The 72089-nt window shown below is 37.0% G+C and overlaps 1 long non-coding RNA gene across 4 annotated transcripts; it reads left to right on the forward strand.

The window, feature by feature from the left end:
* Positions 1-18702: 18702 nt before the first annotated feature.
* Positions 18703-54352, forward strand: LOC125662037 (uncharacterized). 4 transcript variants are annotated; one of them, XR_008798067.1, is made up of 8 exons: positions 18704-18993; positions 19556-22249; positions 23637-23812; positions 37491-38100; positions 40994-41138; positions 42272-43472; positions 46326-51514; positions 51786-54352. It is a non-coding gene; the product is annotated as an uncharacterized LOC125662037 (long non-coding RNA). The 4 variants fall into 4 exon arrangements; XR_008798068.1 differs by lacking the exons at positions 19556-22249; positions 51786-54352 and having other exon boundaries at positions 18703-18993; positions 23637-29463; positions 46326-46538; XR_007365231.2 differs by lacking the exon at positions 51786-54352 and having other exon boundaries at positions 18734-22249; positions 46326-46538.
* The last annotated feature ends 17737 nt before the right edge of the window (positions 54353-72089 follow it).

The raw sequence follows: 72089 nt of genomic DNA on the forward strand, positions 1-72089 counted from the left end.
AAAGAAACCGAATAAAATTACGTAAGATAACCAGTTTTAGTGTAAAGAAATATATATAATATATATCTTCGCCTTCCATAAGGAAAAATTATTGTCTTGCAAGGCAATAATTATTTAATCATCATAATCACATATTCATGTGCTTGCTTGGAGGTTAAAAAGTGTTTGAAATAATTAAATACAGGCGTTATTACTGAAATAAATAATATAGAACAATTTTCATTGACTTCAATTTTTGGTGGCAGATCATGCTCCATTAATCAGGAACCGCAGGGTTTTACAAATGTAATTTTCAATAACCCCCTCCCTAATTTACACAGAGAGCAGTGCAACCATTTAGATTTAAGCTTTCCATTTGTGATTGATCTTTTAACTTTATTTCTCTTGTTGAAGTCACCTTTAGTCTATCTACAAGGAATGGAATATGTTCCCATATATATATATATATATTTATAGAGTAGACAGAGACACACAGCCTACACTAGGTATACATTGGCACCAGCGGTCCCCAGTAAGTTTCTAATCGAACCAATAAAAAATTATGTGCATTTATACAATACAATATGTTCAGATCGCATGTATAGAGTATGAACTATACAGTGTGGAATTTCAAATTTACATTGACATCCCCATTTTATAATTTTGCCAACACGATGTCCTAAGTTGGCCGTATTGTATGTGTAACGTGTTCCGTTGTTGACGTTCAATGAGCCAAATAAATAAGTTTAATTAATCTAAAAAAGTTTCTAACTGGATACCCGGGGCTTTCGAAGTTTTCTTTTGTACCAAATAAAAAAAACACCAGATTTCATTTTTCAATATTCATTGAGGTAAAAATAGGTTGTACAGGAATTCCAATGACAGCGACTTTGAGGAGAATGGCCGTTTCTGATTAACAGAACAAACCAATACTCGGTTTTCCGTTCTGTCCACTTATTCCCGACTTTGTATTAAATTTCCAAAGCAGAAGATGAGTTTCCTCACGAAAATCTAATTAAGACAGCCGGACCATCATACAGTTCATACAGAATCGGGCTTGGAAGTCAAAAATCATCAATAACAGATGATGGTCGAGCGCGCGGCGGGACAGCCATTCCGGTTAGGGGTCTCTTAAGTCGGCCATTAATCTTTATTACATAAAAAAAACGTTTCTCCGTTAAATGAAGACGACAGCCTCCGCGAGATTCACCAGAGGAAAGTGTAAGAAGACCTATAACATACAGCCCAACTGCAGATCATATTTCCTCTCCCCCAAAATGCTACAAGAATCTGTAGGGATGCACACCTCGTAATGACGGACATATATGAGATCTTTGAATATATATTACCATATTTAGCGAAAGATTACAGTGAACTGAGAAAATTGATTAAATCTCTTGCAGGATTCGAACAAATTATTTTTACATTGATTGCCTTAAATAGTCTATAAAGTGATTGCTTCCAATGATCTATAAATTGATTGTTTTTCTCTTTTACTATCTTCCATTAAATATAAAAATGACTGTGTTATTCGCTTTAACATGTGTAATGAGGTGTATTCTAAATTTGCGCTCAGGTATTAGGGAACAAAATAATGGTACCTACTCACAAGGAAACTGTCAAGTACTGATTTAGTACTTCTTTGGTATCAACATTATGAAACACTATGTTGGTAATGGACTCGCGTTAATATTTTCCCCCGCACAAAACACTATGGGCTTCACCGAGAGAGCTTGTTGTGTTGTGTGTGTGTTGTGTTTTGTGTGTTGTGTGTGTTGTGTTATGTGTGTATATGTGTTGTGTGTGTATGTGTGTTGTGTGTTATGTGTTATGTGCGTTGTGTGGTGTGTATGTTGTATTGTGTGCGTTGTGAGTATATATATATATATATATATATATATATATATATATATATATATATATATATATATATATATATATATATATATATATATATGTGTGTGTGTGTGTGTGTGTGTGTGTGTGTGTGTGTGTGTGTGTGTGTGTGTGTGTGTGTGTGTGTGTGTGTGGTGTTGTATGTGTTTATTGTGTTGTGTGTGTGCTGTGTCATGTTATGTGTGTATATGTGTTGTGTGTTGTTTTATTGTGTTGTGCTGTGTTGTGTGTGTGCTGTGTTTATTGTGTTGTGCTGTGTGTGTGCTGTGTTTATTGTGTTGTGTGTGTTTATTGTGTTGTGTGTGTGCTGTGTTTATTGTGTTGTGTGTTATGTGTGTATATGTGTTGTGTTTATTGTGTTGTGCTGTGTTGTGTTTATTGTGTTGTGTGTTATGTGTGTTGTGTGTGTTGTGTGTGTTGTGTTATGTGTGTTGTGTTATGTGTGTTGTGTGTGTTGTGTTATGTGTGTTGTGTGTGTTGTGTTATGTGTGTTGTGTGTGTTGTGTTATGTGTGTGTTGTGTTATGTGTGTTGTGTTATGTGTGTTGTGTGTGTTGTGTTGTGTGTGTTGTGTTGTGTTATGTGTGTTGTGTGTGTTGTGTTATGTGTGTTGTGTTATGTGTGTTGTGTGTGTTGTGTTATGTGTGTTGTGTGTGCTGTGTGTGTTGTGTTATGTGTGTGTTGTGTTGTGTGTGTTGTGTTGTGTGTGTTGTGTTATGTGTGTTGTGTTATGTGTGTTGTGTGTGTTGTGTGTGTTGTGTTATGTGTGTTGTGTTATGTGTGTTGTGTGTGTTGTGTGTGTTGTGTTATGTGTGTTGTGTGTGTTGTGTTATGTGTGTTGTGTTATGTGTGTTGTGTGTGTTGTGTTATGTGTGTTATGTGTGTTGTGTGTGTTGTGTTATGTGTGTTGTGTTATGTGTGTTGTGTGTGTTGTGTTATGTGTGTTGTGTTATGTGTGTTGTGTGTGTTGTGTTATGTGTGTTATGTGTGTTGTGTGTGTTGTGTTATGTGTGTTGTGTTATGTGTGTTGTGTGTGTTGTGTTATGTGTGTTGTGTGTGTTGTGTTATGTGTGTTGTGTGTGTTGTGTTATGTGTGTTGTGTGTGTTGTGTTATGTGTGTTGTGTGTGTTGTGTGTGTTGTGTTATGTGTGTTGTGTGTGTTGTGTTATGTGTGTTGTGTTATGTGTGTTGTGTGTGTTGTGTTATGTGTGTTGTGTGTGTTGTGTTGTGTGTGTTGTGTGTGTTGTGTTGTGTGTGTTGTGTGTGTTGTGTTATGTGTGTTGTGTGTGTTGTGTTATGTGTGTTGTGTGTGTTGTGTTATGTGTGTTGTGTGTGTTGTGTTATGTGTGTTGTGTGTGTTGTGTTATGTGTGTTGTGTGTGTTGTGTTATGTGTGTTGTGTGTGTTGTGTTATGTGTGTTGTGTGTGTTGTGTGTTGTGTGTGTTGTGTGTTGTGTGTTGTGTGTGTTGTGTTATGTGTGTTGTGTGTGTTGTGTTATGTGTGTTGTGTGTGTTGTGTTATGTGTGTTGTGTGTGTTGTGTTATGTGTGTGTTGTGTTATGTGTGTTGTGTGTGTTGTGTGTGTTGTGTGTGTTGTGTTGTGTGTGTTGTGTGTGTTGTGTGTGTTGTGTGTGGTGTGTTGTGTGTGGTATGTGTGTTGTGTGTATGTTGTGTTGTGTGTGTTGTGTGTGTTGTGTTATGTGTGTATATGTGTTGTGTGTTATGTGTTATGTGCGTTGTGTGTGTGTGTTATGTGTGTTGTGTGTGTTGTGTGTGTTGTGTTATGTGTGTTATGTGTGTTGTGTGTGTTGTGTTATGTGTGTTGTGTGTGTTGTGTTATGTGTGTGTGTGTGTGTGTGTGTGTGTGTGTGTTGTATGTGTTTATTGTGTTGTGTGTGTGCTGTGTTATGTTATGTGTGTATATGTGTTGTGTGTTGTTTTATTGTGTTGTGCTGTGTTGTGTGTGTGTGCTGTGTTTATTGTGTTGTGCTGTGTGTGTGTTGTGTTTATTGTGTTGTGTGTTGTGTGTGTTGTGTGTGTTGTGTTATGTGTGTTGTGTGTGTTGTGTTGTGTGTGTTGTGTTATGTGTGTTGTGTTGTGTGTGTTGTGTTATGTGTGTTGTGTTGTGTGTGTTGTGTGTGTTGTGTTATGTGTGTTGTGTGTGTTGTGTTATGTATGTTGTGTGTGTTGTGTTATGTGTGTTGTGTATGTTGTGTATTTTGTGTATGTTGTGTTGTGTGTGTTGTGTTATGTGTGTTATGTGTGTTGTGTTATGTGTGTTGTGTTGTGTATGTTGTGTATGTTGTGTGTGTTGTGTTGTGTGTGTTGTGTTATGTGTGTTGTGTGTGTTATGTATGTTATGTGTGTTGTGTTGTGTGTGTTGTGTTGTGTGTGTTGTGTGTGGTGTGTTGTGTGTGTTGTGTGTGTTGTGTGTATGTTGTGTTGTGTGTGTTGTGTGTGTTGTGTTATGTGTGTATATGTGTTGTGTGTTATGTGTTATGTGCGTTGTGTGTGTGTTTTGTGTGTTGTGTGTGTTGTGTTATGTGTGTTGTGTTATGTGTGTTATGTGTGTTGTGTGTGTTGTGTTATATGTGTGTGTGTGTGTGTGCGTGTGTGGTGTTGTATGTGTTTATTGTGTTGTGTGTGTGCTGTGTTATGTTATGTGTGTATATGTGTTGTGTGTTGTTTTATTATGTTGTGCTGTGTTGTGTGTGTGTGCTGTGTTTATTGTGTTGTGCTGTGTGTGTGCTGTGTTTATTGTGTTGTGTTATGTGTGTTGTGTTATGTGTGTGTTGTGTTTATTGTGTTGTGTTGTGTGTGTTGTGTTGTGTGTGTTGTGTTATGTGTGTTGTGTTATGTGTTGTGTGTGTTGTGTTATGTGTGTTGTGTTATGTGTGTTGTGTTATGTGTGTTGTGTTATGTGTGTTGTGTGTGGTGTGTTGTGTGTGTTGTGTGTGTTGTGTGTATGTTGTGTTGTGTGTGTTGTGTGTGTTGTGTTATGTGTGTATATGTGTTGTGTGTTATGTGTTATGTGCGTTGTGTGTGTGTTTTGTGTGTTGTGTTATATGTGTGTGTGTGTGTGTGCGTGTGTGGTGTTGTATGTGTTTATTGTGTTGTGTGTGTGCTGTGTTATGTTATGTGTGTATATGTGTTGTGTGTTGTTTTATTATGTTGTGCTGTGTTGTGTGTGTGTGCTGTGTTTATTGTGTTGTGCTGTGTGTGTGCTGTGTTTATTGTGTTGTGTTATGTGTGTTGTGTTATGTGTGTTGTGTGTGTTGTGTTTATTGTGTTGTGTTGTGTGTGTTGTGTTGTGTGTGTTGTGTTATGTGTGTTGTGTTATGTGTTGTGTGTGTTGTGTTATGTGTGTTGTGTGTGTTGTGTTGTGTATGTTGTGTGTGTTGTGTTGTGTGTGTTGTGTGTGTGTTGTGTTGTGTTATGTGTGTGTTGTGTTATGTGTGTGTTGTGTTTTGTGCGTTGTGTGTGTGTTGTGGTTATGTTGTGTTGTGTGTGTGTATATGTGTTGTGTTGTGTGTGTTTATTGTGTTGTGTTATGTGTGAGTGGTGTGTTATGTGCGTTGTGTGTGTGTTGTGTTATGTGCGTTGTGTGTGTGTTGTGTGTGTGTTGTGGTTATGTTGTGTTGTGTGTGTGTTGTGTATATGTGTTGTGTTGTGTGTGTTTATTGTGTTGTGTTATGTGTGAGTGGTGTGTTATGTGCGTTGTGTTGTGTGTGTGTTGTGTTATGTGTGAGTGTTGTGTTATATGTGTATATGTGTTGTGTGGTATGTGTGTATATGTGTTGTGTGGTATGTGTTTATTGTGTTGTGTTATGTGTGAGTGTTCTGTGTTATGTGTGTATATGTGTTGTGTGTATATGTGTTGTGTTATGTGTGAGTGTTGTGTTATATGTGTGTATGTGTGTATATGTGTTGTGTTGTGTGTGTTTATTGTGTTGTGTTATGTGTGAGTGGTGTGTTATATGTGTATATGTGTTGTGTGGTATGTGTTTATTGTGTTGAGTTATGTGTGAGTGGTGTGTTATGTGCGTTGTGTTGTGTGTGTGCTGTGTTATGTGTTAGTGTTGTGTGGTGTGTATGTTGTATTGTGTGCATTGTGAGTATATATATATATATATATATATATGTGTGTGTGTGTGTGTGTGTGTGTGTGTGTGTGTGTGTGTGTGTGATATGTATGTGTGTGGTGTTGTATGTGTTTATTGTGTTGTGTGTGTGCTGTGTTATGTTATGTGTGTATATGTGTTGTGTGTTGTTTTATTGTGTTGTGCTGTGTTGTGTGTGTGTGCTGTGTTTATTGTGTTGTGCTGTGTGTGTGCTGTGTTTATTGTGTTGTGTGTTATGTGTGTATATGTGTTGTGTTTATTGTGTTGTGCTGTGTTGTGTTTATTGTGTTATGTGTGAGTGTTGTGTGTGTTGTGTTATGTGTGTTGTGTTATATGCGTTGTGTATGTGTTGTGTGTGTGCGTTGTGCTGTGTGTGTTCATTTCATTCTCAATCTCTCTGTGTGAGAAACACATTGTTACTCTGTTGGATTCATGTTTTATGTCCATTCTAACAATGTAAAACCAATGATTTGATTTTCAGAATTTCCAGGGGTGGGTGGGTGGATTTGAAATACGTCTCAGTTTGGCTCACAGTACCTAACGCAAGATATACATGTTTACAAGAAACATGGGAATGCTGCAATACTATGAAAACCGACGCTGCACTGCGTCGCCAACCCGTTCTAACTTATCTATAAATCTGATATTGGTAGGGATCTGACGTGAGGTTTAGTGGTAAAAAGCAGAATATGACAAGGTAAGGAATTGAAATTTCAATCGCAGTATCAGCAATCTCGGCTTGGGAAATTGCTACCAGACTACGTACAGTGCCTGACGCTGTGAGCACGAACCGGTCTATAAAAATGGTATTTATTTTGGAGTTTTTTAATAAAGGTTTTATTATTGTACGGTTGAACAATAAAGTCTTCTTTTTTTTAATTTGTCGACTTCTGTTCTCAAAGTGTGCAGTGCCTGACGTGTGTGTTATGATCCTGATGACGAAAAACGAGACCGCGGTATATGTTGATATTGAGAGTTGATTTGTACTGTGCGAGATATAAAAATAATGGATGCATGCAAAGTTTCCCACGCTTATACTACAAACAAACTTGACGTTTATTCCTTGGATAAATATCTACAGGATGTAGAATGATAGAACCACAGCTTAAAAGACAATTGCAATGTTCCATACAAATAAATTGTATTGTCTAGTTTTGAACATATTTCATTGTACATGTATAATATATACAAATGGATTGGATACAAGTTATTGCAATTTAATATGCATACCAATATATACAATGCATTTATAGATTAGAAGATTGTCATAGAAACTTTCTAAAATTCACTTATGTATTTTTTAAATTATATATACATATACTAATTCAAAAACCTAAAAGAATCTCTAATGTACTTTTTTACAGAGAAAAAAAAATCTGTTGAAATCATCAGAGAGTGCGTCGTTTCCCCATAACAAGCAGTGGGTATCTAAAATATGAATTTGCGGAATTTATAGTGGTTCATTTAAACGATTGTTTCTGGCATGACTATACAATGTAGTAACATTGGTACATGTGCACTGAAAATCTGGACAAACCATAACGACTATTTCTTCATGTATATATATCAAAGGATATTAAATTGTGAAATAAAAGGTACCGTAAATCTGGATATTTTTGCGTCGATTTAGTTTTGCGAATTTGAGTAAAAAACCTCTATATTTATTTTTGTGTTTCTTATTTTTGCGAATTTATGTAAAAACATATTAAAAATCGTGTGAAACATTATTTTTGCGAATCCAACTGACTCGCAAAATCGCTGAAAATTAATCGACAGCAAAAATAACCAGATTTACGGTAGTCACTGTTCAGTTTACATAAACTTTACTAGATAGATTAGAGGATATTAAATTTGTAGAATAGAGGATATTAGATTTATAGATTATAGGATATTAGATTTATAGATTATAGGATATTAGATTTATAGATCAGGGGATATTATACATGTATTGCATGATAGGGAGGGAGATATGAAGATTTATTCACCCAAGAAAAATCATATTCCCGAGGGGAATATGATTTTTCTTGGGTGAATAAATCTTCATATTTCCCGAACATTTATGCAATAAATTGTTTATTATACAGAAACAAAGCAAGACTACAAAAGTGCATTTGAAATTGGAGTCCGCTCATCTATACATTGTATGTAGTTGAGATCGGTAACACCGCGCCGTCAACGTATTACGGTAGACGGTACAAACAACGAAATACAATGATATGATAACCAGTTTTTGTATTTCCATTCTCCTTGAATGCTGATTTACTTGCTTGTTTTTCGCATCAAACCAAAACCATGCGATTCAACTGTGAATCACAGACCCGCATATTTTCTGTCTTTTACGAACTATGGAAGTAGAATGACTCGGACTTATTGTGACTCACAATACACTTCGTCTACCTTGACGTTAAATTTATGGAAATTGCATGAGGCTGTCCAAAGGTGTAAATACATGTATGATAGGGAGATATGATGTTTGAGAGGGAGATATGAAGTTTTGTTATCCCTGGCACGTGACCGTCTAGATCAATCAGATTACGCGTTGCATAGAATTCTCATACTGAGGTATAATAATATACAATTATTGCTGTTTTTGAGGTCAATATGATGATTTAAACACCTGAGGAGTACAATATTCACCGAGCCCGAAGGGTGAGGTGAATATTGTACTTCGAAGGTGGCTAAACCATCGTATTGACCTAAAAAAAAAAGCAATAATTGTTTTATTATATGATTAAAAAACCCTTCAAGATTGTTAATGTGACGACCGGAAAACAAACCTGCTGAAATCTTAGCCGAACCCAGTGAGAAACGCGGAATTTCATTGGACGGCAAAAATAAGTATAATCGATCGCGTCAAATTGGAAGTTCCCGACCTATTTTTGGTCCTATGTGGAAAAAATAATTCCTTATGTTCACCTGGAAGGTCACGTGCAGGTAAACATAACGTAGTATGATTTCTATATTGTTGGATCTCAGTCAATTAGAGAGCTAGGAATTATTCAATCATATAATAATAGATTTATAGTTAGAGGATACTAGGTTTATAGATTTCAGGGTATTAGATTGATAGATTATAGGATAACAGGTTTATAGATTTCATGAAATCAGATTTATAGATTTCAGGTTTAGGATGTATAGACTTCAGGGTATTAGATTGATAGATTATAGGATAACAGGTTTATAGATTTCATGAAATCAGATTTATAGATTTCAGGTTTAGGATGTATAGATTTCAGGATATTAGATTGATAGATTAGAAGATATTAGATTTATAGATTTCAGGATATTAGATTTATAAATTATAGGATATTAGATTTATAGATTATTGGATGTTAGATTTATAAATTATAGGATATGAATTTATAGATAAAAGGATGTCTTTTTTTTTTTATAGATTATAGATAATTAAATTTCCCGATCATAGGCTGTCTATTTTATAGTTTAGAGGATATCAAATATAGAGAATAGGGTATATTCCAAGATCCAAGATTAAAGGATATTTGATTCATTATGATTATAAAGGTAAATATGGCTCCGTGGAATGATTATAAATCCTGGATCCGCCTCTGTGTGCCTGGTTATAATGGGAGTCGTTCCCCCGTGAAAAGTTTACTATAAATCCCTGGATCCGCTCTTGTGTCCGGTTATAACGGTGAGGAATGTGCTGGAGTCATGTCCTTGTGGAATTTTAATTATATATCCTGGATCCGCCTCTGGATGCCCGATTAAACCTGTAATGTCAAGGAATGTGTTGGAGTCCTGTCCCCATGGAAAGTTAACTATAAATCCCTGGATCCGCCTCTCTGTGTCGGTATTAATGGGGGTAGTGGCCCAGTGGAACGTTACATGCATATGTGTAGCTATAAACCCCTGGATCCGCCCCCTGTATGCATCGTTTATAATGGTGAGGAATGTGATAAAGTTTTGCCCCCGTGGAATGTGAACTATTTAGTCAGGAGATGTACTGGACTCAGATAAATAGATAAAGGCACGCTCTTTCTACTCTGTAAATAGCCAGTTACCTTCTCACGACTTCCAGGTATTTTAAAAATATGACAATTACTAAGCGAGGCACATCGTATACAGATATGTGCGTTGAAAATTTTCCGTCTTGTGCGACATTTGAGAATGACTGAGGCGACCGAAACAAAAATTTTTATTTTTAAAGTACCTTACTTTTATAAAAACGCGGAAAAGCTAACGGTTTTGGAAAGCTATGCATGCTGTTTCAGTACTTCGCTATAAAAATTATGACAGATTTAAGGACGATTTTTTAAAAATGTGTTGATTTAGACACCTGCTTGTCATTTCTTGAACAGCACATGAATGTACACGAAAATAAAACACGACCTGTGATTGGCTGTTCTGTTCGATATCAAAACTCCTAACACAGAGAAACTGTAATGAGAAATTTCTATATACAGAATTAATACGATTAAGGAGATTGATCACTGTTCGTTATCTTCCATTATTCATGCATGCACATTTGATTTTGATTTCTGTCTTACAAATACTAATTATATTTAATGCGCAAAACAAGAAAAAGAAACAAAAGAATAATAATTAAAAGATTTAAATTAGAAATGTCTACCGGTACCTCGTAAACTCACAAGACTCACGGTCCCAATGACTTTAAGCAATTATCAATAAGAACCTAAGAGGATTGTCAAGATGGTGTCACAAGGAGGCGGAAATGTGTGTTGAAGTCTTTACGAGTTTTGTTATATTTCCTTGAAAGGTCGCTTTTTTTTTTTTTAATTTCCTACAAATGTTATATATCAAAAGCTCCGTATTTTTTTTTTTAGAAGCAGTAGGTTGAGACTTCCGGTTTGACCGGCGTCTGTTACATGTATGTCAGTATTATCAGTGTGGTGTAAACGTATTGTTGACCCACGCTCTGGTCCATAAATAATTTTAGTCGACCGTTTCGTCTAACGTTAATATTTATTGACTTTGTTACATCACAGCGAGAATACGATATAGCGATTTATTTTGCGTTCCGATTTTATGTTTGCAAGGAACCATTGAAATACGAAATGTGGGTTAAACGAAAGGGTTGATCAATATTTTAATGGCAAAAATATAACTTAAAGCTTTTGTGAAAAATCTTGGATCCACCACGCAGTGTAATTGTGTTGTGGTAGACAATGAAGAAGGTGACATTTGATGTTACATAGCGTTAATGCCGCTGTATAGGAACGTAAGAATTGTCACTCAGAAAGAACACTCATTTAAAGGGCCATTAGCTGTCAACGTTTTAATTATTCCACCGTGACTAAAATGCCGGAATGCGTGAAACAAATTGAAGAGAAATAAATCCGAATGACACCCCCCCCCCCCAAAAAAAACCCCCCAGCAATCTGCATTCAAATTTTAATGAATAAGTAAACCTTTCTCTGCAGTGAATTATATACTTTCATACAATAGTGTTGCAGCCATTATTTTTATAAAATCAAAAGAAATTCTAATGTCAAAATAACAAGAGATTGTAAGGTGATGTCACTGCGGAATTTTAAGTACTGTACAGCTTTCAAGTTATTAGTCACATCGGCAAATATCAATTGTCAGTTAATAGCCCTGTAAACAAAAATCTAATTATAAAACATAGTACGTAATAAGGCCTGGGCATCATCCACTCTCTATATCAACCCTCTTCTTTTCGATAACAATATATGATTAATTGATTGTATTTTGTTTAACGTCTCTCTCGAGAATTTTTCAGACGTTACCAAGACCAGCGAAGGGTCTCAAATTTAGGCCTTTGTTCGGCGCTTACGGCCATTGAGCAGTGAGTATTCTCTAGCGTGCCACACCTACTGTGACACGGGACATCCGTTAAGGTCATTTCCGAGGACCCGTGACATTCACACCTGTTGCCGAGCGCTTGGCGATGGAACTGTCACTACCTGTTTTAACGACTTAAGTACATATGTATGTCGTGGCCGGGAATCGAACCCCAACCTTCCCCATCAATATCAACATAAAAAAAGAAAAATAATATGCTAATAAGTTTAGTATTGCTAGAAATTTCTGCACACCTGCTGTGACACTGGACCTCGGTTTCTGCGGTCTCATTTGAAGGACCACCCCATTTATTTGCCTTTAACGACAAGCAAGGGGTACTGAGGACCTATTCTTAGTATTCTAACCCGGATCCCTACGGGACAGAAAGATCGTCCGATTATCATTTTTATCAACGAAAACAGCTTGTTTGTTTTATACTCAATCGATAATTTGTGCAGTCATATCAAGTCGTCAGCAGCTGTAGGTGAAGTACCACAAATTTAGACCTATCCTTAGCGCTCAGGGCCGTAAAAGTGAGGGTTATTTAACGTGCCAACGTCTACCGCGACACGGGACCTAGCTCGGTTTTCAAGGCCATATCCAAAATATCCGTTATTCTCGCTTCTAAATATCGAGCGTTTGGCCAAGGAGCAATCATTACCCAAGTTTACGTTTACATGGCCGCCATGGAAGAAGCGGGACTCGAACTTAAGACACTCGGAGCTACCGGTCTTAATCGAGAGGGAATGAATGATATCAAAATTGGTACCGTATAAGTTTTACATCAAGCGGAGATAATGATGATACATCTATATTGTGAGTGACGTTAAATAGAGATTTGTTTTTCTTCCGTGTTTCCAGAGAATTGCTTGTACCAGAAATTCAATCTCCTAGGATCTTGTGCGATTGCTTCGTTGAATATTGACTATTTGTTTAACGTCCCTCTCAAAAATATTTCTCTCATATGGAGACGTCACCACTACCGGTAAAGGGCTGTAAAATTTAGGCCTATGTTCGGCGCTTATGGTCATTGAGCAGGGAGGGATCTTTATCACACCTGCTGTGACACGGGACCTCAGTTTTTGTGGTCTCATCCGAAGGACCGTCTCATTTAGTCGCCTCTTACGACAAGCAAGGGAGTACTGAGGACTTATTCTAATCCGAATCCCCTTGGGATTCTAGTGTGAATTTACACAAACTCCATTAGCTTCAGACGCGACAAACTGTACAGTATTGATATTTTTTCTGTTCACAATTGTCTCGTATACACATTTTAAAGAAACCCTGGTTCCAATGTCATACTGTGAAAATGAAGATATACCTGATTTGATTCTGTTTGCACAGTTAACAAACGATTACGACATTCCAACGCGACCGTCCCGCAGTAAATGGGGTTTCCGGTCTTGTCAAAACAAGTTATTTAAATTCCTGAGGAGAAGGTTTTTTAAATATGTCAATGATGTCCCGATTAAGCTTGGTTTTTATATCTGTTCTTCACGCAGTCTTTGATCTAAGTCCAATCACTGCGTTCTTGATTCACCAGTTCGTCTCTCCAATTCTGATATAACTCGGGGAGCCTGCTGACGTGAACGGCTGAACGCTATAGCGATCATCCGCATTATTCCGGATAATCACATCGAGGCGAGAGCGTAATTACAGAAACAATCGAACGTACATATACTCGACACGAGACTAACAGATATTGAGATGAGGTTATGACTTATGGGGTTGCATCCAACCTTTTTATTTGTTGAAAAAAGAAACCATTCCTGTAATTTTCTTTGGGCAAAAAATTACCATCTTGGATCACAACCCCATGTTTCATTCGAAATGTTTTGGATCCACCACTATCTGACACTGATGTATCGATAGAAACTCGATCCAAGACAGTGAGATGTTTCACTATGTCTAGAGTGATTCGGTACCTCATGTGTAGAACCTCACTCAAACGACAGTGACATTTACGTATACAGTCTAGATCTTTCAGACGTTTGTTTATACTCCCCAGAAACGAAATACACGAACGTTTGGATGATCGTGACCATTACGACTAATGCTGAGTGTTTGACGAAAGAGACCTCACTTTTTATTCGAACTAATCGGACGAAGATCGGATTAGTGAAATTACGACCCCTACCGCTCTAGTTCACGATTCTTCATTTCGACCTGTCTCAGTAAGCACAGGAGTCTGACGTTTTATCAATTTTTTAAAAAATAAAATAAAAATCCAGAAAAAGGTTATCCAATCCGGATAAAAATATACACCGTCTTCTATTAAAATAGTATTTTAATAGAAGACGGTGTATATTTTTATTCTATTAAACTAATGTATTTTAATAGAAGACTGTGTATATTTTTTTCCGGATTGGTTAATTCTTTTCCGGAGTTTTATTCTAATTCAATTGATAAAATTTCAGACTCCTGTGCAGTAAGTCTGCTTCGTGATCGGGAAGTCGTTATTTCGAATCCCGCTCGTGTCATGGCCGCGTCATTACACGCAGGTACAAGTGATTGCTCCTTTGCCAAACGCTCGGCATTTATAAGTGAGAATCGCGGGTACGCATGTATCTCTGCCCGTGATCAATCAATGCTGGTGAGGATTTAGCATGTCCACGTGGTGAACTCCATGTCAAGATCACGGCTTTGTGACTGATAAAGGCGATCTTTGAAGCGATTGAATTCTTGTTTGTTTGTTTATTTTTCTATCCTTCTTTGAAAATTGCAACATCACCAGCTATAGACCTGTGGGTAGACCTCTGCAGACATTCTCTCACCAGAGGGCGCGTTACGCAAGAGGAGCGCACGGAACTCTGGGTAGAGAATGACAGTGAAGATTCTGCATCGTGTCAACGCCTACCGTAGGTCTCATCCGAAATAACCGGAAATCACACCTCAAAATACCGAGCATCGGGCAAACGAGCCGTCATTATCGTCTTAAGTGTGACGCGTTCAGGGTATGAGCAGGGCTCGAACCTACGACCTGCTGATCATGAAATGAAGGCTGTAACCACTGAACCACTACGACTGATCTTAGGCACGCTCAAGAGCGTAGTGTTTCACCAGGCACGTAGAACCAGGGGGAGGGGTTTGTCCCTTTCAAGGACCTTAATATTCCGTTATGCATTTCATACAAAGTAAGTTATTTCCACTTACAAAATCCGAAATATAAGCTGTTGAAGTGATGAATTAAATCCATGTATGAAAGGTCGAACACCCCACCCCCTCCTCCTTTAGGATTTTTTTTATAAATATGTTTTATGGTTATAAAATACATATTTGATCTATGTTTGTATATCCTTAAGTGTTTTGAGTTGTCTTTTTTCGTGTTTTTATCTCGTCAAGAATTTTACATAAATTGTGAAGAGAACCCACCCCCCCTCTCTCGATGCCTGTGTCTGTACACAGACACCTCCCGTGACAGATAACTTTTGGAACTTTGAAAATTCCACAACTGTTTTCACTCAACGCAAATTTTGCTTTGATTGTCATTATCATGGCAACGTTATTGTTATAGCGTGACATCACTGTGGTGTCAACCAATCAGAAAGCATGATGGAATACAAGTATTTTTACAAACTGTTAATTGCCGTGTTTTAGGTAATTGATATGCCCTGCATAATGTTAGATATTGACTATTTTTCGCTCATGAAAACCCCATGAATATTCACACACATTCTTTTCGTGATTGTGATACATAATTTATTAACGATTAATCCATGCAGGAAATTTCAAATAGTATTGTACTAAATTTCACGTGTTATCCACTTTACAGAATTCTATAGTAAATTAAACCCTATCGACAACAGCCCCCCCCCCCCCCCCCCCCCCCCCCGGTATTCTATTTCTTCCGCAAACTTCAACATGCTAATTCATTGGATGAATCATGGAAACTACACGAAAAGACATAAAATTATCTCCAGATTTAATCTATCCCCCAACAATGGCGGTAATTCTGAAGCACTTTAAATTCCCTTTAAATTCTCATTTGATTGATTTCTTATCAATAAATTGCTTTCCATTTAAACTTTATCAGTTGTGTTTTCATAATGGACAATTTGATTTTAACGATACGGAATACACGGAATTCTCTTATTTTTACAGTGAGACTGCTTTATTCAACGGTGGGAATTCTTTTCAGATTTACATCCCCCCTCCCATAAAGTTTCCAATTGAACGTAAATTTCTCGCCATTGCTTCAATTCATAACCTGTTTGGGATTTAAAATGATACAAATCAAACAATATTGGGGGTTAATCTCGCCACCCTATGATCTATACCATTATCCAGTTTAACCCACGAGATTGTTTTACGAGACCAAATTAAGTGCATTATCTAGGAGATAAGTGGATATAATAATATATTTTTCTAATCGGACGTAACAACACCCGGGTACCAGCATAGACCCCCCCCCCTTTAATTGTCCAAAATGAACCAAATGTTTTATACTGTTTCTGTTGTATTTCTCTTTCTTTCTTTCTTTCTATCTATCTTTCTTTCCTTTGGATTAATTAGGAGGAAGAAGGAAGACGGAAGAAAAACAATCAATACAACACGCACGTGCTAACGGCATGAATGACTTTCTGGACAAATCCACACCTGCCCATTTCTAATTAACCAATCTCTGACGTCATTACGCCTAATGAAAGGCTCGGCAAATTAGATATTCTATATCCTATGCAGTACTGTAATCACAGTGATAGTACAGCGATGTGATTATAAGAGGTGCTGTCTGTGTATAGTACATGTATTACCCAACCCCTGATAATTTTCGAATAAAATGCCGGCTAATGATTGGTTTACATCAGTCACGTGAGGGAAGGGTAATACTAACACCCTGTGACTTAATTTTTGAAAGTACATGAGGATATGAACTGCGTCGCTTCACTTCGACACTTTGTCTATGACTACCATACTACGTGTATATCAAGCCATGTCACAACATATCTTATCACATGAAAGGTGGAGATAACGAACAGTGATCAATCTCACAATTTAACTCATGTAAGGAATATGAAATAGAGAGCGTTGGGCAAACAGGGACCCCTGGACATGCCAGAGATGGGATCAGGGGCCTAGGAGGCGTAAGAATCCCCTGTCGACCGGTCACTTCCGCCGCGAGCCCTATGGCTTGATCAGGTAAACAGAGTAATCCGTAGTGAAAATCAGTGTGCTAAGAAACGGCCTAACAAAAGTTATGAAACACGTCAGACCGCATTTGACCCAATGATAGGTTGTATTGGCAAACTAGATCATTATAACGACCATAGAATTTGCGAAATGCTGACTTTGAACACTATATCACAAACACGGTATAACATACCATACCATATATACCATGTCCTATTACAGCATTTCACACCATCATATAATATCATAACGCACCAAACAATGCCGTGTTTAACCAAACCATTCCGACATACGGTATTACCGCTCCGTACCAAATAGTCATTTTAAGGTATTCAATGTTCAAACGGTTTGTTTTCTTTCTTCAATTGCAACGTTTATTGTTTCCTTTTTATCAATCATACCTTTGTACTTGACCTTTGTATTGTTTCCTTTTTATCAATCATACCTTTGTACTTGACCTTTGTATTGTTTCCTTTTTATCAATCATACCTTTGTACTTGACCTTTGTATTGTTTCCTTTTTATCAATCATACCTTTGTACTTGACCTTTGTATTGTTTCCTTTTTATCAATCATACCTTTGTACTTGACCTTTGTATTGTTTCCTTTTTATCAATCATACCTTTGTACTTGACCTTTGTATTGTTTCCTTTTTATCAATCATACCTTTGTACTTGACCTTTGTATATGGGAGAGGGCCTAAATAGGCTTTGCCTGTTGCCCAAGCCTGTTGAGTTTCTCAATAAAATATGTTTAAATTAAAATTAACGTTTATTTTCATATTGATATATACACTTTTATGTATGAATAAATTATTAGAAACATGACTATATGACAAACATATGTAGATCATTGATGTCATATCTAATATCGCAATATTAAATAATCATCGTGGCCTATGTATATATATCTTGTGTCATATTCAGAGAGAGAGAGAGAGAGAGAGAGAGAGAGAGAGAGAGAGAGAATTTAAGATCAGGAATAATGTAGGACCATTTATTCCAGTTGGTCAATAATTTTATTAGTTTTTATATGCAATTTATTTTAAGGCTAGTAACATGCATACTCTGTATTTCATATACCAGACCTTGCATAAATGAGTTATTATATAAACATCATATTTCATATCTGATAAATGGATTGTGTGATTTTAGTAATCATGGTATCATTTTGAAGGATTGATAAAATAGAATGATCTACCGTAGGCATTTACAATTTTTTATTTTTACTGCTTGATTTAGTTCACTTTGAATTTTATATTGAAGGAGCGTGTTTTATTGAAATATCTTTAAAAGAAATTGTGTTTGCATACACGTATCTTGGTAAAACGTTAGATAAACTATCTCTTTATAAAGATATAAAGGAAAATTATTCATTTACCGCAGATATCTTTAGAAAATTGATTTTTTTTTTGGTTGTAAATTTTTATAAAGGGCAGATAACTCTTTCGAAAAGTTTCAAGTGCATAAAGATCAGTTTTTAATCATTTACTGATCATGTGAATTTGATCTACTTCACTTTCATCATTATCTTAAAACTATAAACATCCTTTGATTCAAATCATTCAATATTGTTTAATAAACTTTCGTTGGGCAAGGAATACTTTCTTGTTAGACTTGAAGCACTGAATATAATTCCTAAGTTCAAATCTGAAGTCAGTGAATTATCTAAATCACGCCATTGTTCCGCATCGCTTTTGTATGCAAATAAGATCAATTTCCCCCCTAATTTTCCGCATTGTGTGGCCTAGCGGGGTCAGAGACATCATTGATTGCATTGTCTACACACACACACACACACACACAACACACACACACACACAAGTGATCGCATTCAACTGCCCGGTTTTACTCGCTACACAAGTGATTACGTAGAAGAGTCCTCCACGAGCACTTTACCACTTAATACTGAATGAATTCAGTCGATCCTGTCCATATATGGAGTTAATCAGGGCATGACGCATCAATTTCTTTCGCTGAATGCAGCAGACACGACGCGGGTTGACCTAGATAATCAGGATCCCCATCTGTCCAGGATAGAAGCGCACTAGGACCCTCCCCTCTCTAAACCACATACTCTTTGTCGACAGGTAAGGCTATGAATTTATTGACAAAACTCCCAATTAATACATTTGTCAACAGGACTTTTAAAACAAAGAATTATTTCCTTTTCTATCATAAATTGCAAGCTTGTTTCTTTTTCCCCCCTTAACACTGACGAGAAATTGTGTCGGCCGGACGGATTCGAGATTTAGCCTATGTTTTAAGGTTCATTATTTTATCCTATGTTTAAAGGTTCATTGAGATAACTGCATTAGGATAGATTATCTCTGAATCAACTTAAAATGATACGATGTACTCTATAAATATAGTATTTTATCTATATTGAAACCTATATACGTGTACGTTGTAACGTGGTATCTTTTAAGCCCGGCGGGCGGATCCGAGACGGATTTTTCGAATTAGAAAATAGTAATATAGTTAATTTAAATATCAAGAAAAAATAAGTTTAATATGTATGTGAAATATTAATATCTTGTTTTTACAAAAACAATAAAAGGCATTTTATCAGTACACAACAGACATAATTTAAAAGTTCGAGATTTTTGCATTATCTTCTTTTTTTAATCATTATTATTAATTCCTTTTTAGAATGATAGAAACCTTGCGAACGTGGTTCAAATAGAAAAGTCTGAAAATAGTGAAGGGGGTGTGATCACTGTTATTGTACGTCTTCTTAATTAATTTTTTTTTTTATTCTCCTCCCTCTATATTTACTTAATATGCATGTTTGTGTGTATGTGTTTAATGAGTTGTTCATTGTATGTAAATTCATATAACTCTGTGCTTTGTCCGGTTTCTCTAAGATAAAGGGTGGCACGAAAATCTAGGAAGATCTTTTGACTATTTCATACCAAAGAATGTTCATAATAACCCATTTCCGATCATTCAGGGCTATCAAGATAAAATCGCTCGGACAACAATCGATTCTTGTTTGCTTTTCCACCCTTGGTAATATTTGGTCCAGTATTTATAGAAATTCAACTTTTGATTTATCATTACAATCTCAGAAGTCTCTCTTATTTCTAAACTTCTATTTTTCTAGAACTAGTAAAACGAAATTAAATGACTAACGCAAGATTAAAGTTGTATTATTCCATTTAGAATTGAACAAAAATCAGAATCAAATCAGTTAAATGATATCAGAGATCGCACTTACAATTTTGTCGTAAGATCAGGTTTGTATCGGTTAATGCGTGTTGGTCTGTCAGACCGCTAGAATGTCTAACCTTTTGGTTGATTAACTGATTTTATTAATAACATAGAAAAATTTATTTTCCAAAATTGTTTTCTTTGCGCTCGATATATTTTTTATTCCAGATTCCAAAATGGCGTTTTTATCACGAGCAGTCCACTACTGGTAGACCTAAAAACAAAACACATGAATTTAGGGGGGAAAAGTAGCTGTCGACTTAGATGTTCAAGCACGGCACTTTTACTTTAAGAACATTAATCAAAGTCCACTGAGTTAGTATGTAAATAGGTCATCGACTCCTCACGTGAGGATGAGCGTATTGATGTTTTGTATCGTCATTGGATAAATGGAATCCTTGAAAAATAGGGCCCAATAAAAAAAAAAAAAAAACACCCAGAAACTCCAATTAGGAAAAACATTAAAGGGACGTAACTGGTATGAAGCGGTGACTCAAAGCAATTGAATATGTATAGGAAAGGGTTTGATAGGAAAAAAATCCTTGTTAATAAACGATCTCAATTCATTGCTGTATTACAGAGATAAAGCTTATAGGAGATTAGTTCTGGGTTTTTTTTTAAACTGGTTGCTTGGTTGCAATAATTCTGACATAGGTGTATTTATCGCATTCCTAATAATGTTTTTTTTTTATTTTGTCCGTAATATATCGAATTTTCAATTAATTTGTTGTGAATACATCACTATTGTTTTAAGGAAATTTAGCCAATAATTCACAAAAGAAAAAAATCCGAACATATTGTAGGCGTATGAATACATTGTTCATTACCAGTCACAAGAAATATCAAAATGGAAGTTAATTTAAAAAGTCAAATTTCCCTGATAGGTGGACAGAAACCAATGGTACTAGCAGACCAGCAATGGTGGTTAAGCCCGGGCCGCTTGTGTTAATGAACATATGACGTACGGTGCAGTACTGATGGAGACTGCCGCTGTTTAAAGTGTTCAGAATTCAGAAGTATGTTCGATGTTTGTGCTTGGATGTTAAATACCGTGTGTAGTTTGCATTCCATGAGTCTACTACACAAAATAGTACACAATGTAACGGCCTAGTGTGGGTCGTAATTGGACGTACACTTATCGAGTATATTGTTTTAGTTCCTGTGAGGCAAATGTGGAGGTCACGTGACTTCCGGTCGCTCTCTGATTGGTCATTGACACTGTTAATCACATGGACGTTTTGAATAACCAGGAAGATTTTTGGTTCCTCTGATAACTAGATGGTTTGATTTCCTCCCCTATGCTGTAATTCAGTATAATATATCTTCGATTTTCTGCCTACACATGACGGGCCGCTGAATATGGTTAGTATTTGATGGGGGGAAAATAATTCTTTGCATACTGGTCCTTAGAGAGCACTGCGAATGTCAGACAACGATGTGATAATTGTCCGAATTACTGGCATCCTTAGCGCGTTGTATTTGCATAATTATGAATATAGATTCTTAAATCTAAAGAGCTTAGGCGTCATAATTGTGCAAAGTCATATTTTAGAAATAATTGGTGTCGAAAATATACGATTGAATTGCCTCAGTTTGGTTGAAATGATTCAGTTTCTTTATTTCCGTGAGCCATGTGGCTCATTGGATTCACAAACACATATGTATACACAGACAGTACAGTAAATATAAAGATACAATATATAATGAAATATGGTATACTTTGGTATTTGGTTAATGCCAACAAAACAGTCACATGTATATATATCAAGAATTTGCATGTAAATCATCAGAAAGCGTGTTAATTTCTGGAGACGTTGATTTTAAGTAAAATATATCTTAGCAAAAAGAAAAATGAAAAATACAATTACAACTCCTCTTAAACAGCAAGGGAGCTAAGACAAGCGGAAGTTGTTCGGTCACGTGGTATGCTGTAATATATGATACTTCCTGTTAGACAAATAATTACAAAGGAGTGCGCAAAATGGTGTTTCCGGTAGAGCAATCTCTGGGTACTTGACTTGACTTGTGGGATGTTGTCCCTGTGAAAGCAGCTAAAGAAATGAAGGCAAACATGAGCTAAGTACTAATGTGACTCCGGGGACGCACGGTGCTACATTTAAACCTCGATTTTCTGTGAGTACCGTTAACTGTATTCCATCGACACCCGTTCTGTAGGCATTCGTTCTCGAAATAATTCAGACAGGAAAAAAAAACCAACATTGTACGTGCATATACCAGGGGTGTGACAAATTCCGACATATTTTAAACATAATTGTATGGGGGAATATTCTAACTTAGAAATAAGCAAGTATGTATTTTACACACGATTACTTGTTGATGTTTTGTGATCATAGCTAGGTTGTTCTTCTCATGTTTGATTTTACCAGAAGAATTGTGCTGCCAGGAAGTCATTAATCTATTGTGAGGATTTGTACATTGAAACGGAGTCTGATTTATATCGTAAAAAATACATCCGCGTGTGTACAGATTATCACTTACCTAAGGGGAGTGGCATTACACAGCAGACTCCGGAAGTACATTTTCGTAAGACAGCGTTTTGTTATCTCCTTTTCTAGAGAGTTCTGATCACAAATTCAACATACTAAAGCGAATGTAACTGAAGGCGTTTAAATATAGAAATTTTACTGAATGAGATGTGTTGCTGTGCTTGATGGGAAATTAATCATTGTGTGGTACATGTATGATCAGGCTAAATGTAGTTTTGAAAAGTCCCATTAATGGCGCAGGTTACAGCCACATATACTTCCGAATATGGCATTGTGGGAAATGGATAGGCAAAGACAGTGTGCAATTCAAGTTTACCTGTTTGATTGGGTGGAAGTGAATGTTAAACATAAATTATCATGAAAGGTGAAGATAACGAACAGTGATCAATCTCGTAACTACTATAAGCAATACATAATTGAGGGTTGGGCAAACACGGACCCCTGGACACACCAGAGGTGGAATGTTATGGGTTAACTGTCAGTAAATGCACAATTAGAACGCGATAGTACGAATATGATGAGAGTGGACTAGATTTAGGGCGCTGAGATGGCAATCTAACAAATATTTTATGAAAGGAAATCAAACTTTACAGATATCAACAACATACGTTTATTATTTGTAAGTAAAAATTTCCTTTACACCAGCAATCTTCTTCCTGATAACGCTATCTGTTCATGTCAAACAACAGAAACTTAATGTCGCTGATTTAACTTTACAAAGAACAAATTATGTATTCATTCGCATGATGTTAATAACTCTATACGAATCAACGGGGGGCACTTTTAATGGATCTGGAATATAATCCACTTAAGAAGACATCGATCAAGATCAGCTTTGCTCTGTTACAAGAACTTGACTTCATCCCGTGTAAGGACATCCGGTCACCGATATGTCCAGTGTTGTGAACCATCTCTCTCTGTGAATATCAAATCCAAAACGCTCCCTTGACTCAGACAAAGTGCACTTTCATGAACTGTATTGATTTTCCCCTTTTCTCTCTTCTCTTGCACAGGATGCAGACAAAATTATGATAAAATCCTCGCCTCACGTCGTGAATGGCAGGCCCAAATCCAAGAGCCGATTCTTCTGTGTAATCCGCCATTAGAGGCCCGTCCCGGACACATGGCCCACTAATCATGATTTCCTGTGGAATTTAGTGTCACTGTTTAAAGTCACTGATGTTCAATCGTGAGTATCCGAATATATATAATACTCTTTTTTGTAATTGTATCTTATGATTAAGATGGAGGTTTTTAGAAAGTGACGTCATAATTGCCTCCCTCTATGATATAAATGACTTTTTTGTAAATTATTGTTAATCAAGACATGAAGGTCTTTCATAAACTCCCAGATGATATTTCAATGAGGAAAAAAAGGGAAATTTGGTTTCGGATTTTAGATCCTCTTCATCCTTACTAATCGGGAAGACATACCAGGGGCATACCATGATTGAGAAACTCAAACCCTGTCCAAATGTCGGGGGGGGGGGGGGGGGGGGGGGGGGTCGCAGCTATAACAGATAATTACGACAAAATAATTGAAGGCTCAGGTATAAAACGAGTTATGAGGGAAATTGTCTTTATTCCCTCATATGTTTCTGTTTTTGTCTTCTTCACACCCGCTCATTCTACTCACATTTAGACTTCTAAAACGTATTGGAAGAATTCATGTTAATTAATAGCAGGGACGAATGAAAAGAGTGTTCTTATTGATCGGGTTCAAGCCGTCTTCCAGTAAACTGACAGTTACACGTGTTTGGATTTGCGTGTTTTATGTACAGATCTCCTCATTACAATATGGAAATCAGTCCTTAGTGCAGGCAATTCTCATTGTTTGATCCTATCCGAGTTCTATTACAATACTTCGATCGAAGGGGGATATTGCGCCGGCCGCAGTGCTCAAGAATGATGAAGATCAACAGAAATAAAAACCGCTTGTAAAAATGACTCTATTGGAGGAATTTTATTACAAACCACTTTCCCCCTTCTAGAGAGTTATGTTAATTTGGTTATATCGCCCTTGTGTCAAAGTGAGATCCAGACTCCGCTTTTGCCTCGGGATCGATATTCCAAGCGTCTGTTTCTGTCGGGTTTTATATCTCGCGGTAATTTACATTGCGTGCCAGCAGAAGGGCTCTTGGCCTGTAATAGTCGTCCCTGCGGTGTAGTTTGAGCCTTTCTTTGGCGCCAGTAAGATGGCGGTGGGAGAGGGCTTTTAGATCATGACAGAGTCTGGATACTGTAATTGTTTTATGCGTAGGAATTAGTGGAGTTAGCATCAACCGATCGATTGGTGATCGGGTTTCGTCTGCGATATCCTTCCGCGGGATTATAGGACGGACTGCACCTGATAATGACGGGTGATTAACGTTTAACGACCGGCGTACGGCATTCAAACATCTTACATCACGCAGCACTTATCCGCCATTTATTCACCAACCTATGGTAACAAAAGAACAACTTCCGGAACTTGTTTTAGTCAAAATGTTTTCTTCTTGGCAATGTAATTGTTGTCTGTGACCAGCTTTATGGATTGGCAAATCTAGGTTTCATCCATCAGCGATATTCGAACAGACTACTAGTCTATCTCAGTATAATACAGACACATCACCAGTCTATCTCAGTGTAATAGAGACACACAACCAGTCTATCTCAGTATAATACAGACACATCACCAGTCTATCTCAGTATAATACAGACACACCACCAGTCTATCTCAGTATAATACAGACACATCACCAGTCTATCTCAGTATAATACAGACACACAACCAGTCTATCTCAGTATAATACAGACACACCACCAGTCTATCTCAGTATAATACAGACACACCACCAGTCTATCTCAGTATAATACAGACACATCACCAGTCTATCTCAGTATAATACAGACACATCACCAGTCTATCTCAGTGTAATAGAGACACACAACCAGTCTATCTCAGTATAATACAGACACATCACCAGTCTATCTCAGTGTAATAGAGACACACAACCAGTCTATCTCAGTATAATACAGACACATCACCAGTCTATCTCAGTGTAATACAGACACACCACCAGTCTATCTCAGTATAATACAGACACATCACCAGTCTATCTCAGTGTAATACAGACACATCACCAGTCTATCTCAGTATAATACAGACACATCACCAGTCTATCTCAGTATAATACAGACACACCACCAGTCTATCTCAGTATAATACAGACACATCACCAGTCTATCTCAGTATAATACAGACACACCACCAGTCTATCTCAGTGTAATACAGACACACCACCAGTCTATCTCAGTATAATACAGACACATCACCAGTCTATCTCAGTGTAATACAGACACACCACCAGTCTATCTCAGTATAATACAGACACATCACCAGTCTATCTCAGTGTAATACAGACACATCACCAGTCTATCTCAGTATAATACAGACACACCACCAGTCTATCTCAGTATAATACAGACACACCACCAGTCTATCTCAGTATAATACAGACACATCACCAGTCTATCTCAGTATAATACAGACACACCACCAGTCTATCTCAGTGTAATACAGACACACCACCAGTCTATCTCAGTGTAATAGAGAGAGCACTAGTCCACTACAACATTTAGGACGTGTTATACACTACAAGATGCATTTACTTTAGACACATAGTCATCGTGATCTCAATGACGTACATACTTAAAATTCATTTCACTTCTGAATTGAGTCACTAGGTGATGATGATAATACATGTATATCAGAATGTCAAACTTCTTGTCTCATAATTATATACTGTTATAGGAATTTTAAGAAGTTGAAATAGATTGCATCTAACGTTTTCATTCATTTTGATTCAGAGAGAGAGAGAGAGAGAGAGATGGTTATTATCTTCAGGATGATTGTCAATGAGTATCTGTACTATGGTATCTAGAAATTCGATTGTACAATCACTCATAAGAGACAAAGAGACAACCGGAAATTAACACTATAGTTTCCAGTCGTAGGTGAACAAGATCGCTGTACCGGAATATCAGCGCGCCTTGTATCCGGGATTTCCGCGCTATTTTCATTTTTGCGATGCAAGTTTTTTTTTTTTTTTTAAATTATTCCTACGCGAGAGATTGGTATCGTACCAATAAATACAGGTCACTGAATCTATTGTGAGAACTAAAATTTCATGGGTTTGTAGTCTGGTGAAAAGAAGATATTTGGAAATAAAACCGGATGTACATTCTCTGTTGAAGAGCACACCCGACGTCTAACCAATAACTAATACCTGTGAATACGAAACTAACACTCCGGTACGAAAATAAAGCTGGTTTTATGATGCGGAAAAATAGTATACAAAGCCATATTTAATGCACATGTGTAGAATGTTGGAATGCAAGGTATCTAACTTTTATTTTCAGTGTAAATTGAGTTGATTTTCAAGGGCTACATGTATGATCGACACGTCTTTTTCATTTTTCTGATCGAAGAAATCCCTATCGTTTACATTACGTCAGCTACGTGATTTTGAATGAGTTTTCGAATGATCTCTGAAAGACGACACTATCATTTTAAATTTGATTTCAACAATCACAAGGAGTACGTACATGTATATAAGTGTATTGCCATTCTAGTGTACATGTATAACAATGAAGTCATACTCTCTGTGTGTGACGTGTGTAGACAAAAAAAAAAAAAAAGCCACGAGACCATGGAATGTATTACAACAGCTGATTGTCCGTGTGCCGCTCTCTGTCGTCCTGTATAAGGCATTTTGAGTCGATGGTTTGATCAGCGTTAGTATGTATAGATAACTCCGTGCCTTCCATTAAACAACAAACGCTAGCATTATACTCATAGCATGAGATATTATCAGATGGAAAGTCAATAGATAAACACGATAACTCCAAAAACATTCCAATATATTGACTGATCTCCAGATATATTGACTGATCTCCAGATATGGTATGTTACAGTGTTGCGTAACAAATGTGATACGCAGTCTTGTGCTGGAATTAATTTCTCAGCTTCCCAGACATTTAGTTCTAATCAAATTCAGGCCGCATTATTTCCCCGATTTGCCTTCCAGTCGATATAAACGGGGGGAAAATAAACTATTTCATTTCGCAGTTATTCTAGCCTTATGATAGAAGTTGGATGTGTAATTTAATGGGGGGACATTTCATATTTTTTCAGGAGGTTCGTATTCCATGTGCAATGAGTTCAAATCACTAGACATTACAATCAATCGTTCTCATGAACTCCCAGACATTACAATCAATCTTTCTCATGAACTCCCAGACATTACAATGAATCCCCTTGATGGTGAACCACCAAAAATTACACTGAATCCCCGTGAACCACCAGACATTACAATAAATCCCAATGAACCACCAGACATTACAATGAACCACCAGACATTACAATGACCATCATACATTACACTGAACCACAAGACAGACACTGAACCACCAGACATTACACTGAACCACCAGACATTACAATGACCATCATACATTACACTGAACCACAAGACATTACAATGAACCACCAGACATTGCAATGAACCACCGGACATTACACTGAACCACCAGACATTACACTGAACCACCAGACATTGCAATGAACCACAGGACATCACACTGAACCACCAGACATTACAATGAACCATCATACATTACACTGAACCACAAGACATTACAATGAACCACCAGACATTGCAATGAACCACCGGACATTACACTGAACCACCAGACATTACACTGAACCACCAGACATTGCAATGAACCATCGGACATTACACTGAACCACCAGACATTACACTGAACCACCAGACATTGCAATGAACCACCGGACATTACACTGAACCACCAGACATTACAATGAACCACCAGACATTACAATGAACCACCGGACATTACAATGAACCACCAGACATTGCAATGAACCACTGGACATTACACTGAACCACTGGACATTACAATGAACCATCAGACATTACACTGAACCACCAGACATTACAATGAATCGTCCTCATTTGTATTGCATCAACAGCATGGGTTATTTCATTCGAGTATTTTTTATGTTACGCCGATTTTGCGATATTTCTGTCATATTTCGGCGATAAACTGACTAAGCTGCATAGTCTAAATTCTGAAATTTTGGAGTCCATGCTGCGGCTCGTGAAGAATTACCCTGTGTTTTGTCACCATAGAGACACTCTTCGTTACAAGGGGGTCTGTCCTGAAACGGAACTGCCGATTAAAATATTTCAAAACGAGGCCATACATGTATCTGTATTTCATAGCTTTTCAAGCCCGACCTTTGCTAATCCCCTATTTACATAAGTAATCCACGTAGGTATGGACATGATAGGTATGCGTCAACAACTCCAGTTACATCTTGCACTAAAATATAGTATAAATGGAAGGAAGATACGTGTTTATAACGGAATTTTAAAACCAAACTCCGTCGGCAAACAGGGTCGCCGCATCACTCCCGGAGGGCATTGTTGATTCCGCGATAACAAAGAGGTCCCGCGGGAGGTCGGTATTATCAGTCTACCTGTATGTGCAGGTAGCCATAGGTGTTACATCATAAAATGCGAATCAAAGCCTCTATAATGTGATAAGCCCATTTACTGCCATTATCTTGTGATCTCGGGGTCCCGCCTCACTAACTCTCACAAATACTTGGAGTCAGCGAATTTAACTGCTAAAAAAGCGAATTAATAGCGTGATATATGATTCTACATGGCTAATTTCTGTGCCCTTGCATGAAGAAGTTCGTTGATGTCACTGTGAAGATCGAATTGCTGACAAAATGTTTTTTTAATGTTCCTAAACAGACATTTTCTATAGGTATGTTGAATTTTTTTTCCTGCTTATTTTTCACCCCTGCAGATGTCACTTCCCGATAATGTACATGCAATGAAAGTTGCAGTTTTCCAAACGATATTCTTTCAATGATGTAAAAAGTTATCTATTTTTATCTTTTGAATTGTACATACTGCACAGTAATACGAGGGGCGTGAAGGCGACCTGATCAGGTTTCTGAAGTGTTTCGTTAAACACTAACGAAAAGCTACAGACAGGAAAATAATTGTTGACCTGGGCATATAATCTGACTTTAGAATATTTTACGGAAGAATTTACACAATGTCGCATACCGCACTTGACACGACCATTGTACTTGGATTAAATCTGACATGTGTAAGGGGGTAACTTTAGTTGGGTTATATAAATATATGGTGGGGATTTTCTCTTCTCCCCGCCTTGACCCCCCCACCTTCAGCGTTCATGTCTTCTCATCTTTACCTTATGTGCCCCCCCCCCCCCCCCCAATCCCCACCCTCTTTTCGAAGTCGTTGGTCGCATTATGAAAGACAGATCACATATATGTAACTTTCAATTTGAAGATTATATAAAAAGACACCTTTGTAATCTCTCTCTCTCTCTCTCTCTCTCTCTCTCTCTCTCTCTCTCTCTCTCTGTGTGTGTTTTCTCTCTCTGTGCAATCTGTCGTTCAGTCGTCAAGACGTCGGTTGTCTAACTGTAGTAATGTTAAGGAGAGAGCTTTCACAATAGTAGCTCTTCAGCACTACTGCAGGGATACTGGGCTGTCGTAACAGGGATCCTGGGTTCGATCCTCAGCCGTAATACCTCCCCCTGGTACTTGGCCTTCTCCAGCATTCCGCGAGTTTATAAAATATCTCCATGTATAACTGGGAATGACTTCATATATAGTGTACTTAAGAGGACAAATTTGTAGCTTACGTACACATCATGTGTCCCTGTTAAGGTATTCATAGGGAAATGAATGCTTAAGGAACTTCCGTATCAAAAAATCCCAACGCGTGAGACTGTTGGTGGACCGTTAAAAATCCCTGATCCACTCGATCCGAAAGCCCGCTTTATCACTCGCTCCTTATGAAAGTCATGAGAATCTATTGAGTGGGTGTATGAAATACAAAATATTGAATCATTACGCAACTAAACAGAAAGCGGTGTTTGTAAAACTGTCTATGAGAACAAACTCAACACCTGTACGGAAGTGATTTTGTCGTTTGAAAGTTAAAAGATTTTACTTTTCATGACGTGGGAGCGCTTCGGACCAATGCTTGACTAGGCCTTTTAGTGGTTTATTGGGGGTTCCTTCTAATACCACGCAGGGGGTCGATGTATGATCTATAAATCGCTCCTTATTCCCTCTGCATTCTTCTGGTTGCTGAAAATGAATTGCATAATTTGTTTGCCCTTTAAAATATGTCTCACCTTAGTTGAACAAAGAATAATGGAATAATGGTATCTTTTCCTCATAAAGAATGTTTGCAAATTTGTTTGTGGGGGTTGTTATTTTTAAATTACACGTGAAAAATGTTTTAAAGAGGTTATAAAACCCAACAAAGAAACGTTTCATAGAAAAGTAGAACAGCTAGATCAACAAATTTCTTTACCTCCAATTGAGTCAACTTTCCCTACCCCACATCATAATAATCATGATAAAAAAAAAAGTTTTATGGATAGGCCAGTCGACATATTTCTTTCCCAGAAAGAATGAAGTGATAAACATTCCATATTTTAAAAAAAGAATTTCATAGAAAAAACCCACCTCCCCCGACAACAAAAAGATATCTCGAATTCCTTCTTCAATATGTACCAGCTGGCAGACCCGTCTGAGCGCGACTTTAGGTGTGTGGTATTTAAGAGTGTCCGCCCTCAACAAAACCATACTAGCAGAATGTAGTCCGAAAAATCAGATATGACATAACAACAAATATTGACTTCTTTGCCACGGAAAACTACAGTTGTCAGACAATGATTTCGCCCTCTTCATTGCATCTCTACAAGCATGCCAGGTCAATAGCAGCACCCGTTACCATGGAAACCGTAGGAGAAATATGACTCAAACCACACACGTTGCTCTCTAGAGCCGGAATTAAGATTCCTCTCGACAATTGTACTGTGCGGTAAATTAGCTTCTGAACAATGGCCGGGAGATGTACGCAATCCACGGATAATGGATTATTGTTCTGTGCCAGTTCCATTAAAAAGTCTGAGACTTCCGAGGGCCCTCGGTGGAGACAGAACACAGCCCTTACTCAGAGTGTGTTGGCCTTCTCACTCGGGATGAAATTCCAATTGCTCCATGATGCTGTCTCTTCAACCGCAAATCTGCAGTATTCAGTTTCATTGTTTTAGTTTAGACTGCCATGACGAAGGATAACTCATTTCAATCTTTAACGTTTTACTTGATTTTAGATTTCTTTTATTATTACGTGTATTATTATTTTTAAAAACCACCTAAAATTAACCATTCCTAAATGTTATCTCCAGCCAAAATGATTTAAATCTTATTTCCTTCTCCAGACATTCCTATGTTAAATTCTGTTACTCTTTTTCTCTCTCTCGTTCATATTGACATTGCGAAATGGAAAGCTGAGGAACTGATTCTCTCTATATGTATAGCAATGTCTGGTAAACGTTTTTGAAACCCTCTCGTTGCTTCTGTAATAAATATGGCCTGTCCTTCTGTAATTCAGAAACAGAAAAGTGTTATCGTTGTTTTTAGTTTCTCAATGTCGGGGGTAGGGGATAGGAGGGCTGAAGTGTTGCATATATGTGGATAACACGTTATTTATTATACACAAAGTTTTAGATTTTGAAAATCAATATTTAGGGATATACAATACTCCACACTAAATAAGCACGTTTTCCAGCCTCTTTACAAGTTCTGTTGATCCAAGCATACACATTCGATTTTGTGTTTTTAAATTAAAGATCCCATTCGAACTTCCGTAAGTTTTTGTCTTTAAATTCTCCATCCCAAGATATGGTCTACTGGTAAAAGAGGTAGCACCAAAGCGTACTTAACTTACCGGTAAAAGAGGTAGCTCTAGAGCGTACTTAACTTACCGGTAAAAGAGGTAACTCTAAAGCGTACTTAACTTACTGGTAAAAGAGGTAATTCTAAAGCGTACTTATCATACCGGTGAAAGAGGTAGCTCTAAAGCGTACTTAACTTACCGGTAAAAGAGGTAACTCTAAAGCGTACTTAACTTACTGGTAAAAGAGGTAATTCTAAAGCGTAATTATCATACCGGTAAAAGAGGTAATTCTAAAGCGTAATTATCATACCGGTAAAAGAGGTAATTCTAAAGCGTAATTATCATACCGGTAAAAGAGGTAATTCTAAAGCGTACTTAACTTACTTTATTCATTCAATGTCAGATCTACATGTACTGATGGGGTACTTACAACATGTCAGATCTACATGTACTGATGGGGTACTTAACGACATGTCAGATCTACATGTACTGATGGGGTACTTACAACATGTCAGATCTACATTTACTGATGGGGTACTTACAACATGTCAGATCTACATGTATGTACAGCAATATACACAATGTGTGGGTTATGTATGTATATGTACAAGTAAATTCAGAGAATGGAGATGATTAGAGATTTAGATATAATGTAATCTTTGAATAATTCAGTCTTTTTAAAGAAAATATGTATAAATCAAAATATATTCACCTAATTTACAAAGTCTGTTTTCACATTTTGAATGCTTTAAAACTGGTACTAATTTGCACAGACTTATTTTTAAATTGTTATATTTTTTCAGATACTTTATTCAGTATTCAATTTCTTGCACATATGCACATGCTTTAAATTAAAGAAAGGTGTGTTTGCCTTACCTACATCTTTTTGTAAGTTCGGTATTACAGATTAAAAGTAAAGGGGATGAATTTTTTTTAATTCTGAAACGCTTGACCAGTTGGAATGTGGGTGCAAAAGTGACATTCTTTCCCATGATTTTATGTTTTAAAAAAAAACACGCATACAATACAAAATAGTGATCGTTGATTAAAAATTCTGCATTCCATTGTATAGGCCCATATATGTAAATTCTCGTCTCGCTGGAAATGTAAATTTAGTTACCTACGAAACCATGCTGCATGACTGTTAAACGAAGTGATACACGCCCTCAGCCAAATATACCTAGGTAGATAATTTCACTTTGTAGAATTAGCAATTTTCACCTGTGGGAATGAAAACTGCGCTTGGATACAGAGGGTTAGATGGGGTATTTTTAACCGCTCTTTCTCTCTCTCCTATAGTTTTCCTTTCCTTAGTCGCTAAAATTTAGGGGTGGCCATTTAAATCTCAATACTAAGTGTTAGGGGTTTTTTAAATGTGATGTTTTTCTGTTAAACAGAAAATGACGGTCACTCTCTGATAATTTGAATGGTTTATTTCCGTCTTAGTAAAAACGACTAATAAATCACGTCCTGATCATTGTTATTAAGAATCGTGCATATCCATTTATCTGAGTTTTGTTTATCTTCTTGTCTGTTCAGTAATGTCTTTGTAATTAACAACTGTCATTAGTACGTGGTGATAATTAATTATAGAAGTCATTTACAGTCATACCTGTACAGTCTACACAGTACTGATACTAGGTTTGTTTTAGTAGAGTCTATGAGTCACTAATGGAGGTACATATGTTCTGATCGCCGATAGAACACGAAATACCGCGACCGTATACATCATCCGGATTCTGATCCTCCATCGCTCGGGGGTTTTATATTATATACTTCCTAAAAGTAATATTTCATTTCCAAAAATAATTATTTCATTTCCGTAGGAAAAGGAATCTCATTTCAAAACTTTAAAAAAGAAAGAAAAAAGCAAATCAGAGGCCTGTACCTTCTGCCAAGTTTGATGCTGATCATGCTCGAATCGGGTTCGTTGACCAATCTCAAGATTTTGTTGGCTTCAATCTTAGGCAAAGCTTCTTAATTAAGTTTTTACGTTCTTTAACACTAATAGTAATTTTTTTTTTACGTTCTTTAACACTAATAGTAAGTTTTTACGTTCTTTAACACTAATAGTAAGTTTATTACGTTCTTTAACACCGCTAGTAAGTTTGTTACGTTCTTTAACACTAATAGTAAGTTTATTACGTTCTTTAACACTAATAGTAAGTTTATTACGTTCTTTAACACTAATAGTAAGTTTATTACGTTCTTTAACACTAATAGTAAGTTTCCTGAATTCTTTAACACTTCTAGTAGGTTTCTTACGTACCCTATACAAGCTCAATACAACATATTGGTATTGCTGCTCTGAGGATGACTTTCTTCCAGAGGTCTTGATTCTTTTCCTAATTTTGCTGATGAACGTTTCTTGAAATCCCCAGAGTGGTGTTTCTTAATTGTTTTGCAATTTAGATCCTCTCATGCAATTTATTTATATTTTTTGAAAATAAAACACAGCATCGATTTTGATATTGAAAATTAAAAAGATTGGACTGGAAATCAGAGAATTCTTAGGGTTTTTTAAAAAAGAAATAAAGCGCGCCGCGAAGGACCGAAGTGCGCCGCGGAAGGAACGAAATGCGCCGCGGAAGACCCTCGTCGGTCTATATCTATCTAAATAGGATTATACACGTTTTCTATTCCTAAATTACATTGTAGCGCCCACAGTAGTAGATGTAGTCTTAGAAAATATCTAGTTCTATAATCTGTAATTTAGATTGTGTTCATGCATATGATTAGATTTAATTACTCTGTGTGGGGTACTAGAACAGAAGATGTTCGATGTGTGAAGAGGAAGGAAACTGAACAAATGAATGTAAATTTTCTATAAACTGCATCGTAATTCAATTAAGCGTCATATCTAGTGTTGATATTACCATCTTCATACGAAAACAAATCTCACATGATCCCACAGGGGGCTTTCTTTCTTCTATTGTTTTCTTCTGCTTTGTTAAATACTGGGTAAAGATTTGTAGACAGTGACTTTGTTTAAAAATAATAATTACAATTTATTGAGTATCAAATTGACGTTATTCTGTAATGATGAAACCATCTCCAATAAAAGAAGAATAGATTGCATTGTAAATTGTTATACCCCGGACCCATTTCTCTCTTACTGACGAAACGGAAAATGAAACTACGCTGGACCACGCGCTTTATAAATTCGACCACAATCGAGAGAGGGTATATAGATATCAAAGTAATAAATGAGGACATTCAGTCGTGGCTTATCGGGAGAATCCGAAACTACGGAACAGGTTTCGACAGCTAGCTCCGCATGCTGCGCTCTCTACGTAACTGTGGCACGCGACGTAGACCGCCCAATGACATGTTTGAGCGACTGCTCCTGATATCGTGCCGTACGATTATATTTCGTTATTTAGAGATTAAAGGTCGTGTTTAATCAAACAAAGATGGAGTGTAGATACAATCTCTCATCTTCACAGTCTCTCTTCAGAACGTCGTAAAAACTCTGTCATCTGGTCTCCTCATAACGCTGCGAAATGTGACAATATCTTTCTCGTTTTCAGTCTCTTCTTAACGCTATAAAATGTGACGATATATACCTCACTAATATCACCAGATTAAAGTAGTGTCGTTTTATGCATTACACATATCACAATTAAAGGAATTGGTTTGAATTTAAGCGGAAAATTTCCTCCCAGCATATCGGGTTAATTGTGTTAAGGACGTAGACAACATTTCCTGTACCGATTTTAGAGTTGTTTAACTTTATACCACCACCCCCCCCCCCCCCCCCCCCGTTTTATTCCCTATGACCAGCAGTTATATTTTCCCCTTTTACCTCGATTGTTTTTCATTTGTTTCAGTAATTAGAATATTTGAAAACGGCCATGGTGGGTGGGAAGAGTTTTTTTGGACTAAAGATAATCAAATCTAAATTAAGCTTGGTCTATCACCCCATATATACTCTGTAACCTAATTGTTATCAAATGCGACATGAATTGAGATGGTGCTAGAATGAGCGTCAATTTAGCGTTTTTGAACCCCCCCCCCCTCCCTCCTCCTTTTTCTCCTCCACACACACACCTTGTTAAAACCATGTCTGTCTGATCCCCGCATTGTATTAATGAGTTGCATCAGTTGCATTGAGTGTCTGTTAAGTACAGCTGAAGCGCTGTCAAAGTGGAATGGAATTAAATCTTATGTCGTTATTTTCAGAATTAACAAGTATGTGAAATGAGGTATTTTTTACTGATGTAATCAAATGATAATTAGATTGTTACACGTAAGTTTATGATGTTTAATTCGATAACATTGCCATTAATTTCTTACTTAATAAAAAAAAAAATTACCCTCTCTCTCTCTCTCTCTCTCTCTCTCTCTCTCTCTCTTAACAATTACACCGATCTCCCGCCGTATTCGATCTTTTAACTGTGTCACTCGTCAATACTAGACACAACACGGGGATCAAATAACATCCGACTCTGCATGGGGGAGGGGGTCGTGGCGGATATTCTTGTGGGAAGTACCCTTTGTTCAAATTCACAATTCCTTGAATTAAAAGGCAAGGCAGAGGGGCTAGTGTTTATTCAAAAACATTTTAAAGTTACGTTCTTTTGCAATTTTCTGGCTTTTGTCAGGTGTGTCAAAAAATCACATCGATCACATAATTTCACAGACAATAAATTTAGTAATTTAGCAGTAAAAAAAGGCCAGACTTTAAAGGATTCTAATTAGAGTTACAGCTTATGAATCGGACAGAAATCGTAACCTTAAATCACTTGAGTAACAATTTTAAAAGAAAGTTAAATAGCTGTTCAAATGGGGGATATTATCTGCAGCGAACCAGTGTACACCCGGGAAAATTTTTGTTCTTCAGTTTCCCTGTTTACCAAGCGATGTGGAATGTTTAAAACTCCGTCTCAGAAACTAGCCAAATATTTGTCTCCTGTAACCCACGGAAAAATGTCGCCTCCCCCAGCCGTCACCTTAGAAACCGAGGTCAGCGCACGCTTACAACTTCTCCCCCTACTCCTGCGACAGGTTTTCATTTAAATGTCTGTAGCTTATCGTTAATTTCCTTTTCTTTGTTTACAGGGAGTGCAAGCTTGATGCGGGGGAAAGAAAATCGGGAATCGGAAGAATAATTCTAACTGGAAATTTAGATACCATTGAGAGCAGTGTGTCCGCGTATAGAAGCTGGAACTCAGTGACGGCGAGAGATTTTTTTTTTTTACAGTAAGTGACGCTCTGTTATTTCATTCAAGCATGAGATTTCGATTATCGAAAAAAAAAAAAGTAATTAAATGAAGCAAGCTTATATCCAATCGATTTGTCATATATAGGCCTATTATATGTATTTAATGATTATGCTAAAAAAAAATAATAATGTATTTTCACATCAGTGAAATCTCTTTTTATAACAAATGAGTACAAATACGTCGATATTTCATATCTTCAATCAAATGGAAATAACCCTGAAAAACTTGTAAAACGGCACCTGTCCCCTTTTCCCGCCACACCTACACAATAAACTTGGTCACCCCTTCAGTTGATCTATTGTGAACTAACCCAACGACCTCCATGTGATATTAACCTCATGATTTGATTGGCTATGTTACCGGATATTGTAAAGGTCATGACCTTCTTCACGTCACATTTGTCCGCGAAATGCTTGCGGAGCACCATGTGACATTGTTCGGGACAGGTAAGATAACGATTGTGTAGTGTAATTAGTTTATCGAAATGTCCACAGATAGCACAAATTTTATCTCTTGCGAATTACAAGACGAAGGGGCGTGTGGCGAGACGAGTTTTTACTGTGCACGGTTATGGAAATACATTGAATGTCTGCATACAACACAAGGTATGTGTAATTCGAGATTGTACATCGCCAGTACAAAAACGCTTTGGTGAACACGTGGCACGCAACACTGTGTTGGTCCCATGTGAAGATATATTGTAACTTGATATTCTGGATTTTTTTCCTGATGTATAAAAAAAAGGATTTAAGTATCGTTTTTCATATTCCTGAATGGAGAAAAATGTGAAAACGGTGCACATTTTTTTTTTTTTTGGTCATTTTCTTCAGCGGAATTTGTTTAACAATGGCGCAAGGCCCCTGGGGCGAGAGGAGTCGCGTTATGCATTGTGCGGAAATATTCGACTTATGTAGGCCGCAAAAACCAGTTTCTCCAGGTAAAACATTGCGAAGGTCTGTACGTGCTCACAAAGCGAGACGGACGGAGATATTTTTGTTCCCTTTAGAGAAGATTGGCCTATAGATGGGTGAACTTTTCGCCCGATTGTCATTGAGCGAGCACCACGCACCGGACCCTATATAGCTGTATGTACAAGGGTCTACCATCTGTTACAGAATTTTAAACGATTTTTCCTATCGATCGTCGAAGCCTGCAGCAATATTAGTGTAAACTACGTTGTAATGTGAGAATTCTCCAGGCGAGTGTTGCGTGTGTGTAGATTGTCAGATGCTGACTCGCATAGTTACTAAGCGAGGCTCTTGCACACGTGTGGGCGATGGATGGGTGTGGCTATGACCGTGCGTTGAATGTAAACACTACGTGTTAAGAGGTGGATGTGGCAGCGAGGTTTCTATCAAGAATTTTATATGTAGGTCAACGATGTGGAAAGAATTACAGTAGGCCTAGATCAAAGATAAATTTAGTTGTGTGCTGGGAGAATTGGGAAGGGGGCAATATTTCTTTTTCTTCAATTACACAAAAATATAGGTCTTCATAATTTTAATTGAATTGCTGAACAAACATGGTCACAAATTATGAACTCTGCAAAGTTGCTTATTCAACCGTGACCATGATGCAGATGTCCAGTGTATAGAAATTTCGTCGTCATAGTTACAGCAAAATAATCTGTTTATCTAGGGATGATAAAGATTAGTCAGAAACATGTTAAACATCTTAAAACTGGGACATTTAAAATGACTGCTACCTACAGCCAGAATGTTCTGTAAATGAAGACTTGTGTGTGGTTTTAATGATCAGGGAGCAGTCATTCTTCACTCTGCAGAAAATTAGCCCTTGTCACCAGCTGTGATGTTACACACAGTTGATTAAACTTCTTGTACTTGGATGTGTCATAAATATTTATTGGCTGTGTTGGCAGAATAATACAAGTTAGATCATTGGTCCAGGTGTGCTAGGATAAAATTAGAATGTGGAGGTCAATGAAGGTCAAATAAAGAGCATAATTATGGTAATTGGTTAATTTTAAAGTCTATGGGGGGATTTAAGATTTCATCATTGAATATTTTATTAATGCAGTGAAAGCAAAATGTTGTTGGACCGACGGACATGTCCGGTAATTTGACTCTCGGTCTGGTGACTTTCCGGCAACGGTTTCGGAAACTACGTTTCGACTTCCAGTTCCGTTTATAAAAAAAGCCATACGAAAACGGCAACATGTTCCAATTAAAATGGAACAGTAATGCTGTCCCCAATAAACCTTTAAAACGAAAATCCAATGACCAGGAGGCTCAAAGTCTTTCATGTTTTAATATAAAAATGATATTACTTTTTTCGGTCTGGTAAAATGTGATTAGGTCCTATAATGTTCCTGTGTTTACCAGACTGAATGTCCTGTAAAACATTTCAACATTTCGCGATCACTGTTAATGTGAATGCAATGTAAAATCATTTTTTATATGGAACTTGCAATGTTGAGGGGGATGACAACTGAAATCAAATTTTTCTACATGGATGAACAAGGTTGTTTTTACTTCCAGTAAAGTTACCCATTTTCCCTTCCACAGCTAAAATTTCCCTTCAATTGTAGAAACTACACAAAATTGTATAAGAATTTTAACGAACATCTCTTTTATATATTATTCTGGGTCATTAGATAATAATGAGTAATCAGTCAATTTATATGCCTGTTTTGAGAGATGTCGCCCTAAGACCCGTCATCCCCTGGAAGCTAATGACTATATTCTCAAAAATCCCCCTTAAATATGAAATGAGTAATGATATATATTCAAAACCTGGATAAAACCCTGGTTTTACTTCAAGTGACATGCAGTTTAAATGTACAAATACAAAACGTAATGTATAAAAAGCCTTAATTTTCACCAGTCTGTTAATTCATCAGTTTCATGAGCTGACCTACAACAGGGTCAGCTTGTGTACTGCAGGGTGAAATTTGTATATGTTGATACTAAATGCATGGACATGTAATTGTCCTGAGGCCGGGTTGTGACTAGTAGGCTTCTGTGTGTGACCTCGAGTTCTATAATTAGCATCGTGTCTCAAGTTTTTGACAGTTCGGGTTTAGAAATAGGTCATAATTTGGGCCACTACTGTTTATGGCAGGACAAGTTTTAGGTCGTATGTATGGAGGAAAATGCAGAGTCTTGCAACTCACTATTTATTTCATGGAAGTTTTTAAGTAGCAAAGTCTTGTGAAGAGGACAAATTGTTCTTGTTAAGGTAGTACCAATGATGTCTGTGAACCGAATCGAGATGTAAACACCCAAACCTCCTGCAGCTGTATACTGTGTAATACGATAGCTAGAGCCATTTGACATTGATAGCTAGACCTGGTAATAATGCATTTTCTGTTTCTTTCAGTTGAATGGATCAGGTTGACATTGACATCACTTCCTTAGCAATGCAGCAGCTTCCATGGCAATGCAGCAACATACTGGTGGATGAGTTCACAAAGGGACAGTATTGGTGATGGATCCGATGACCAAGTATTCAATCATTTCAGATGGTAAAACATTCTTTGTGCTATGCGACATTCGATATAAATACAATAAGGCCAAGTAAAATTAATTAGTAGATTATCATTCAAACTTCACAAAAAAATGGGGCGGGTGGGAGGATTTTATTTTTTATTTTTTGCCATGGTATTCTTGACCTCGAAAATGCCTTCTCTCATTGAGAAAAGGCTTTATAAATCATAATTACATGTGTATTTGGGTTTCTAACAGGCAAAGTGAAACAAAGTACGTTTACGATACTGGACATAAAAATATCCGAAAATCGTAATTTTGAAAAATAAAAAAAATCGGGGTGGGGCGATTTTCGAGGGGCGGGCGGGAATGATAATCTACTAATTAATTTTACTTGGCCTAATCATGCATACCAAGGATAACTCGTGAACGTTCAAAAGCTTATCTCCAATGGGGTCCTTTGAAGCGCATATGTTGGGGTGGGGGAGGGGACCATGTGTCCGAGCGGGCGACCACCACACCCTCTCACATACAACCCCTGCCAATGACAGTGATCCAACTCCGCTAACATTGGTGAAAAGCGAGTGCTCTCCCCAGACACGTGGTTTGAATGGTCATTTTTATTTATTTAGAAGTTTAAAACATCTTTAGCATTGTATTTAGTTCTGGTGTGTTCTCTTCACGAAGAATGTCCGCGCAACATCTGATCACCGTATGATCAGAAATACAGAAGTGTTTTCTTGAGACAAATATAGTCAATTAGACATAGTTGGCTGAAGTTTTGATGAGTAAAGCATTGATGGTTAATCTGTAGGATGTTTACACCCAAAAGAATCGTTTCCTCGCATCTCTGAGCCGATAACGAACCTAGTTTCTGTAAACGTATTATATTTAGCGTGTACGATATTTGGCGGAAATCGTTTTTTCAACAAGTTGGCGTAGATTTGATTTAGCGCATTCCTGAATTACTTAAAACATCTAGATTTAAGGATGGCATTTAGCAATGTACTTGATTTAGCGGAAGCTGCATTCCGCCAAAGGCGCTAAATAGAATACACAGCCAAATGTAATACATTTACAGTAATGTACATTTAATGAGTTGATGACTTAGTAAAACCTATATTAACTTCGTGTCATTTTAAAGGGTATTTATGAACTACTTGTTTTGTAGGGTTTGCTGAGAGGACAACTCCATGCACAAGCTGTTTTGTCGGGTTTAATGAGAGGACAACTCCATGCACGAGCTGTTTTGTCGGGTTTGCTGAGAGGACAACTCCATGCACGAGCTGTTTTGTCGGGTTTAATGAGAGGACAACTCCATGCACGAGCTGTCCATGATGACGTTGAAATGTGGTCACTGTGATAGTGGGGTAAGTTTGATGGTAAGTTACCAGACGAGGAAATCTGATGAGCTGTTAGTATTGAATGCGTTAGCAACTGTGCAATTGCAGTAATTTTTCTTAGAAAAACTTTTATCGATTCGATACTTTCTTCAAAAAAAAAAAAAAAAAAAAAAAAAAAGAAGAGAAACCCAATATGATGGATTTTCATTGCTTTTGTTTCCTTAAGTGATTGAAACCCTAGTGATCACTGATGGAAATTGTTTAAAGGGGAAATTTTTCTTTGAAGAGTTAAAACCCAGGTGTAGTGATTGCAAAATCAAAGATGGAAATGTTTGTAATGCGCCAAGTGAAAATCTCTTTTTATGGTTTCTCAATCACAGTGCATTGCAAATTTTTTTTAAAATTAGAAGTAGAAAGGATTGTTTTAGATCAGGGGTGGTAAAGAACAGCTGGTCAGATATCAGTCTACATTGACCCAAATAACCCTGGGCCCTTATCAGTTCATCGTCCAAATTCCAAATGTGTGGATCTAAGAGTTTTGTATGGAAACTGATGGTGGATCGAATGTCTGTGTGAAAAGTGGGAGTGGCTGAATAGTGGGAAAAGTCTTGATGAATGTGTGGATGTAAGAATTAAAGGGATGGTATTAGTATAATTCAATGGAGAGGGTAAGATTTGATTGGTAGATGTTAAAGTGCAGATGCAAGGGTTATAGCTGTGTAATGTGAATGGAATGTTTACATGTGATTATGGGGTGTAAAATGGAATGTTTTTGTGTGATCGTGGGGTGTAAAATGGAATGTGATGGTGGGGTGTAAAATGGAATGCTTACGTGTGATCATGGGGTGTAAAATGGAATACTTGCGTGTGATCGTGGGGTGTAAAATGGAATGCTTACGTGTGATCGTGGGGTGTAAAATGGAATGTTTTGTGTAATCATGGGGTGTAAAACTAATTGAATATTTAGATATGATCATGGAATTGTACTAAGAAGATTGTGATGTTGGATGAAAAAGGAAATGGGATGAAGTAAGTAGAAAGTTTTGAAAGTGAAATTGTGTTGCGTGCCTGATGTGCAGCTCAGAAAAAAGAATTTATCAAGGTCCAGTGTTTGAAATTAGTTTAAAACTTGGTACAGACCCCAATGCTATGCCAAATCAAGATGACATCGACCTCATAAAATTGGCATAGACCGCAACATTTAAAGAAAATAGCACAAATGTAAAACATTGTTATTTACTTCTAATGTGCTTAGAAAACATATCTTCTTTCCATTCCCATAACAATGTCCTTCTTTCCTCCTAACGTTTATCAGATGTCGACTTTTAGAATAACTCTATTGCTTTAAACCTAGAAAATGGGCATAGAGAATTTGGTCTATCCCAATTACAATTGGCATAGACCAGTGTCATTTTACATAGACTCGGTCTATGGTTAATTTCGAACACTGAAGGTCCATAGTGTTAAATCTAAAGCAAACTAGCATGGCACCGTGCCATGCTCTTTTTGGCTGGTGCCATGCCCTTTTTGATTGCACCATGCCCCTTTTTCTCTATAATTTTTAAAAAAAAATATTTTTCAATATAAACAATTGTTCTTTATCTCACAAGGTTGATTGAAAAGTTTAAAATCAAGGCAGCAGGTATTAACTTTTAAAGAGGCTAAATGATCATTCTATTACCATGATAGTATGATACAAAGTGCCCCGAAATTGTCTTGCCGCAATGAAAAGTCCCCTTTTGAATATGATATGTGTGCCCTCTCTAGATCCTAGATTTAACACTAAGGTCCATACAGGTAAAGGGGTGACTTCCTCTTTATTAGATCTATTGTGTAAATCACGGGTAAACATTTGTTTTTAACAGAATGTTTTTTATTATGCAAGTCATTTTTGTTGGGAAAGTTCAACAATATATATGATATTCACTGACGAGTCATCTTTGATGGACATTGTAACACTTCCCCTGCCCCCTGAGCTTGCATTGACATCCTCCAAAATCTCCCTTTAAGAGCTGGGTAAAACCCTGGGAATATGAAAACATGTTGCATACTTGATGTAGCAACCTGGATTTTCAGAATGGGATGTCCCAATCATTTATTCGCTATGTATTTTACATCTCGCACTTTACAAATTTTACAGAATTGTACAAGTCAGTTTTACAAAATTTTTATATAATTATTAATTATGCAAGTCGGTTTTTAGCTCACCTGAGCTGAAAACTCAAGTGAGCTTTTTTGATCGCCTGTTGTCTGTCATCTGTCTGTCCGTCTGTAAACTTTTTACATTTTCAACTTGTTCAGAACATACTTGGCCAAAAGCATCCTTAGGTGAAGGGCTTTCATGTTTATTCAGTTGAAGGGCCATGTCTCTTTCAAAGAGGAGATAATCACAAAAATAGGGTGGGGTCATTTAAAAATCTTTCTCGAGAACCACTAGACCAGAAGAGCTGAAACTTACATGAAAGCTTCCTGACATAGTTCCGATTCAAGTTTTTTCAAATCATGGCCCCTGGGGGTAGGATGGGGCCACAATATGGGATTAAAGTTTTGCATAAAAATATATAGGAAAAATCTTCTTCTCAAGAACCACTAGGCCAGAATAGCTGAAATTTACATGAAAGCTTCCTGACATAATGCAGATTAACGTTTGTTAAAACCATGGCCCCTGGGGCTAGGATGGGGCCACAATAGAGGATCAAAGTTTTACATAACTAATCAATGCCCAAAAAATCTTTAAAAAATTTCTCCTTAAACTTAGAACTGTTGGTCTAAAGAAGTTTACATTTGCAGAAAAGCTTCCTGACAAAGTGCAGATTCAAGTTTGTTAAAATCATGATCCCCGGGGGTAAGATGGGGCCACAGTAGGGGATAAAAATTTTGCATACAAATATATAGGGAGAATCATTAAAAATCTTCTTCTGAAAAATCACTGACCAGAAAAGCTTCATGACAGATTCAATTTTAAAATCATGGCCACCAGGTAGTAGGTTGGGGCCACAATAGGGATCAAAGTTTTACATGCGACTATATAGGAAAAATCTTTAAATATGAGCCAATATGACTCAGGTGAGTGATGTGGGCCTCTTGTTTCTACATGATTTTGCAAAATAATACAAATTGGTTTTCCGGAATTTTACAGAACGTGTTCAATCCTAGTTGTCTTAATTAAGATGAGCTCCAACACCGACTTGTAGCATGTACCCAGACAAATTCTCGCTGGATTAATTGATTAATTGTGGTTTTGCGCCGTTTTACAATAGGGGATCAAAGTTTTACATAGAAATATATAGGTGAAATCTTTGAAATTGTTCTCAAGAACTAATGAGCCACAAGAGCTGAGATTTACATGAAAGCTTCCTGACATAGTGCAGATTCAAATTTGTTCATCGAATCATGGCCTCCAGGGGTAGGTTAGGGCCACAATAGGGGATCAAGTTTTACATGCAAATATATGTGGAAAGTCTTCAGATATGGGCCAATGACTCAGGTGGGCGATGTGGCCCATGGTCCTCGTTTCATTGGGTGATCGAATCAATTTTTTTCCCTCACAGAATTTGGACTGAATATTGAAAAATGTGGAAACTAAATAAAGACATTATTTTCTAGCTGGGGGTTTCAAAGATTTTATTGAAGAACAAAAAAGTATAAAATAAACTGTAATTGATGAATATTAAGAGATTTCAAAGAAAATGGAATAGAGAGTGGGATACTTTGAATTGCTCCACAAATTGGAAATGATTGACAAGTTAGTTGGCTGTCCGTCTGATTTTACTGTCAATCGATTTGTATTTTTTCGTGAATGATGTTTGGTTGTTTTATCTCATTGACTTGCTATATTTATCGCTGCTTGTTCCGTACTTTATATGTAATATTTTATTTTAGATTTCCATTGGACGTCTTCGTATAACGGTTACGCCTCCTTATCACTTGTTCGTCGCAGTTGCTATGTATACACTGGACGGAGAACTGATAAGGGCATGTGACCAAGCGTTCTTCTGATGCAGACTTTAGATCCGTCACGTGGACGATGCGACATCTTGTTCCGGTAAAATAGTGATTTGTGTACAGTATAAATAAATGAAAGATGCAATGCAATCGTGTCTTGGTTTTGTTTATTGGATTAGAGTCGTCAGATGGGAATAATTTAGACGGGATTTAGGCGTTATCCACGTCAGCTCTTTTTCACTTTAGCGATGAGGGTTCTATATCTGTGTGGTCCTGGTGAAGAAATCGATTCACAGACTGGAATAAGCTGCAGATATCAGCTGACTGTAAGGATGGTGAAGATTTATGTATTATAGCTGTTTTTAAGTAGTTCTGTCTGCCGTTTTACGACTGTTCGTAATCGACACGGAAAATACTCGATTATGTGTAATACCAATACTTTGGGTGTGGGGTATTGAGCTGCGGTTTAAATTTCGCTACAGTACGAGTTGAATTGAAAATGGGAAATATCTTTTCAATATTTTTGGTGCAAAGATTTACCAGATGAATGTAGTGTAAAAGCCCCATCGGATAGTGTTGATTCACTCGCATATTTTGGTCTTCAGAGTAATATCGGGTAACCTTATGCAACTGATTTACACGTGTCTTGCGCTTACAATGGAACATTTATTTTTATGCCCCCCAGATGAAGGACGGGGGACATATTGTTTTTGTCCTGTCTGTATTTCTGTCTTCCTGTTTAAAACTTTAACCTTGTTAATTACTTTTGAACAGTAAGTGCTAGTGCTTTGATATTTCACATGAATATTCCATGTGACAAGACCTTTCAGTAGGTACCAATATTTTTTACCCTTGACGTTGGAGTTTGACCTACTTTTTGAAAACTTTAACCTTGCTAATAACTTTTGAAACAGTAATGCTAGAGCTTTGATATTTCACATGAGAATATTTGTGTTTCACAAACGCATCTTATTTACTTCTTGATAACGGACATTCCAATTCTTTTCAAATTTGGTATGAAACGTCTCTTGGACAAGACAAAATTGCCCAGTTTTCAAAAATCTCCACAACCTCCAAATGAACAAGATCCGCGAGAAAGACGATAAAAAACATGCTGTCAATCAATCCATCTACAACCACATGTGTTATATGGGACACTCGAGAATTTTTATGATTCCCGAAAATTTTCTGAGAAGCATGTTCGTCCGAGCTCGCATCTCCTAAACCTCCCATCAGATATTTATATAATGAATAAAAAAAAAATTCATACACGAGAACCATTAGGCCAGAGAAGGTTACATTCACACGAAATTTCCTGACAAAGTGCAGATTCAAATTTGTAAAAAGCATGGTCCCCGGCAGTAGGTCGGGGCCACAGTAGGGAACAAAGTTTTATATGCAAATGTGATGGGGGAAAATCTTTAATTGTGGGCCAAGTCAGGTGAACGATATGGACTTGTTTAATTTAAAGTTCCCATCTTTTAATTCTTTCATAATTTTTTTAATTAAAAATATTCCTTTTGGACCAAGATCATTTTGGAAAGGTTTAGGTCACTCAGAACATTTACCTTATATATGTAAAAGTTCTTTATTTCAACAGTTTTTTGAAAAGGGATTAACCATATGTCGCCCAAATAAGTATGGGCAAATGGCTTTCAGATAAAGGTCACTAAGATCATTTTTAAAGGTCAAGGTCACACAACATATACCATATATATGAAAAATACTTCATTTCAAAAATATTTCAACAATTAATGTTATGAACCAAGATTTACTCAAGGTCATTTTGAAAGGGTCAAGGTCACTTAGAATATATACTTCATATACAGGAAAAGTGCCTCATTTCAACAGTTTTTGAATAGGTATTAATAATATACCACACAAATAAGTTTATTGATATTTTCCGCCACACTCAACAATTTTTCAGTTATCTGGTGGCGCCTAGTTAGCTCACCTGAGCTAAAAGCTCAAGTGAGCTTTTATGATCACCCGTATTCCGGCGTCTGTCCGTCCGTCTGTAAACTTTTAACATTTTTGACTTCTTCTCAAAAACCACTGGGCCAATTTCAACCAAAGTTAGCACAACACATCCTTAGGTAAAGGGAATTCTAAATTTGTTAAAATAAAGGGCCAGGCCACCTTCCAAGGGGGAGATAATCAAGAAAAGGTAAAAATAGGGTCATTAAAAAATCTTCTCAAGAACCACTGGGCCAGAAAAGATGAAATTTATAGATAAGCTTTATTAGGTAGTGCAAATTCTAAATTGTTAAAATCATGGCGGGGGGTTGGATGGGACCACAAGAGGGGATCAAAGTTTTACATACAAATATATAGGAAAAATCTTTAAAAATCATCTTCTCAAGAACTACTGAGCCAGAAAAGCTGAGATTTATATGAAAGCTTTCTGACATAGTGCAGATTCAAGTTTGTTCAAATCATGGCCCCTGGGAGTAGGATGGGGCCACAAGGGGGATCAAAGTTTTACATACAAATATGTAGGAAAAATCTTCTCAAGAACCATCGGGCCAAAGAAGTTCACATTTACATGAAAGCTTTCTGACATAGTGTAGATTCAAGTTTGCAAAAACCATGGCCTCCAGGGGTAGGTTGGGGCCATAATAGGGACTACGGTTTTACATGCAAATATATATGGAAAGTCTTCTGATATGGACCAAGGTGAGCGATGTGGCCCATGGGCCTCTTGTTTTTATTGGTGGAAGAGAGAACTCAGATACAATATACATGGGAAGAGACCACCGACCTTCGGAAAGTAAACTGGGGAAACTTCCTCAATTACCGGCGCGAGCGGGATTCGAACCTGCGCCGACAGAGGTGAGAGACCGTGTGATGATGAATAATGGGGAATAGGGAAATGACTTTCAGACAAAGGTCATTTAAAGTAAACGTCACTCGACATATCCCTTATATATGAAACAGAAACTTACATTTCAACAGTAATTGATTATTGTGCGAGTCATTTGTCATCTGAAGTAGTTCATTAGTTCAATGTATTGTGAGGAGTGGTGGTCTAGAGGTAGAGCGTTCGCGCCGAATGCGGGAGGACGGGGTTCGAATCCCAGCCGCGATAGACCTAAGTCGTTAAAACTTAGGAACAATAGAATATGTACATTGTGATTTAAAGGACGTAGAGGATGAGTTTCACTTTATTTTGAAATATCCAAAATACCAAGAAATACGCAATTTATATATCAAAAAGTATTATTATAGACGTCCAAGCGTTTTCAAATTAATTCAATTATTAAGTGTACAAAATGTTAAAGAATTGCGAAACTTAGGAAATTTTTTATTCCTAGCAGGGAAAATATGAAAGGATAATTCATAATTGTAATTACACCCCATTTCTTTTTCTCATTTAACACAATTTTTTTTCTTCTATTTTTATTTTCATACAACTCTCACGCAATCACCTATATTACAAATATTATCTTTTATACTTATATGTATGTGTATGCTGATCTATAGCTCTGATTATGTGTATGTTGTTCACCTTATATTTCATTATGTATAAAATTGTATATCTGATGTGCCATGTGCCAGATGGCACAAAGAAATGAACTGAACTGAAAACAGGTAGTGACAGTTCCTTCGCCAAACGATCGGTATCGGGTGTGAATGTCACGGGTCCTCGGAGATGATCTTAAAACCGGATGTTCCATGACACGCCAAAGAACCTTTAATACTCAATGGCCGTAAACACCGAGCATATGCCTAAATTTGCAACCCTTCACCGTTCTTGGTGACGTCTCTATATGAGTGAAAAATTCTCGAGGTACACAAGATACAATCAATCGGGGAGCACCCATCATTTTTACTGATATCCTTGGTTTCACTCGTGGAGACGTCACTATTGCCGGCGAAGGGCTACAAATTTTAGGCCTATGCTCGGCGCTTGCGGCCTTTGAGTAGGGAGGGATCTTGATCGCACCACACCTGCTGTGACAGGGGACCTCGGTTTGTGCGGTCTTATCCGAAATACCGTCCCATTTAGTCACCTCTTATGACAAGCAAGAGGTACTGAGGACCTATAGTAACCCGGGACCACATGTGTTAGAAAAACTAAATGTTAAGTAATGAAAGGTGAAGATAACGAACAGTGATCAATCTCATAACTCCTATAAGCAATACAAAATAAAGCGTTGGGCAAACACGGACACACTAGAGGTGGGATCAGGTGCCTAGAAGGAGTAAGCATCCCCTGTCGACTGGTCACATCGTCGAGCAGGAAGGCCTCCACCAAAATTGTGAAATTTTGTGATCTCGGAGTAGAGGATTTGACTCCAGGGCGGGACTAACATTTAAAAAGGGTGAAGCATTTAAAATCCATCATACTAAATTGAAACTATCTGTAGTAGTTACACATTAGGTTTTAGTTGGTTATGTACAGAAGGACGAGGGTGGGTCAAAAATGACATTTTGACCCGCCCCCGTCCTTCTGTACATAGCCAATTAAAACCCATTGTGTAAGTCACATGTATCAGAGCCAAACAAGGTATCTTGCACGTGCAAAAAGAAATTTTGGCTCCTCATTTCCCTCTTAGAAGTGAATGTGGACGATTGATAAATCGGAAAAATGGACGTGGACGATACCTGCGAGGGTTTATTTGATTTGGGGTGCCTATAGGACACTACAATTGACGATGTTACTCGGATGTCGACAACAGGCGACCATATTCCGGATATTCTGTCGTTTTCGGCAGAGGAACTTAATTTTTGGCTGTCAAGATTTGTTGTTGAAACGCGACGCAAGGATGGCAAGACTTACCCTCCCAAAACACTTTACATGCTTTGTACTGGACTTTTAAGACATCTGCGAGAAAATGGTGTGCATTCGAATTTTCTAGATGAGAAGAATTCCCAATTTTACGATTTCTGGAAGGCCGAGTCGATTTCTGAAGAGGCAGAGAAAGTTCTTTGGGAGAAGGGTCTCCTCTGCAACAGTACAGCAGAATCTATGCTAAACACTGTCTTTTTCTACAATTGCAAACGTTTTGGCTTGAGAGCTGTTGACGAACACAAAACATTATCCGTAGACCAGTTTGAGCTGCGTCAAGACCAAAAAGGCAAGTTTATAAATTTCACAGGACGGGCAAACAAGACATGCAAAGGTAAATTAATTTACTAATTTGAGCATAACACAAATATAGTATTATAAATCGGGTTTGTAAAGGCATAGCGCGCAGAATTAATGCTGGAAAATTGTAAATCCGTTCATTAATCTGTTAATTTACTTTTGACCTCATGTAGAATTTATATCAATAATTACACAGACATTGCAACAACAAAAAACCACCAAAAAACCTAGTGATAATAGTATATTATGCAGTGTGTATTGGAAAAGTTATAAATTGAATGTACAAGGTCATTGATTTTTTTAAGGGTGGATTGTATCAAAGACATGTGAGCGCGAAATCTACAAGACATCACTTCAGGGCGAAAAAGTATATAATATCTACAAAGAATACAGTGTACTTCAATCTGGTGGTGGTTAATTAAAAAAATAACCGATCTTACCGGCGACCATTGGCTAACGGAGAAAACAATGAAGTTCGTTTCGGTGTACAACCCATTGGAGTCAACAAATTATCTACAGTTATGAAAAATATGTGCGATAAAGCCAGAATTCCCGGATTCTTCTCTAATCATTCCGGTAAACGCACTTGCGCAACCGCTCTCTACCAAGACGGGGTACCAGAACAGGAAATCATGGACCGTACAGGCCACAGATCTATAGAGAGTGTCCGTAAATATAAGCGTCCGAGTGAGGAGATGCTTTGTGATATTTCCAACGCATTGGAACCAAATGAACCGATGGCGACAATGAGCAAAGAGGCAAAAACCTTGGACGAAATTGAAAATCCAAAGTATGGAGATTGCGAGTGTAAAAACACATTCACCAATTGTTAAGTATATTTCAACCTTTGAAAAGCGTTTTCGTTGTGAATTATTTTTCATTCCGTTTCATTGTGGACATTTCTTTTTTATTTATTTATTTTTTTTTTTTTGCCTAGGAGGCAAAACATGCACTAAAATGTATGTCAATTTGTTGATTAGAATTGAGGAAAAGGAACCAAATGTAATTTTTTAAATGTACCTTTGCAATGAATATTAAAGTTGGGAATTTATGCAAATGATTTACGTCATGATTTTGTTACAGCAGTTACCGTATGCCACGCCTATTGGGTATCAATGGTTATGTACAGATACCCACAGCTAAGATCAAAAGAAAATCACCGCTGCTATTGTACATGAATATTTAGAATGAACAGGTAGCCGTTTACCAAAGTTGTAAATGTCGTGATCCCAGGGGTAGGGGTTTCAGTATCAGGTAGGGGTCAATGTGGTCAGTGATGAAATGTGTTAAGAATTGGTCATTTTTAACTCCTTGATAACTACCATTCCAATTCTTTTCAAATGTGTTATGAAACATCTTTGGGATAAGGATCCTGTTTCCCTAGGGGCGCGGGAAATCTGTCAAAAATCAACCAATTTTCAGAATTTTTTTCTACAACCGCCTATCTCTAGGATAAACTAAATGGATATTGATGTAGAGCAGGAAACTCTCTATCACAATTGTAAATTCCATGACCCCCAGGGTAGAGGTCCTGACTCCAGGACGGGACCAAACTTGGTATATACAGTTTGGGCGGGAGAAATTTAAATTTTTGTTTTACGGATTCGCCGACTCATTGTTTTCCGATTTCCAAAATTTAAAGTCAGAAAAATCCGGAATTTTCATATCCACCCATGTTTGATTTTAAACTTATCTTTCTTAAACTAAAATCAGCAGAACGTTTGACACTGCTAAGCCTTCTCATTGTCCTGTGCAACCAGACGCTCTGCTTTCTCCGTAAATATCCGACGAACAGATAGTCTGGTAGAGACACGCGATAACGATTGTAAGGTCAGAACGAGGCTTACCAAAATATCGGTATTTAATTTGATTGGTTGATTCAATTCACAAAACACCTCCAAAATAACGACTACCGAAGAAATTTGTCATAGATTGAATTTGTCGTTTAAGTTTAAGGATTTACAGCTAGAGTGTTTATAAAAACTTTTGTAAAAGGAAAGGATCAGCTCGTCGGAGATTTGCGGAGACAGCCGAGTGTCTGGTTGAACGAGACTAAGCCTTCTCATGGAATTATAAGCGTCTATTTCACACGGAATATAAACCAAAATGGAGACGTAAGTCGTGCTTGGTTTGGTTGGCCAGATTATTCTGAAGATAAAATTTGTAAATCATCAGCATCCTAGCACTCAGAAATATCCTAATTTATTTAAGTCCTACACTTTTGATATAGCGTTTGGTCAGTTATTTGCATTGCATTTCACGTAGTTCCACACTCCTGTGACGTCATAGGATTTTGCAAAGTCAATGATTTAATGATAGGAACATAAATTTTGTTGGAATCTTTTTCATTAGTTATTGCAAAAAATCTTGTTAGCCATAAAATATTTCAAAATTCTTAGTTATATTTGAATAGTCAATGATATGTTTTAAAATATTGAATCCAAGGACAATAACTCTGTTTTCATTCAATTATTTATCAAGTCCATAATCCTTCATTTTTGACAAACATTTTACCAAAGTGATAAGGAATCATTATCTGTGTCTTTTCATGAAATTACATAAAATTTTAATCCCGAGTGATTTTAAATAGCTCAGCTGTATGGTGCCAGACTTCAGTTTTTGATGGGGGGTATACATAATCTGGAAGCTATAGATTTGAAATTATTAAGGAAAGGTATGGATTTTTCCCCATGAATAACTATAACAGATGTAACTCTACTAATATAAACAGAAAAAATGATATGTAAACCATGCTATTAAGGAAAATGCGTCCACATTTGTTTGTTTTTTAACATTTTGGGGAATAACGATAATTCAATAATTTTGCACATATTATTCTAAAACTTGATGAACATATTGAAAATGACATGTGTTTTAGTTATTGAAATGTTTCCCGATAAATAAATGTAATTCAAAAAATATTTTGTTGTTTTTATATTAAAATAACAAATAACTGTTTCCAATGAATTTCATAAAAATCTACATCGGGGTATATGACTTTAGTGGTGTATGTCATGAAAATTAATATGGAAACCCATAACTGTTTTGCCTTTTTTCATTACTCTGAATGTTAATTTATTGATTCCAAACAAACAAATGCTACCTAAACCCCCAAAATCCAGGACTAAGGACCCACCTTCAACTAGACCTCATTAAAAAAAAGATCAGTAAGGTATGTAGTCAGACGTCTCCCACAAGGGACCCATCTCATGCACATATCAATTAATCTCTTTGCCTTTAGTTTTATGTATATTTTTAAGATCAGATTATGCAAGGTGAAGATAACGAACAGTGATCAATCTCATAACTCCTACAAGCAATACAAAATAGATAGTTGGGCAAACACGGACCCCTGGACACACCAGAGGTGGGATCAGGTGCCTAGGAGGAGTAAGCATCCCCTGTTGACCGGTCACACCCGCCGTGAGCCCCATATCCTGATCAGGTAAACGGAGTTATCCGCAGTCAAATCAGTGTGCCAAGAACGGCTTAACAATTGGTATGAAACACGTCAGACAGCATTTGACCCAATGCGAGGTTGTATTGACGAACTAGATCGTTATAACGACCATAGAATTTGCGAAATGCTGACTTCAATCGAGACTGTTGAAATCCCTGTACCATAAACTTGTTTGTCAGTAGCTTACCTCGATTTAAAAACTGACTATACCCAGAACAAGCTCTTGCATATCGAATCAGTTGAGATATATAAACACCATATGCAGGTGATAATGGAATATTGCTACATAAATGTGGGAAGTTGACGATGGAGAAGCTGAAATCATCCCGTTTGTCATACAGTTGAGTTGTCAGTTTGCCGTTAATGTCTACTTTCAATAAAATATCTAAGTATGAAGCAGAAGTGGACGACTCTGTGGTGTCCTTTATTTCGAGCTCACAGGGATATATCAAATCGACATATGAATGAAAGCTATCATTGTTAATAGACAAAACGTTATCTAAGTTTTTATGTTAACTGCACATATGCAACATAGGACGTGTGAATTCAAGTATTTACATAATGCATCCTGCTGTATTTAGTTAAAGTGATACAAATTGTTCATTCTACTCCTTCATACATGAATGAAATTTTGTAACATAAGATAGGTACTGCTTTTTTGAAAATCAATTTTTTAGATGGTTCTTCCTGCTTGAAAGAATAGCTAGTTTCCGGCATACACTGGTTCAATTTCTTGTTCATTTCTGTTCGTATCCCATATTTTGTGATGTTTATAATAATACCGGTGTAATTTGTGGTACAGCTTGATAGCTAGCACTACTTAGATGATGGTAAGACCCTTAAAACTAATGCGCTATGGCTAATGTACCTGTGCAGGTGCTGGAAAGTGTTAGAAAAGGTTTGATTATGTAACAAGTAATCTTTGAGGATCTAAAAACCTTATCCTTTTGTTAATTGGCATGTCCAGGAAATTGACACTGGTATGAGATATTTCGTGAGTCAATCTCAAAAGTTTGTGACGAGTTTCCTGTGTCAACCAGCAACATGGATTGTAACAAAGAGCAAGACATGAATGTGTGATCAAATGTTTTACTGAATTTTTTTTTTTATCTGTCTCCTCTTTTCCCCCTCCTGCTAACCAAACATTTTGGGGAAAATTCGTAAATTAAAAATTAAATTTCTCTCGCCTTATATGTGTCTTCGTTAAAGAGACACTACAGCTCATTTTCCACATTTTAACAAAATGTTTTTTCTTTCAAAACACGTATTGATGAAGTAATAAAAATCATATCGATATTACTGAAAATGTTAACAATTTGGATGCATCAATTTGCTTTCAACTGCGCTTTGAAGATCATCATTTTCTTCATGCTGACTCAGACTTTTGAATGCATATAAATTGCATCATGTGATTTTGAATGACAGCAAAGGTGTTTTGTAGAACATTATGTAAATATCCCTTATGGGGTCCACACTCGCCTTTCATGTATGAAATTATTCCCTGTTTCTTATGATTAAGTAATTGTAAATCATCATTTTAACAGAAACGCTTCCATGTTTCTGTTGACCAATGTTTTGAAACTAACACACGTCGTGTTCAGATAAACATAGAACTTACTTTTAAAGCAATGTCTTCGCAGCTAGTCCCAACGACAGATTTAGAGGGGTCAGGACCCCCTCCCCTTCCCTTTTTTCCAAATACTCCAAATGTGGAACCCAAAATGGCTGTGTACTCTGGCTAATACTTGACTTTTACATGCCTTCTTTGGAAATCCTAGATCCACCACCGAGTCATGCGTGTGTTTCTCCTAGCTCTTTATTTTCCAACGGTCATACTGATCCCAAAGTAAATTTTAGCTTACGTATGACTTATCTCATTCTCTATTTACTTTTTTCTCTCACAGAATCTGTCAAATCCTGGATCTTTCCACTCCACTTTCTCTCACTGGAGGACATGCTGCACCTTTTACCGTCTATGGGCATTCGTTCCCATACTCGCAGTTTTATCTGATACAAGTTTAAAATGTGTATTTATTTCCATTCATTAGAGTTAAAACTAACAAATTATCAAATAGAATACATAGGTCATCACACTTTTTAAGATGCGAAACGTACACAAACAGAATCATATATCACCGTCAGAAAATTGCATTTTCCCTTAAACAGCGTTATTAAAATTCCACACAAACTGGTTATGACGATATAGTAGCATTCATAACAATTTCATGAAACTGTATCTTCACAAAAAGATATAAAATGTCTGTAAAAACTAAAGGAAATCATCGCATAATAGACTTGAAAAAGAAATCAATAGAAACAGTTATTACCCTTGGATTCAATATTTTGAAAGGTATCATTGTTTATTCATCTATAACTTAGACTTTTGAAATATTTTAATTTTAACAAGATTTTTTACAATAGCTATAGGAAAAGACTCCAACAAAATGTATGTTCCTATCATGCATAAATCTAAATAAATCATTGATTTTACAAAATCTGATGACATCACAGGAGGGTGGGATTTCATACATTTAACTAAGCAACAAAATTTGATAAAGCGCTGGAATTTTTTTTTGCGCAAAATGAACTGTAGAATCTCTTTAAATGTATAGAACTAAATAGGTATTTATAAGTAGTAGGTAGTCCTCTACCAAAATTGTAAATTTCTTGATCCTACGGAGTAAGGGATTAGTTCCAGAGTAGAGGTATTATTGTCTTTACCATTTGAACGTCTTCTTTAAGTTTGTTGATACAGTATAAAAACTATCATAAATGCTCATTTAGGATAAACACGAAAAGGATGTAAAAAAAAAAATGAAAATTTCGCAACCCCATGGACGGGTCCAAATTAGTCATATTGTGTTAATGTTACATATGAAAGATGTCTCAAAACTCCTACAAGCAATGCAAAATAGATAGTTGGGCAGACACGGCCCCTGGACAGACCAGAGGTGGGATCAGGTGCCTAGGAGGAGTAAGCATCCCCTATTATGCAAAGCCTCTCATCAGTATTTTAGGCACTTTCAAGGGCATTTAGGTTTTAAGAACACATCTTGTTAGCTCACCTGAGATGAAAGCTCAAGCCATCTATTCTGATCACCTTTTGTCAGTCGTCTGTCCGTAAACTTTTCACATTTAGACCTTCTCCATAACTACTGGGCCAATTTCAACCAAACTTGGTACAAATCATCCATGAGTGAAGGTTGATCACGAACATGCAATGATAGGGTGGGGTCATTCAAAAATCTTCTACAGAACCACAGGACCTGTAGAGCTGAAATTTACATAAAAACTTTCTGATATAGTGCAAATTCAAATTTGATAAAATCATGGCCCCAGGGGTAGGGTGGGGCCGCAGTAGGGGATCAAAGTTTTACATGTGAATAGATAGAGAAAAATCTTCTCAAGAACCACTGGGCCAGGAAATTCTAAATTTACGTGAAAGCTTCCTGACATAGTGCAAATTGAAGTTTGTTAAAATCATGACCTCCGGGGGTAGGAAGGGGTCACACTAGGTGATCAAAGATTTACATACAAATATAGAGGGAACATCTTTAAAAACCTTTAAGAACCATTGTGCCAGAGAAGTTTACAATTATATGAAAGCTTCCTGACATATAGTGCAGATTCAAGTTTGTTAAAATCATGGCCCTCAGGGGTAGGGTGGGGTCACAATAGGGGATCGAAGTTTTACATACAAATATATAGGAAAAATCTTTAAAATCTATTTTTTTTTTCAAGAACTACTGGGCCAGGAAAGTTCAAATGTACATGTTTGTTACATAGTGCAGATTCCAGTTTATCAAAATCATGGTCCCTGGGGATAGGGTGGGGGCCACAATAGGGGATCGAAGTGTTATATGCTGGTATAAAGGAAACATCTTTAAAAGTCTCTCTAGAACTATTTAAGCTAGGGCTTTCCTATTTTGTATATACATTCTTTACGAAAAGACCTCTCATGTGGTGCAATGGTGAACGATCTTGTGTCCTTGACCTGGAAGTTTGACCTACTTCCCATACAAATATGACCTATTCAATATCTCCCGAACTATTTAAGATAGAATATTTTTTATGGCAAGGTCTTTCGTATCTTACCATGATCTATGACCTTGTGACCTTGGTCTTTTCCAGAACACTAAGATCTTCTTAGTCATATTGGTGTGCATTTCTGTGTTATGTGAATTTATTTTCCGTTATGTTGTGATCCCCCCCTCTCTCTCTCTCTCTTTCTCTCTCTCTCTCTCTCTCTCTCCTTTTGCGGAATCTTAGAATTTAGCCAGATTCCCTTGGGACTAGTGACACTTTTAACTGGTTTAATGTTTCGGATCATCACCACTTGGACAAGAGTGGGTATTCTTTTTTATAGTTTTGCTCGAGGGAAAACCTTTTCTTCTAGTTTTTCACAGGTTAAACTGTGAAGAAAAAACCCTGTTCTCCAGATATGCTCCCTCTCTCTCCTCGTGAAAGCCGCAGGTTGATTCAGATTGACCACTTGGGGAAGTTTTGAAATAAGTAAGACGACAGAAATTTTAGAGTGTTAATAAACAATCTGTGTTGTGACTCTCGTGGGTAAAAAAAAATGATACCGTTTCTGCGGACCGTCTGGCTTGACGAAGAATACAATACAACGCGCACCTGTTTGCTACTTACATGAAGTTTATCGCTGTTTATCATACAATGGCAGCTGCACCAATATCACGGACACAGTAGAAATGTGACTATTGTGTACGTATTAGAAACGCAGGTTTATAGGAACAGTCTAACTGAAATAACGGGTCTGTGATGTTTGTTTTTGCTTCCTATAGAGCACATTTTAACACCCATTGTGACGTCACCGGATGTTGATTAGAACCTGCTAGCGTTAGAGTTCTTTTAAAACGTGCCAACGCCTGCTGCAACACCGGACCTCCGCATTTAAGGTGGTTAAATACAACTTGAAAGAGTAGATCAAATAAGCCCTAATTGATTTGATTATGAATGATATGTAATTAAGTACATGTGTGAAACAGGCAAAAAAAAAATAATGCAATTTTGAAGAGATAAAACACGATTTATTTTTTTGATAAATATAAACAAAACAATGGCGGATTTGAAATCTGGATCCCATATATTTATTTTTTTAAAAATCGTGTTTCATCGTAAGCCAACCCGATACTGTATCCACTGCGCTACGTAGATATACAAACAAGTAATTTCACAAAACATTTGAATCGCCATCTTGTGACGTAGTGTCATAAAATGTATAAGTCCCGATGCAATGAGTAAGACCCGTGACACGCTTCTAAATTTAAATGCCGACCGTCTCGCGATGCGATGGACGCGGCGTATGTATTCCATGAGCATATATGGAACATTTTTCTCTTAATGTTCTTTGAAACTATTAGTAAAAATGAAAATAAAAATCACAAAACGGTTAACACCCTCATATTCACTGTCAATCTATTCCTTCGTGTGTAGGATCCAACAACAGGTAAATACATGTATAGTCGATTGATTTTCTAGTCGGGCTCACGCAGTGCACATCTCTGATAGAGTTAAATTATGAATGGAAAAGACATGAAAATATCAGTGGTGCTGTAAACTATTATGCATATCCTCAATTGGATGAAGATTAGAAATCAATAGGTTGTTCAAAATATTTGGAATAATGCGAAAACGTTGAGACTGGTTTCTTTACATGATTGCATACATGAGCAAACATTTGTAGTAAACATAACAAATTGTAGTAAACATGTATATAAATAATTAAAAAAAAGGCATTCATGATATGACGAATTACACAATTAACAATATACCAGTCAATTACAAGGCGAGAGATATTCCTTCAAGATACCTGATGCCACCTCTGGTGAGTCCAAGGGTCCGTGTGTTTGCTAAACGCTTAGTTTTGTATTCTTTGTTGGAATTATGAGATTAGTCACTGTTCGTTATCGATAAGGATTGGAAGGTGAAGATAACGAACAGTGATCAATCTCATAACTCCTATAAGTAATACAAAATAGATAGTTGGGCAAACACAGACCCCTGGACACACCAAAGGTGGGATCAGGACGCCGTTTCATCAAACATCGTAACTAGTTGCGTAAGCTTAGTTTGGCGTAACTTTCTGACTAGACTAAATATTTTACGTAAGTCCATTTCATCAAATGGCGTAAGATTAGAATTTACGCAAGTTTTCTACTAACTAGTAGAAACACTACGTCAGGTCGAACCCTTACGTAAGTACCTACGTAAGCAAAAATCGTGACCGACTGTTAGCTGTTTGTAAATATATATGGAATTTTTACCGACGAGCTTTGCGTCTTGATAAATTTTTTGTAGACAGGATGCTTTTAGACGTTTACAACGATAAATATGTAAGGCTATAAGGGTTTCTCCCTTTGAAAACAAGTAAATTTATGGAAGCTTGCCTTTACTGTATGATTATTTTTCACAAGTGTCTATCTGTACATGAATGTACAGTGTTATTCCCAAATTCCTTTGTAAAGTAGTAGTCCACCGTAAAGGGGACATTCTCCTTTGTTGTATTATATGTAGTTATGAGAGATTGATCACTGTTCGTTATCTTCACCTTGCATGTAGGCTATTTATAAACCTCTTCAAAACTTCCGCTCTGACTAACTTGGACCAAATGATTAGCGAGTGCGATTTCATTCGATCTCTGTCGTATGGTGGGTGGATTTACGGGAATGTAATGCATATTTCATGAACAGTGACTTTAAGATCTACTTTTTTCCATTGTATATCTTAAATCTTGAAAAAATATCCCGTCTTAAGAGATACATCATATGATTATATTATGATAATAAAGTTCTTCCAATTAAAAAAAAGGTCTTCGTAACAGTTTGATACTTGACAAATTTCGGTGATAAGTGATGTACAGGATAATCCGTGCAGATATAGATTTTATGTTATCAAACAAAGAAAAACACCCACATGTACGGGTACCTGTAAAGTGCGAAACGAAACGAAATCTACCGAAACGAAACGAAACCCACCGAAACGAAACGAAATCTACCGAAACGAAACGAAACAGATTGTATAACCGAACTCTTTTGATTATAATTATTAAAGATGGTATCTTAATTAGGCCCCTGTGAAAGTTACCACATATAAATAAAACTCGTCTCCCCTTTGATATAGGCTTTCGGCTTGACTGATACAAAGTTTCAAAAGTTGGAATGGGGGTGAGTAAGCACAAAGTACATATCCGAAGTGGATTAAATACCATGTGCAATTAGTTTCGGATCCATAAATTTCAGAACAGAGGGTTACAGTCTCACAGGTCAGAAGTCTGGGGAAACACACTACACGAGGGGTGGGATCGCCGGCGTTGGATCCGCCTTTGGGCATAAATACATGTTTCCGTATTTTTTAATGTAAAGATAAATCTATGTATACATGGGGATATTGTGTATTTGTATGTGGTATATCAAACGGTGGATTCTGAGTATGTCCTCCCGTTCTCTTTGTAATCTCTGCTTCCCTTGCTCATAAGTCTTTTGATTTTACTAAATGCTGACCTCCTCCTGATATCATTTTCCGTTTTCCGTCCCGTTTTCAATTCCCCGTCTTAGCAACACTCCAAATGTTTAGAGTTATATTTAGACATACTACATATCAATGATAATTTCTAATAATACATGTATATATATCTTACCGAATTGCATTCATATAATATGGTATACTATTTAATGTTTTTCCATTATTGAAAGTACTCGCACCTCAGCAGTTAGAGATAAAATAAGGGGTTAAGAGTCTTTCCTGCTTTCAACTTTCTCAGACACCAGCTTCTTCAAATAATGTATATAGACCCAAAGGCGGATCCAACGCCGGTGTAGAGGCAAGTTTTGACCCCCATAAAATAATGACCGGGGGTCATTTTTCGACGTCGAAAAGTGACCCCCGGTCATTATTCGACGTAGAATAATGACCCCTTTTGCCCGTAGAAAAAATGTCTTTTTCAAAAAATCAGTCCATTTCATGTTTAGAAAAATGACCCCAGTAGAATAATGACCCCCTTGTAAATTTTATTAAGGATTATTTCTCTGGTAATGCCTAAGGGAGGCAGTCCAACATTGTCATATTATAAGTAAATCTATCATTCATATGAAACGTAACCAGATTAAAACATATTAGGAATTGTAATTTTGTTTCAAAAATAAGAATTTACTTGTTTTAACAAAATAGCGACTCGTACCAAAGTATGATATCAAATGTCAGACTTTGCTTAAGAATGCAGACAAATACTCGTCAAGACTTTGCTTAAGAATGCAGACAAATACTCGTCAAGAACATTTCTCATCAGACTTGAATTGTTAATGTTGTTATGAATATACATGCATAGCATGGAGATACATGTACATGTAGCCTGTTTTGGATTTTTAATGATTTTTTCCCTCTATAGTAATATATAGTGAAAATAATTACCGGCGTGATACCTGCAGAGCAATCGCACTTCATAATGTCATGCTCAACGATAAAACATTTATTGATTTGACATATTTGCTTCGTGGACCATTGTATGGGTCGGTTATGATAAATATTGAAGGTAACATTTTTAAATCACATTTTGAATGTAATTTCATGAAGAAATCCGTCTACATATTTGTTTTATAATTTAAGTATATAGTTTTGTAACTTCCTCAAAGGCCTCTTTCACGTTCCACCTTATGTCTATGAACACAAAAAAAAGGGGGGGGGGGTACTCGAACTGAGTCGAATATTTGTGAATGACGTTATTTGCAAAAAATCCAAGAGTTTGGGTGCAATTCACTAATTAAACGCAAATTGAGACATAGAGGAGCAGGCAGAGGAATACGTAACTATGTATCAACAAAAGTTGCATTTTCAAATGAAACCAACGAAATGAATAATTCCGGGATCATTCCTCATGAGATGTCAAAATTTACCTCTTTTTCACTTTTGTTCTTTATTGACTTTAAAAATTCTTAACAACGTCAGATTTGGCAAAAACTGCAAATCGAAACTCAAATTTGTAATTGACAGACCTAAAACACTTAGCAAATGTTCATGTGTAAGCACTGCATATCGTTACAAAATGTTGCTTAATGAGGTAAAAATAACACATTTTGAGAATGGAACTCCCCTTTTGAAAACTAAAATTTATGGTAGAACCCCTTTTTGAAAATTCTCTGGATCCGTCCCTGAAATATGCGGGTTTTGTCTAGTTGTAATTGGTCATGGAACCTACAGTGGGTTTTCCTCAAATTTAATGAACTAGTTCTTACTTTTATTTTATTAACCGTGAACAAAAATTTACACATGGAATAAATTTGATAAGAGGAGCAGCAGGAACGATAACTCTGGATAAATAATGACCTGAAAACCCGTATCAACTCCTTTAAAATCAATCAATCTGCCAAGAAAAGGAGGGGGGGGGGTCATTATTTTTCAGGTATGACACGCAAAATAATGACCCCTGGGTCTTCTTTCTACAAAATTATCCAATTTTTCTACGGCTAGGGAGTCATTTTTCGACGTCGAAAAATGACCCCCGGTCATTATTCTATGGGAGTCAAAATTTGCCTCTACACCGACGACCCCACCCCTCGTTTAGTGTGTTTCCCCAGACCTCTGAAATTGTAACCCTCCGTTCTGAAATTTATGGATCCGAAACTAATTGCACATGGTATTTAATCAACTTCCGATATGTACTTTTTGCTGACCCCCCCCCCCCCCTCCAACTTTTTAAACTTTGTATCAGTCAAGCCACAATCCTACATCAAAGGGGAGGCGAATTTTATTTATATGTGGTAACTTTCACAGGGGCCTAAGATAACATTTTTAATTATTATAATTAAAGGAGTTCGGTTATACAATCTGTTTCGTTTCGGTAGGTTTCGTTTCGTTTCGATGGGTTTCGTTTCGTTTCGGTAGACTTCGTTTCGTTTTGATGGGTTTCGTTTCGTTTCGGTAGATTTCGTTTTATTTCGGTAGATTTCGTTTCGTTTCCTTTCGCACTATACAGGTACCTTGCACATGTATATCAGGCACGAATCGGAGTGAATGGGAGGGGGCCCCCTGCGTTGATACTCCACTTTTTTTTAACAATACGATTTTTAAAATTTTGTACTGTAAGTGAAAGAGAGGTATCTATGAATAAAAACTATTTAGTGAGGTATGATTATGAGCATTAATAGAAGAAGTCTAACACCCACCCACCCACCCCTACCCCACACACATGATGTTTGTAGGAAAATATTTTGAGGCACTCATGATAGAAGACTCTAGCACCCGCACGATTGAAGAAAAATGAAACCTGAGAGAAAAAAATGTGGAAATCACTGCAAAAGATTCCAACACCACCCTCTCCACCCCACCTCCGAATTAGGATTTTGCAGATAGGACAAAAGATTATTTGAAAAGTCAACATCTAATTTATGCCCCAGCTGCACCCCCCCCCCCCCCGGTCACTTTGCAAAACGATGGTACGTGTCTGTATATAATCCCAAACTGTAAAAATATGCACACATATTCAATTTGTTCAAACACATTTAGGCCTATGAGTCTACATTAATTATCCAATTAAAGTATAAATATATAGTTAATATCTATATATAATGTAGATGTATCGTGTCAATCTACATGCACTTAAAATATAATAACCTTTGAAATCATAAAACAGCTACTTTTTGTAGAAGAAGAGATGTAAAATATATACATAGGCCTAGATAAAACCAAATTTTGTTTATGGAGTGATATGTTTGATTTAGTATGCAGTGCCCAAATATATGGTATAGGAAAATTTAACTGCCTCTGCCAATATGATCACCTCTTTCTCCAACCAATTCCGCTTGTGCATTTTCTTTGCATTCTTTTTATTCAATATTTTGGTCCAGACGACAAGTGAAAAAAAAAACGAAAGTATGATGTACGCATGCTCAGGACGCGGTAACTAAGCACGTAAGCTTAGTTGAAAACTTAGTCGAGTAGTAACGTACGCATGTATTTACGTCGTTTCGTGAAACGCGGTTTGCGCTAAACTAAGATTATACGTAACTAGATTTACCTAGTCGGCGTAAGACTTAGTTAGTTGAAAATTTACACTTGTTGATGAAATGGCGTCCAGGTGCCTAGGAGGAGTAAGCATCCCCTGTTGACCGGTCACACCCGCCGTGAGCCACTTATCTTGATCAGGTACACGGAGTTATTCGTAGTGAAAATCAGTGTACCAAGCACGGTCTAATAATCGGTATGAAATACTTTAGACTGCATATTTTAATATGACAGTTGATATAACAATCACAAGTCATTATTTTTATCACTTGACCCAATGATAGGTTGTGCTGGCAAACTAGGTCGCTGTATAACGAACACAGAATTTGCGAAATCCTGACTTCAAACGTCGGCACACACGCCATGAAAACGCATCGAACACGAAGAACCGTTTTTTCAGGGACTACTGAACCAGTCGAGAAGTTTTTTAAATCTGTTTATTGACAAGTTTCACAATATATCATAGAATCAATCGGGATATGATAAATTATCTGGGCTATATATGAGTAGAATAAGACGTATATAAGAAAGGAACATGGCGGACTTTCTCTTAGTTTCTTTCAACGTCGGAAACCCACGGTCGGTCGCACTTCTTTCACCTCCCGTGGGACACATTGTCGATATTTTCGCTGGAAGATGTGTCTTGGCTGCTTTATGCAATTGGTCGCATTACCATTCCTTATTGCGATATTCAACCAATGAAAAAACACCTATTTTCAGTGTTCTGGAGCACAAAAAACAGGGCATTTGACTAAGTTTAAGTTGGAAAAGTCACAAAGCTTTCAATTCTTTGTCAATTTCTTTTGAAATTAATTTCATTCAAAATATAAACATACCTAACAACTTATCTTTTTCCTCCTCCACCTTGTCCACTTTCATGATCAATGACTCGTTTAGTTTACATACCCGATTTAATTTTTTCGTACAAAGGCAAATGATACGTCTGTTGGATGAAAGTTTAGGCACTCTAGAGCATAGCTGCACTGTTTTGGACAACAGAGCCCTGTAAATCCGATCTTTGATAGTGGCACAACGAAACACACACTTTCATGGGCGCCGCCATTACTGCTGACGCTTAAGAGTTCCGGGAATACTTACGGCGATTCCCATTGGTCCTCGATAGGTCACGTAAAGCCATGTATTTTAATGAGTTATGCGAAAATATCGACGTTATGTCCCACGGGAGGTAAAAGAAGTGCGAGCGACCGTGGGTTCCAGGCGCGTAGCTGCCTATACGCAAGTACACAACTGCGTACACATCATTTGCGAGCGAGCGAGAAAGAGAGGGAGAGAGAGATCTGCCTAAAAATAACTACATTATATAGACCCACATAATAATTCCATTAGCATCATAATGCCCATTTAATCAAATTTAAAGTCCTTTTTGAATTTCAAATAATTAACATCATGCTGAATATCACTTTAGATAATGTGCAGCAGACAAATTAGGATATTCTTTGTTATCAGTAACATTTACTATATATATTAGACGAAAACAACGGGGGAAAAAATCGTACAACGAATGTAAAGTCAGTCCAAGTACAATGAGCATACGGTGAGTTGACATGATAAAACACTTTAGAAAATAATTTTGTGAATTCTTTTTGGTTTGGAAATTGACAAGAGATCCCGTTTCTTTGCATAAAAATACGTGATTTCATTGGTAAAACCCAGGATCTTCCCGAGGCTTGGGCCCCTCTCACGACTTTGTCCTGGACCCACTGGAGCCTCAAGGTGACCCCCACAACCCTTCCCTTGCTTTGCGTACTTTTCATTTTATCTCTGGATACATGCCTGGTTTCTTACAGCTACATTCATTTCTGTTGAACTTTAATGTACGTGTGCAGTCTGAATGTGCATATGGATTTAAATGAACGGTCTGGATTTTGATAAACAGTCTGGATTTCAATGTACAGTTTGGATTACAATGTACAATTATGGATATTAATGAACAGTCTGGATCTCAATAAATAGCATGGATCTCAAGTACTGTTATGGATTTCAATAAAGTCTGAATTTCAATAAAGTCTGGATCTCAATGTACAGTTTGGATCTCAATGTACAGTTTGGATCTCAATGTACAGTTTGGATTGCAATGTACAATTATGGATCTTAATGTACAGGTGCATTGCATACATGTTTCGGGGGTTACACATACGTTCACTGTTCGTATGAATGTCAGACTGTGAAATCATTGTACACGAACATCAAGTCGGCAAGTGCAAGCTATACCAATGTTTAATTAGTATCATTATAAGTACCAGTTTATCATCATTATTAATATCACTATAAATACCAGTCTGTATCATTATAAGAATCAGTTTATCATCATTATTAATATCATTATAAATACCAGTTTGAATGATGCATAGGCGAGGTGACAAAGGGTATTAGTCCAAGCTGAATAGGTAACTCTGTATGGCGGATGAACACGTGGTTTGTTATATATTTGAAGTCTATAGATAAAAGTGAAGAAAATGAAATCAACAGGTTTTTAAATTGTAGGTTCCATACCACACGGTTAACGCTTGCCACCCAATTCTTTGTCCAACGCCAAAGTTTTTGCGTGTCTTATTTGTATTTGGAAGTCAGGAATGGTGTGGCTAAAACGCGGAACGGAAAACGGAACGGAATTTAAGAATTAGAATGATTAATGTAGATAAGATAACGGCAAAATTCAGGGGGGGGGGGGGGGGGGTGGTGATTCATTTTGATTATAATTAAATTGAATTGGGAATTGTTTACAAGCGATAAAACAAATTTATCTTAAACTTTTGCATTATAATTCAGTTAAACGTTTGTATAAGAGTTTACAAAGCGTTTACAAGAATTTTGAAATTTCGGCACTGACAGAGGTGTTAGCGAGCAGTGACACCGATGAGTAGAGAATGAAAAGAACACACGTGGTATATATCCCCGTGGCAAAACTTCATGAACGTACATGTACATGCATTTACAAATAATACCGTGTATGTGTGTACTAACAGCAAGGAATGTGGTATGTATAAAACAACAGAAATTCATGATCTTATTAAGTCAACAAGTTAAGCATCTTGTATTTGATTTCTTATTTTAATCCTAGATCTAAACTAAATACTTGTATAGCTTAACATTGAGATTAATAATGGGATGACTTTTAATTCCATTCAAGCATAAATTATGTCTTAGCCTTTTACCTATTTCATACATTATGAAATAAATCTGTTAATTCCTCTTACCATGGGTCGTAAACTTCACCCTAGTTTACATTGGTTTTGTTTCAATCTTTCTTTCCTGCTGTATCTTTTCAGTTTCAACACTAATCCGCAGGATATCGGTAAATGTACGAACTTTCACATAGATTCATTCCAAATGAGGCTGAAAACTTTTTTACACACCGGAATTCGCTATAAAATTTGATGCGATACATAAATGTATATTGTACCAGGTGTAGAACTAAATTCAAATTCAGTTAAATCTTAAACATATCTAGTTCGATTAGACGCACGTTTGATTTGAAAAGGCTATGTTTGGGGAAAATTGTTCAAAAATTATTTTATGTTTTACAATGTTGTTTTCGGGGGTGGGGGGACCTTTTATTCATTGGATAGACTCATACAATCTTTTCTTAAGGTAGCAGCCAGAATAAAGTGATATAATTTGAAAGGGGTTTAATTATAATTCAAATCTTTTCCAGTAGGTTTATCTTATTTTCTTTTTCTTCATAGGTGAAACAACATACTGTCACAATCTGGGGGAGGGGTGTCAACGCCGGGGGAAAAGGATGGTATCAACGGGCGCTTGCTTAATATTTTTATTAAAACTTACTATATGCAAAATATTAAGCAAGTGCCTGTTGGAACATTCATCCACAAAATCCAACGTTTTAAAATCATAATAATACATTAGTATGAGGTATTAATAAGAAATGGTGGATTCTGAGGATGACTTCCTGCTCTCTCTGTAATTTCTGCTTCCTTTGTTCATAATAAGCCTTTTGATTTTACAAAATGCTGACCTTCTCATAACATTATTGCATAAAATATTTTCCGTTTTCCGTTCCGCGTTTTAGAATTGAGGCGTGTGTGCGGTCAATTTAAACTACCCCTTCAATTAAAAGAAGCTGTCGGCGAAACACGGTAATATATCATATCGAAGGTCGGCATTCCCTCGTAATGAAGAGTGAAGGTAAAAGGAAGACAACTCCTACTAATGATCAAAGAGTTATCTTCGCCTGTCACCACAATATAAAACGAATTCCAGAAGAAATATACCGATCACATGTTTTTGCTTGGGAACGATTAACGAACTGGTCCAGAACTCTGTGTTTTTTATGAGAACTTAGTTGACTTTCAGACACGGTGGAACTGTAGTAGTGATTTCATTCAGGTTTTATAGGGTCAAGTGTATTGTTCTGCATATAGTCAGCTTTGAAATCGAGACAAGCTTCTGACAAACAAGTTGATGGTACAGGGGTTTCAACAGTCTCGATTGAAGTCAGCATATCGCAAATTCCATGGTCGTTATAACGACCTAGTTCGTCAATACAACATATCATTGAGTCATGTTTCATACCGATTGTTAGGCCGTTCTTGGCACACTGATTCTGACTACTGATAACTCCGTTTACCTGATCAGGATAAAGGGCTCATGGCGGGTATGACCGGTCGACAGGAGATGCTTACTCCTCTTAGTCACCTGATTCCACTTCTGGTGTGTCCAGGGGTCTGTGTTCGCCCTACTATCTATTTTGTATTGCTTATAGGAGTTATGAGATTGATCACTGTTCGTTATCTTCACCTTTCATTAAGGACAGAAGGGGCTGCTGACTGTTTTTAAAACTTGGTTCTCCATGAGACATAATGTCAGAAGTAGGAAGCTTGCCTGGTTCCCCATAATGCCGGAAGTAGGAAGCTTGTCTGGTTCCCCATAATACCGGAAGTAGAAAGCTTGTCTGGTTCCCCATAATGCCGGAAGTAGGAAGCTTGTCTGGTTCCCCATAATACCGGAAGTAGGAAGCTTGTCTGGTTCCTTATTGAGACGTGATACCGGTAGTATGAATCTTTGCTCGTTCCCGATCCAGACGTTGTACAGGAAGTAGGAAGGGACAGTATATCTCTATGGGATTGATATCACCCACGGTGTGTGAAACATAGTCCGAAGGGAGTCCTGTGGAAATCGTTCTGCTCCTCTGAGTGGACAATTCAAAGATACACTTTCACTTAGAAATACATACATATTAAGGCGGAGTGCTGCACCAGAGAAATTTTATATGGATGGAAAGTGGAGGACATGTACAACAATGTTTTGAAATGGAAACCGTTCAAATTTACCCCATTTAGTTTAAAACAAAACCGTGGTTTTAGTAGAAAATAATCAGGAAAAAAAATTAAAACCCCTTTAGACTCGAACCCACGTTCAGCAGTCGACACGTACAGTTATAGAGCTCACTACTGAGCTAGGAGATTAGATTTCAAAGGTTTTACAAATATTGCTGATCTTTATATTTTCTTTCAAATTCCAGACAGGAAGTCAGCCAAAATGACGTTGTATTATTCCTCCTTAAATCATCGATTCAAGATATCTTTATACCTTGGGAATCAGAAATTTGGGGCAAATAGTTTTGGCCTCTATGTCTATCCGTCTGTCTTGTCGTGTATCTGCGAAAAACACTTTCACATTGGTTATATCTTTTACCCCATAAGATGTCGATCTTTCATATATATATATTGTATTCCTTGTGACAAGATCTTTTTATTGACATCAAAATCTTTGACCTGGTGACCTTAACATTGATCCTTGACATACGTCTAGAAAAAATTCTAATATAAGCCAGATCTTTCAAATCATGTGAGGTACTGTTTTATATCAAGCATGTGCATTTCTTGTGAGAATACCTTTCTAACGATACCAGATTTGTTGACCTTGTGACCTTGATATTGACAATTGACCTAGTTTTTTTTGGATATTTTCAAAAATAAAATTTAACCTTGGACAAATCTTTTAGATCATAAGAGGCGTAAGACCTTTCATATTTAGAATGTGTATTCCTTGTGTTAAGGCCTTTCCATTGGTACCAAAATCTTAGATCAGTTGACATACAAGAATAATTTATAGAAATTAAAAAATATAGTTTTTCTAAAGGTAAAAT

The sequence above is a fragment of the Ostrea edulis genome, chromosome 8 (assembly GCF_947568905.1).
Source record: "Ostrea edulis chromosome 8, xbOstEdul1.1, whole genome shotgun sequence".
Taxonomy (NCBI): Eukaryota; Metazoa; Mollusca; class Bivalvia; order Ostreida; family Ostreidae; genus Ostrea; species Ostrea edulis.